Source organism: Eulemur rufifrons, chromosome 16, assembly GCF_041146395.1.
Source record: "Eulemur rufifrons isolate Redbay chromosome 16, OSU_ERuf_1, whole genome shotgun sequence".
Taxonomy (NCBI): Eukaryota; Metazoa; Chordata; class Mammalia; order Primates; family Lemuridae; genus Eulemur; species Eulemur rufifrons.
Window position 1 is genome coordinate 53,147,462 of NC_090998.1, and position 65,043 is coordinate 53,212,504.

A 65,043-nucleotide genomic window follows, 5' to 3' on the forward strand; every position below is an offset into this window, starting at 1 on the left:
GCTTCAAGTCTGTAGCATCAGTGATTCATCTAAAGCAATTAAATAATATAAATTTTCCTTTTGAAGTATTGCACGAAGTTGAATGTTAAGTTGAAGGCTAATTCATGCTGCCAATCAGTTATAGTTCTCCTTGAAAGACGCAGTTGTTTGTACTTTGAAACGTTATCAGTGTCTAAGCATCCTACAACTTTGACAATGCATTCTTTCATAATTTCTACATCGCTGAGTGGCTTCCCTTTTTTCCTGAGTGCATATAAGCTACTTTATATAATAAATTGCTTCAGTGGCATTATTTCCAGGTCTTTTTCTTTTTTTTTTTTTTTTTAAGACAAAGTCTCACTCTGTCAACGGGATAGAGTGCAGTGGTGTCAGCCTAGCCACCTTAAACTCCCAGGCTCAAGGGACCCTCCTGCCTCAGCCTCCCAAGTAGCTGGGACTACAGACGCACACCACCAAGCCCAGCTAATTTTTAGCAGAGAGGGGGTCTCACTCTCACTGAGGCTGGTCTTGAACTCCTGACCTCAAGCAATCCTCCCCCTTTGGCCTCCCCAGAGTGCTAGGATTATAGGCGTGAGCCATCGCCAGGTCTTATTGCTGCTTGAAAGAATTGTCTCTGCTTGTGCTCTTCATCTTTTAATTTCTTCAGTACAACCTTTCGTGCCTCTCCCTCTAATTTAAAATATTTGTGGTCCTTATGAGTGTTATAATACTGAGCATTGAATGTCTTTAATGTTGACAGTGTAGTATCACAAAGCAAGCAAATCATCTTACCTTTAGCAGAAACAAGATAATATTGCAATTCCCAATCCTCATTAAAAAATCCATTTTCTTCCTTCTGTTCTCTTGGTCTTCTTTGACATGATGGGCTATTAAGCAGACAGAATTAAAAAATATTGTCAAGCTGTGCAACTATTCACAAATTCCACTTCAAACAGAAACACAGTGCACCACTGTCAAAAGCTGGTAACAGACTTGCATACTTAACCCCCCTAAACTTTGACCAACCAGCCTCTGCAGTAATGATGCTAGTCGGATAGTGGAAATTAGAACTAAATCATGAGTGTAGCAGCTGTCAATTAGCCCTTACGGCTTGCTAATGTTCTGATTGTGCCGGTCAATCTGGGAGGATTATTTTGTTGAAACTCGTTTTATTCTTTGGTACTTTAAATATGTTCATTTTAAAAATAAAATAAAAATATAAAAGATGAACAAAAATGTATTAATAAAAATAAAAGGATTTGTTCTGTAAAATTTGGATTCAGTCAAAATTACATTTAAGGACCTAGAAGGCCACATGTGGCCTTAAGGCTGCAGGTTCCCCACCCCTGTCCTAGCCCTTTGGGAGGTCAAAGCAGGAGGATCTCATGAGACCAAGAGTTCAAGATCAGCCTGAGCAACAAGTGAGATCCCCGTTTCTACCAAAAAATAGAATAATTAGCTGGGCGAGATGGCACATGCCTGTAGTCCCAGCTACTCAGGAGGTTGAGGCAGGAGGATTGCTTGAGCCCAGGAGTTGCAGTGAGCTATAATGACATCACTACACTGTAATCTGGGCAATAGAGACCCTGTCTCAAAAACAAACAAAAAAAAGAAAGCAAGAAAAAGAAAAAAAGAAATATACATCTTGATCTGAATTTTATCTTCTAGTAGAGGCAGAACTAGCTACATAATTTGAGCATGAAATGGAAATGCAGACTTCCTATTCAAAAATTATTTAAAACGTCAGATAGTGATATTAGAGCATTAAATCCATCATGAGACTGTTGTAAGTACAGGGCCCTGTGTAACTGCATGGATCACAGCCCATGAAACTGGCCCTGAGTACAGGGCTGAGCAAACTATGGCCCACTGGCCAAATCCAGTCTGCCACCTGTTTTTATGCAGCCATTAACTAAGGATGATGTTCACATTTTTAAATGGCAAAAAAAAAAAAGATTTCTGTGACATATAAAAATTACATAAAATTCAAATTTTAGTAGCCATAAATAAAGTTTTATTAGAATACAGTCAGGTTCACTCTTCACATATTATCTATGGCTGCTTTGGTGCTACATTTGCAGAGTTGAGTAGTTGCAGAGCTGAGTAGCTGCAACAGAGACCATTTGTCTGGCCCACAAAGCCAAAATATTTACTATCTGGCCCTTGACACTTGACAGAAAAAGTTTGCAAACCCCCGTTCTAGTAGGAAGGTCAAACACAAGTGACAAAGGAAAGGAACAATAAAGTGTTACAGGGATTCAAAAGAGAAGAGGCCACATTAGGTTACAAGTATTAGAAAAGATGCTCTTTCCTAGAGAAAGCAGATAAACCTTGAATAACAGGCAAGCTATTTATAGAATGAGATGGGGTGAGAAGGGGCATTTTAGGCAGAGGAAATCAATTATCTATGCACAACAGAAGGGTAAAGAAGCAATTTATTTAGGCAAGATGAAAACACTACTCTGAAGGTAAGGCAGCTTCACATGAAAGGGAAAAGTCAGACACAAGGATTTTAACTTTATTTTGATAGAGCAGGGGAGTAACTGAAGGCTCTGAGGAAGGGAGTGACTTGCTCCATATGCTTTAAGTAATTCATCCAGTAATAATATATAGAATAGATCACACAAGGAACAGACTGGAAAGGTCCACCAGGCTGCAAAGGTCTGGGACATGAGAAGTTGTACCAACCTAAAGTTGGAAAATAAAGATCACTAAGTGTGGTCTTAGTCAAGATGGAAAAGAGGAAACAAAATGAAAGAGCTTGTCAAATTACTGTCTAAAAGATGTGCCAATTGGTGGATTATTCAAGAAAAGGCAGAGAGAGGAGTGTCAGCTTGAAGACCAGGTAAATAAAAAGATGGTGATACAATTAATAAAGGAAAAGGAAAAGAAACCGGTTTGGTGACAAAGATGATGAGTTCTGTTTGCATACATGAATGACCAGTTAAGTTGCCAGTGGAATATTCTGGTGCAGATGTCAAGAAAATAGGAACAAAGGGCTCAAACTCAAAAGTGAGTTCAGTGATAAGAGATGGACATTATGGTATTCTCTGCCCAGTGATAGCAGTTTAATACAAGTGCAATGATTTCCGGTCCAATCAGAGAAAATGAATGCATTTTTAATTAGAGTAAACTATTTTACACATTCTCTCAAATTCTAAAGGTTCTAGCTTCAATCTTCTAAAACTGATTTTTTTTCTGGAAAAATAAAATCAATTGCTCAAAGGTCAAAGAAATTTTTTTTAAAAAAAGACACAAAAAGAAAAAACACAGTATTCCTAGTTAACACTGTTTCCATGAGCTCAAAGTTTCAGGCTTTCAGACTTCTCACATTTTTATGCAATAATTGAAAAGTTAGTGAAGTCAAACTTATTTTTCATTCAGAATTTATAATAATTCCAACAGACTGCTCTGAAATTTGCCCTTGAAACTTCCATTTAGAAAGGGTTTTCTAAAAGAGTAGATGTTAAGGCCCTCACCACAAAAATGATATCTATGTTAGGTAATACATATGTTAATTAGCTAGATTTAACCATGTGGATTTAGTACCTTCCACAATGTATGTATACATTACTTCAAAAGATCATGTTGTACACCATAAATACATACAATTTTATCTGTCAATCTTAAAATAAATTAATTTGAAAAGAGTTTTCTAAGGAAATAGAAATTACCTAAATAGGTAACATATTCAATTAATCTAAATTGTAAAACACCTAGAAGGACTTACATACAGGAAACTGTTCAGATAATTATAATTAATTCTTATCTATTCACTAAAGTTAACCTAGTTATTTTCCAAATTTATCAAAGTTTGTAAAGATTTACTTCAAGAATGATTTGTACATGGCCCAGGTAAACTACAAACTAAGCAAAATTTAGTCTTCAATGGCCCTCAACCCCCACTTTTCCCTGCACTTTCTCTCTCTGAATCTGTTTGCCTATCAAAACCTCTTCAAAAAAAGTTCTGATAAGTTTCTGCCCTTTGGGAACAAGACCTTTTAGGAACAGAAAGTGTTTTATGGTGCCCTGAAGTCACATCATAAACCTACCTACCTACCCGTAATGCTGCAAAGCCACCAAAGCACCCAAGTCACGTATTTACATACACAATTTATTTTATTCATATCAATAGTGCTGATTTGGGCTCAGGGTTACCAACTTGTTTGGGTAGCACTTGGCAGGGCAATTTGGAAAGTTTGCCCAGTTAAGACACCAGTGGATGAAATACTTGTCAATTCAAGAGAAAGGCCATCTCACGAAAGGAAAGGCTGCCCTGACCTAGGCTCCTTCACGGGAGCTCTGCAGAGGTGTACAAACTGCACGCTCTCGGTTACTTCTCAGTTACTTTGCCCAGCACAAAGGATGACGCGAACACCAACAGTTTCGAGGTGTTGACGATTGAATTATAGTTTGCATTAAGGAGGCACCTTTTGGGTTTCCGAGGGTTTCTAAGCCCTGCCTCCCGCCGTAGCCCGCTGGGGTGGGGAAGTGCGCGCTCTCTGAAAAGCCGACACGCGAAGCCGCCCACCAGCCAGCCGGCGCAGGCGAGGCTGACCGGGCGGCGGAGGCCAGGGAGAGACATCGCGAACACAGGCCGCCAAAGCGCCGCGTGGGCTGGGCATGCGCTCCGCCGGCGCGGGAGGCCCGCGGGAGGCCAAGGCGAGGACCCGGCGCGCGGCGGCCCCGCCCCTGCGGCCCCCGCGGCCCCCGCGGTCCCCTCGTCCCGCCCCGCAGTCCCGCCCCTTCCCGGGCCGCGCACCCGCGCGCCCCGCCCGCGGGCGGAAGCGAGAGCGAGGCTGAACGCCTGACGTCAAGGCGACACCGCCAAACCTCGCCCAGAGTCAGGCGTGTAAAGCAGCCCGAGCGGCGGCAGCGGCAGCGGCAGCGGCAGGACTGCCGTGGCGCCGGGAGTAGCGACCCGGAGGAAGCGCGGGGCGACGCTGGCTGCGGGGACCCGGTGACAGCGTGAGAGGTTCGCAGAGTGCGTGCGTGGCCATTGAGAGGAGCGGCGGTGGCCGCGCGGGGCGGGGGCCGGGCGCCGGCTGAGGGGAGCGGGTGGGGTGCGGCGCGGGCCGGGCCGGGCGGGGCGGTCAGGGTCCCCGGCAGCGGCTGCCCCTCGGCGCGCGGCAGGTGGCGCGAAGGCCCGGCGCCCGGCCGGCGAGCGCACTGCCTCCCGGGTCCGCAAGGACGAGCCGCCGCCGCGGGGAAACAGCGCGCTTTGCGGAAGGGGTCAAATGTCTGAAATATGGCGGAGGAAGTGAGAGCCCGAGGACCCCCCCCCCCCCCGCCCGCTCCCTTCAGCCCGCGGCCGCTGCAGCCTCCTCCTGCCCGCCTTTCCCCGTCGGCTCCCCCGAAGACTCGCTCCCCGCCCCGGAGCCCCCTTGCTGTTCGCCTTGGTTCCCTCTCGGGTGTGGGTGGAAGTTACAACGGAAACCAGAAAGTTGTCCTTTGCGAAGACCTAGCTTCCCCCAGCCCCGAGCCTGGGCGAGGAGCGTTCAGGGGAAACCACTCCCCGGCGCCCTGCGGGCTCGAGCCTGACAGGGAAAAAGTTTGCCTGAATCGGGGCTGGCTTGCTCCATTTGTTGCGGGAAGTGGCAGGAGGAAGGCAGCGGAGGGAGCCCCACCTAGTCTGGCAGCCAGCACCGTGTAGAGAAAAACTGTTAAAGGGGCCTTTCCTTTCGTCAGCAAGAGGAAATCTCTTTCTCTTACACAGGCAGAGAAAATCCAGGAAGTTTGTCTTCTCGTTTTCGCCATCTCGATGTGTCTAATTCTAAAACTATCAGCGCCATGAATTTTATTTAAAACTACGCCCAGTGAAAAATCCTCCGGATTTTTCTTCTTAGAAAAACTGATGCCCTTTGGAAAAAAGATGATCCTTGCGAGTTAGAGCAGATGGTTTGCTTCCCCTTCGCCTGTCCCCCCTCCCACCCTCTTTAATAGTTTAGAAAAAATTTTTGGCCCTGTAACTCCTGGTTGGTATGAATTGAAGCAGTTCTGTATTGCAGTAACGGGAAATCACATTTTACGGGGTAGAAGTTGACACTAAATGAAGGTTGTGATTTTAGTTTTTAAAATTAATTCCGTCTAATTGAACTTTTGTTTTGCTGGTAGCATCTAATGTATATCTAGTGCTTATAACTTAAAGCTTCTAACTCGTAAATTTATTTTTCAGCCCTCTTTTTTGTAACTAGTATGCTGTTTGGACTTGCTCAACAAGACCTTATCTTAGCTAGAAGTATCTCACAGAAAAAGGAGACATTCATTTAACTTCAAGCTCATATCACTCTTAAAAGCTGACTCTTGAAATAATATTTATTGAGTCATAATGAAGTCATGGGACTTTTTAAGGGCCGGAAGGGACTATTTAGATCATCCAGTCCCACCCTGTCATTTTATGGAGGAGGAAACTGAGGCCTACAATAGATAAGATAACCACTTGATGGGTCTGCTGACTTTTAGGACAGTAGTCTGTCTGTAATAGACTACCTGGAGGAAGAAATACATTTTTATAGTAAATTACATTTTACAAAGACTATTATTCCTCTATCATATTTTTAAAAGGTGTCTTAGTCAAATAGTATGGAAGAACCACTTGGATAGTTTCATCCCCAGGTTTTGGGAGAGAAAACTAATACTCAGATAAATAACTTTAAGAACATAGAGCCTGGAGTGATCTTACTTATCCCCCCATGCTTTTCATCTCTGCACTACGTTAGGAGTTTTCACTTGCATTTCCTTGTTTGACATTCACAGTAAATTGTGAAGCTGCCTTATCTGAGGAAGCCCCAAAGTAAATCATTGGGACACATGTGTCCAGTTTGTTGTTAATATACTAAGTATCATAGTACAACTGAAGAGCCAATACTAAACTGGCTTAATTAAAAATGTGGTACGGGGCATGAAAATCATTGCTCTGTCCCCTTTCACCTTCTCCTACCCACCCTGTAACCCCATGAAAGTCATCTGTCTTCCTTTCTATGGTACATATCACTTCCTACCTTGTGTTATCATTATATATTCTTGTTATCTGTTCTAGTAAATTGTAAACTCCAGCAACAAAGTATATGTTCTTTTGTGTGCATTAAAGCATTGATAGGGTGCCTCGCACATTGACTCAACACTGGTTAAATATATAGTAGGTCCCAGGAGGGCAGAGACTGGATCCAATTCATTCTCCACTGTATTCTTAATTTCTAGCAGCACCTTGCCTGAGCACATAGTAATGTTTAGCTTTTGAATTTAGGGGTTAGTGGTAATGAATATTCCAAGAGGATATTTAAAGAGAGCAGTGTAATCCTTCAAAAAGAAACATTTCCACATGGCTTTGGAATCTCTTTTACTTTACAAATTGATTTTCATTTTATCCTCAAAAGAATCCTTTACAATAGAATTCCAATATTTTCTCTTAGCTGTATAAAGGGAAAGTGAGCCCCCATAGTAAAAAGCCACCATGTAAGGAGGGTCTGGTAAGGTATAGTAAAGGATTAATCATAAAAAAACTTGATCGATCTATTTAAGGATCTCTTCAAGTGTATCTTCCCATAGTAATTCAAGATTGGTGGAAGTTGTAGAGATTGATAACATTTAGGTAACTATACGTGTTTTAAATGCAAAGTCTAAGATTTGAATGAAAAGCTCACATTCTAGTTTCTTTGCCTTTTTTGTGGGTACTTGATAAATACTTGGTGAGGTAGTGAAATCTGTGAAATTGGATCTGATACAGAGAGAATTTGGCTGATTTCATAAAAGTGTCATTTATTTTTCCCCAAAAGTATGGTTTAAATAGTTTTATTATTGAATATCAAGGAGATCTTACTGATTTGTATATGTCATTTACCAAACGATATGAAATATGTTCCTATGTATGTTTGTATTAAGAGGATGGGTATTGATCTGTAATGTCTAGATTTGACTGGCACTAGGAATAGTTTTTTATTTATGAACTAATTATTCAAAAGTTGTTTTTTCTTTCATAGCAATGATGTCACATGTTCACTCTATAAAAAACCTTGATAAAGATTGAACTATCCCAAGACATAAGGTTGTGACTATATACCTTGAGTTTTTTCCCCCCTCATTTTTGAGGATTCAATGGTCTTGGAGATTAGGTTGAAGTTTCACTGTTAGCCTTTTCAAATTGAATTTCTTTTAGAACAAGAGACAGACATTTTGGCTGATGCAGTGATTCATTGTAACACTGGACAAAATTTTTACTTCAGCCATCTATGAACATGAGTGTCCTGCCTTGGCTTACCTTTGTGCTGAAAGCTAATGTTTTTCAGTGTTCATAGATATTTTACAGTGGTATTTAAAGATACTAATTACCATTTGAGGATGTAAATCTTTTAATTTATTGGTTCTTTGGAAATCTCATGAGCGCAATGGAAGCAGTAGTAGCTACAGAGAATAGAATGAATTTATCCGTTTGCAGTAAAAACTGACTTGGTATATAATGTGTTGTACTTTGTTTGAAACCAATTGAGCACTGGATTTTAAAACCAATCTCTTTAGTCATCAAGTGTTTCCATTTTGAACAAGAAAAGTTATAAGGAACTTTTGTGTTGCTTTAAAAAAATTGTTTTTTAAAGTCCACTACCAACAGAAATAAGTATCACCTATTTTCCATACTTCCTAATAACTGGTGGGTTTATTCCTAATGTTGGTCAAATTGAGGGTACAGAGCAACTGATTATTTCAGTAGCAATTTATAAAAATTTTTTTCCTTTACATCAGTATAGAGAATCAAAATTTTTTTTTTTTTTTTTTTTTTTTTTTTTGAGACAGAGTCTCACTGTGTTGCCCAGGCTAGAGTGAGTGCCGTGGCGTCAGCCTAGCTCACAGCAACCTCAAACTCCTGGGCTCAAGCGATCCTACTGCCTCAGCCTCCCGAGTAGCTGGGACTACAGGCACGCGCCACCATGCCCGGCTAATTTTTTCCATATATATTTTAGTTGTCCATATAATTTCTTTCTATTTTTAGTAGAGATGGGGTCTTGCTCTTGCTCAGGCTGGTCTCGAACTCCTGACCTTGAGCGATCCACCCGCCTCGTCCTCCCAGAGTGCTAGGATTACAGGCGTGAGCCACCTCGCGCGGCCCAAAATTCTTGACTGTTTTCAAGGTGCCTTAAAACTTATAAGTTAAGGGGAAATGTACAAGATGTTGAAATAACATTTAAATTACTTCTCTAAGTAAAAAATATTTGCAACATGAGTTGCAGAATTTCCATCTGTTTTTTATTATACAGAAGGTCAGTATTGGACTGGAATATCACTATACAACTTAAAATTATTTGTTTATGAGATGCTTCAATATTAGAAATATGTTCACTTTTAAATTAAGAATCTTAGAGAATAAGAGAATTGTAGAAAGTAATTATTTAATGTTCTGAGTTTGAATTTTATAGTAAACTGGTTCCTAAAGCTTACTCTTACAGTTATGCTACTTTATCAATGAAACCTTTTAAATTTAAACTGAATCCTGAGGTCATGAGGTAGCTTGCTAGGTGATCTTTTCCAGTAGTAGGAGATTGGATGTTTTTAAACTATTGTACAAATGAACTGAATAAAGATGTTAAAGGGAGCATCTATTAAAGACAGTTAAATAATTTTGATCACTTTATTGATTTATGGGCTTACTAATTATATCATGGAGCTTCTGGCTGAGTTTTTCAGTAATTGCTCTGAAATTTATTTCAGTAAATGTGTACTTTAATAAATTTTTCCTTTTTTACTTAAAACTTATTCAGCATTTCACTAATTAACTTTATTTTGAACATATACAGTAAACTGATTGCCCATTGGTAGATTGCCTCTATCTGTTGTTTTCCTCCTCTTTGCCTGTGGGAAGGAAAAAAGATAAAACAGTGTTTTGTCCATTTAATACCAGTGTTTGGCAAAACCATCTGGATAGGAAATGGGAAAGGCTGGGTAAAATAAAATTCTAATTATCTGTGCCCTATAAAATTTATTCTCACATTAGAATATATTTTTCAAAGTTACTTTATACTAAATTAGGAGGCTTCTAATTTCTCAGTTAATAAAACTGCTGAGGGTGTCAATAAAATAAGGACTATAAATATGCTATTTTTATTTAATAAATAGTTTTTAGATGTCAGTTGGTATATATATTGCATCCAGCTGTTTGTTACCTTGTGTTTTAAAGTTGCAGTGAGAATGTGGACTCCTGCTACTAATTTATGCTAACATATTGATAGCTGCTATTTCTGAGATTTGTAAGTTATCAATAAGCTTCTCAGTAACAATAGCAAAGCTCAAGAATCCCTCTGGAATCTGGAAGTCTACTGTACAAGGATAGGGAGGAGGTATATAACATGTGTGTCAATATTGTCTCCTGCTCTTGAAATTATTGAACTTGAGATATTGCACTGAATTTGCACTGTCTTGGTAAGAGTGACTTGAGTTTCCAAATATGTTTGTCTTGTAATTTTTCTTATTAAAATGTTTAGAATATAGAAAAGTGTAAAGAACAAAATTAATATCACGTAATCCCATCACTACAATGATTTGTTTTTTTCTAAGGCAAAATGTGTACTTCCCTTTCTAAAGTTTTCCAGCCTTGCTTCCTCAGTGGGAATGGTGGCATATACTTCTTGGAGTTGTTGAGGATTAAATGCATTATTATTCATAAATGCTTTATAAACCATAAAAGAATATACTAATGTAGTATTCTTGTTCTATAAAGCTTTTATTCCTCTATAGCCTTGCTTAAGATTCCCATTAAGGTATCGATAAGGACAAAGAGAGTAATTGTTTTTGAACAGCTTAACAAATTATCTAGCTCAGTGACTTTTAAGTATGGTCCAAGAAATCCTGGAGACCTCCTAGACATTTTCAGGACATATACAGGTGGAAAACTATTTTTATAATAATACTGAGATATTCTTAGCCTTTTTCACTGTTTTGACATTTGTACCTATGACACAAGCAATGGTGGGCAAGGCACTTTAGAATAAACCAGGATAGAGCACCATACTGTACTAGTAATCATTGTATTCTTCACTACCATGTACTCACAATTTTTAAAAAAAGGTTTCACCTAAATTCTCTTGATTAACACATTGGTTGCCACAGTAGAAAAAAATTTTTTCTTGGGGCCATGGTGTTTTATTACAAAAATAGAATAAAAACTTTGAAAACAAAATGATTCTTTCTAATTTAATGAAAAGATTTTTATTTATTGTTCTCTGTGCGTGGGTTATATGCAACTTGAAAAATAGTTCTTGCGGCTCCCAGGGTGAAGAGACACGTGTGAATTCTATATGCTTCAGGAGGCCCCGGGCTCAAAACTAGCGTGAGTTAAATACAACTCACATGGCAGTTAATGTGTTAAGAAGTAAAAAAATTTAAATCTTTACCCTTGTACACATCTTTTTGATATGCTGTTACAAAATGAGAAATATGCTTAAAACACTTTGGCTGCATACTGAAGTATTATAATAGTTGTTTCTAGGAGGAAAGCATTTGTGTGATTGAGTCAGAAGCTGAACCAGTCACTTTTTTCATGAAACACCACTTTTACTTGAAAGAATACCTGACAAACTATGGTTATTCAGTCTCATGTGTTAGGGGCTAACATTTTCTCAAAAACAGCCTTTTGCTTTACAGAAAATAGTGACAGTATTTTTGGTCACTGATAAAAACTCTAGCTTTTAAGCAAAAATTTAAAGCTTCTGTCGGCTGCTGTGTTCAGTTTCCCAGTATTTCAAAGCCTTTTCTGTTGATACTGGTGATGATATTAATCAGCATTTTTTTTTAAATGTATAATGAAATGAGGATCTGACTATCCTCTTAACTGTGAGCTGATAATTTCCAAATGACCAATGCATGATATTAAAATTGTTCATGGATAAGAAATCCTTCCAAAGTGCGAGTCAGACCAGTGGATTTTAATGTTATAGAGAACATAAAGTTTATTGATAAGGTTTGCCATTCCATATTGAAACCAATTACTGAGCTTTGATGTAGTATGAAAAAAGAATATCCACATTTATCTGAAAAGGCTAATTAAAATATTCCCATATGTCTGATGTATTCTCTTTTTTTCTTGTATTGGTCACTTTTCCATACTTTGCTCTCAGTGTTTAATGTCTTTATTCTGTTTATATTTTGGAGAGAGGAATGGAAACCATAGATAAATGTGAGGCAGTGTTTTCATGTGCATTATCTTGAAATCTTTTATTAATATATAATCAACTTAGGTTAGGTTAATTTCTTTGCAGTCTTCTGTGAGCGGTCTGCTCAACTTTTGGTCGCCATAATAGATAATTATTATCTTTAAGCCTATTTTTTGTTTTAATATTTGTTTTATGTACCTGATTACTCATCTGTAGACAGAGTGCGTATGTGTCCAAGTTCTAACATAAACCTTCAATAGTTTTTTAATAGTTGACTTGCTCAATTTTAGGATATTTTGTAGCTTTCCTACAGTAAAGCTATAGATTTTTTCCAATTTCAAGTTTTTTTTTTTTTTTTGTTGAGACAGAGTCTCACTTTGTTGCCCAGGCTAGAGTGAGTGCCGTGGCGTCAGCTTAGCTCACAGCAACCTCAAACTCCTGGGCTTAAGCGATCCTCCTGCCTCAGCCTCCCGAGTAGCTGGGACTACAGGCATGCGCCACTATGCCCGGCTAATTTTTTCTATATAGAGTTTTAGGTGTCCATATAATGTCTTTCTATTTTTAGTAGAGACGGGGTCTCGCTCAGGCTGGTCTCGAACTCCTGACCTTGAGCAATCCACCCGCCTCGGCCTCCCAGAGTGCTAGGATTACAGGCGTGAGCCACCGCGCCCGGCCGCAATTTCAAGTTTAATAATGTCTTGTTTGAGCCCACCCACAGTGGCTCACACCTGTAATCTTAGCACTTTGAGAGGCTGAGGGAGGGAGGATCGCTTGAGGTCAGGATTTCAAGAACAGCATGAGCAAGAGTGAGGGCCCATCTACAAAAAATAGAAAAATTAGCCAGTTGCAGTAACATGCACCTGTAGTCCCAGCTACTTGGGAGTCTGAGGCAGGAGGATTGCTTGAGCCCAGGAGTTTGAGGTTGCAGTGAGCTGTGATGAAACCACTGCATTCTAGCTAGGGTAGTCCTTTGATCTGAGAATTTGCTGTATTATCTACCTTAAGTAGATACTTTGAAAAAACACTTCTGTTTGGTTTTTTTTTTTTTTTTAACTTTTTGGGAGAATGCTGTTTCTTATGTTTAGTTTAAAAATTCTTGTAGTTATTCTTGTTAAACAACTATTTTTATAAACCTCACATCATGGGACAGTTCCAAATTTTAAAGGGTTTTTAGGCTAACCTGTGTGTGGATCAAGTGATTGGTTTCAGATTAGAAAAGCAGTAAGGTGGTTACATTATAGTTTACACTGTGCTCAGTTTCTTGGAAATTTAGTGCCAGTTATTTCCCTAGACATAAAATGGTATGTTCTGTGAATAAAGAGTATTGAATCTGAGAACCCCTGTTTGAAAGAAAAAGGTTGACACCAGAGGAAGAGAAAAGGGGTGTGAAGTGGTTTAGAGAAGGAATAAGTGTGAAAATGCTAACTTCAGGGTAGCTTCAGGGATTAAGCATTATAGAACTCCTGCCTACATGAGCTAATCCCTCAGTGAGAGAGGGAATTTAATAGGAAGCTTTAGTGCTCTCTATAGTAAATAATTAACTGGTCAGCTGTTCTAGCAGTTCTGAATTAGAGAACATATTGAGATCATATTTATTAATCACAAATTAATCACAAGGTTGCCACTTATTGTTCATGCAGTTTAGTTGATAGCTGAAAAAATTGTGTGAAATTTCTTGTATTTTAGCTTTTTTATACTTGTGCTTTTCTTCTTTCAGGAGTCCTCAGGGCTTCCTTCATCATTCTCCAACAAAGAGAAGTAAGACAGGATTTTTGCAAGCTTTTGAGGACAGGAAAGCATTCATAACATTTCTCTATTGTTCAGATGAAAGTGATGATGGTGCTAATAGGCAATGAAGAGGTAGAAGGGAAGGAAGTAGAGCAAAGAAGAGAGTGAGGGTGGTGATTAAGAGGTTCTCCTATGAGAAGCGCTACTGTTACAGCTGTTCACTTCACAGGTCTGGTCAACAGGAATGATAAAGCCCACTTTGAAAAGCACTTGTGATGCTTTAGTGATTGATACATCTTTTTTTTTTTCTTTTGCAAACTGCATGCCTACAGAGATTGATACATCTTATCCACCAGGTGGTCCTATGCAGAGAATAAATTTGGCATTATCAGTTAGAGATTATGGTCTTAAAGTTTCATCACTAAGCAGTTTTAGTTGAGAGTACTTTTGCTATTTCTACTCCCCAGCAGACCCTTGTGCACTTTTCTCTGGACCTTCAGGTGTTCAAATTAGACATTTATTTCATTGTCCTCATAAATTTTATCTGATTCCTTTGGGCATTAAGATAAATCTGTACTTGTTTTAAGTAGTTACTAGACCTTTGATTGTCTTAAGTAGCATCGTTTAGTGGTAACATTGACCTGGTGGCAGGTATTCAGTTCTCTCTCTGGCACTAGCCATGAAACGTTAAACAAAAACTCCTTTCTTAGGACATTATCTTTATGTAGAGAAAAAGTTTGGCTAAATGGAAGTTAAGGTCTTTTTGAGCTCTCAAACCCTGTGTTTCAGTGCACCACCTTTGTTTAAGCCATAGTCATCTCTTGTTTGGGCTCCTACAGGAGCTTCCTAACTTGTTTCCATTCTTGTCCTTCTCCACGAAGGACAAAGTCCCCAGAAGACACATTGATCTTTTTAAAAATGTAGATGAGATCATGTAATAATACCCTCTGGTCCCAATTTTTCCTTCAGTGGCTTAAAATAAAAACCGGTTACTTAAAAGGTCCTGCATAATCCAATTCTTGCTTCACAACTTAGTTTCCTTTCCACTGTTCACTAAGCTCTAGCCACACTGTACCTCTACCTGATCTTGACCCAACAAGCGCTTTACCACCTTTGAATTTTGGTGCTATCTGCAGTTCTGCCTCAGTCTCAACATTAGATCTTAGCCCAGATATCACATTTAAAAAAGTTTTTCCTGATCACCTTATATAAAAATCCCTGTTCATTACCTTCATAGTTCTTATCTCAGTCAGTAATTATACTTGTCCATTTGTTTACCTCTCTTCCCCTTCTAAACTGTTTCAGGGGGATAGGAACACCATGTTACCTTTCCATCACTATTTCAGATGGTTAGCCCAATAATTGGCAAGTGTGCAAAAAAGATCATTTTAATTGAAAAAATATACAAAGTGCAATGGTTTGTCCTTATCCATTCCCATCAGCTACTACTTAAACTGATTTTTTAAAGTGTTATATCTATGTCCAACTATAATTCCCTTATTTTTTATTTAGGTCATGTGTCTCTTGAGTACTAGTTCATCTGACTGCCTGTCATTGAGAGCTAATTGTTTTTAGTTACTGTATGTTAGGATTAAATTGAGTAATTTTGCACAAGATTTTTAGCAACAACATGAAAAGTTAACCGGTATGAAATGTAAATAGCAGTTCAAAATACTCAAATGAGTGATGTGGCTGAGTGATTATAGAGTCCAAGAAAGAAGTAAAAACCCTTGGGCTCTAGTAGTTATAGAAGATAGTAAAATCAGGTGGAATCTGTGCATGATATTAAAGGAGTTTGTAAGTTTTAAATAAACACTGAATCATAGTGAGCAACAACACACAAACTGAAGTAAATTCAAGAAGTGCTTTGCTCCAGCAGATGTTTGTGAAATGGATTGTAGGGCCATAATCCCTTACCTTTGTATAAAGAGTAATCAAACACTTGATGTTAATGTGAAATATGGATAGCTACACTAAATGGATAAATAAAAGGTAAAATTTATATCAGGTCAGGTTTTACTACCAAATTAGTTGTTATATAAAACGTTCAGTTTTCAGAGATGTTAGATTTCAGAATTTCTATAAGGCAACGGTCCCCAACCTTTTTGGCACCAGGGACCGGTTTCATGGAAGACAGTTTTGCCACAGAAGGGGTATGGGCATGATTTCAGGATGATTCAAGCAAATTACATTTATCGTGCAGTCAAACCTCTCTGCATCTGTATTTGCAGCTGCTCCCCAGCACTAGCATCACCACCTCAGCTCCACCTCAGACCATCAGGCATTAGATTCTCATAAGAAGCACACCACCTAGGTCCTTTGCATGCGTAGTTTACAGTAGGGTTCGAGCTCCTGTGAGAATTTAATTCTGCTGCTGGTCTGACAGGAGGCGAAGTTTATACAGTGATGCAAACAATGGGGAGCAGCTGTAAATACAGATGAAGCATTGCTCTCTCCCTCCACTCATCTGCTGTGTGGCCCAGTTCCTAAGAGGCCTCAGGTTGGGGATTGCAGCTGTAAGAAATGGGTTGGAAAGGCTTTATTCATTACTATGTGTCCTTGGGGAAGACATGGGGTCTGAAAATGTTACTTTGAAGCAAATAGCTTAGAAACAGTCTCTGCCAAGGAATTATTTTTGACCCTGACTGAGGGTGGAATGCACGGCTGAGGGTGATGAGTCTTTAGGGGTATAGGAGAACCAAGGTCTTATAAGATACCATGCGGTTTTTCTCCCAGTTGATAAGCTTTCAAGATTTATATAATACATTTAATTGTAAAGTAAGAATCCGATAGAAAATTAGAATAGAAATATTATAAATAGGACTAAGGTAATCTCTGTTTAAAAATTCTTGATGGGACCATGCACGGTTGCTCATACCTGTAACCTTAGCACTTTGGAAGGCTGAGGCGGGAGATTGCTTGAGCCAGGAGTTCAAGACCAGCCTGGGGAACATGGCAAGATCCTGTCTCTACAAAAATAAAAAATTAGGTGGGTGTGGTGGCATACCTCTGTAGTCCCAGCTACTCAGGAGACTGTGGGAGAAAGGTCACTTGAGCCCAGAAGTTTGAGGTTGCAATGAGCTATGGTCACACCACTGCCCTCCGGCTAGCCAACAGAGTGAGACCCTAAAAATAAAAATTTAAAAAAATAAATCCTTAATGGGACCATTCAGTAGTGACGAGGAAAGAAGTAAATATCTCAAGAGGCTACTTTGAAATTCAGAATTGATTACAGGAAGTGACTGCTTGCTTTTTCATGTTTTCCTCTTATGCTTTGCTTATTCTAGCAGCCTGACACCCAAACTTTGGTTCTCATTGCCTTTATCCATTTGTTTGGTGTATATTCTAATATTCAAGAATGTAAACATATATGAATGTGATTTTTTTTTTGTTATTGACTTATAGAATTGCCAAGACAGCAGGCATGTTTTTGAAGCTACTTTATTTTTTTTAAATGTGCTTACTGACCTAGTAATTATGCAAGTAAGTAATTATGCATTATTCATATGTAAAAGCCAAATATAACTATTATTTATGGCTTCCAGTGAAGTGTGGCATGCCTTTTATTTTTCTAAGTGGTCTTTATTTTGCTGGATATGAAATGGATCTTTGAATAAACTGAAGAGTGTAGAGTATAAAGGGAAAAACTGTTAAATTAGTCAAAAACAATTTTATAACACAATTAGCTGCATAAGCCAGTGTGGGCAGTAAGCTGCTAGCATAAATTGCTTAGGTTGAGATATTAAAATTATTAGAAAAAATTATAGGAACTACCTATGCTTCCACTATGTTTTGTTGCTTGGTTAATTTTTCTCCTCTGAACTTTTGGCAGGTTTACTGGGGGATTTTCCATTAGGAATATCCTGGTACTTATGTTTCATTTAGAATATATAATATGCAAATTATGAACCCACAATCTAAAATCAAGGTATTCTCATAGTTTTAAATGCATTGAGGGCAGTCATATTAAGCTTGTCATTTAATCCTAGTTCTGAGGTTAACAGTTCTGAGGTTAACAGTAAAATAAAATAAAGTATTTTCATAGCCATTTGTTCTTCTCACGGAAGACACCAATTCCGTTTATTTCTGAATTCAGCCTTGTGTTGAAACAGACTGTAAAACTGTGTTTTAAAAAATGTTTACCCATTCTTGTGGGGGATGGTGTATTTTAAAAGCTAGGCATTTATATTAAGAGAATAATTTGTAGTTTTCCGTTCATGGAAACGGATGTGCTTTTCTGGACTCCATATCCTTAACTTGAATTCTAATTTTCTACTACGACTAAAGTGCCTCACTTCTGATTTCTTATACCTCTGCCCCAGCAGCTCATAAACTGTATTTAATATAGTATTTCCTTGAAATATATCAAAGTAGATATTTTCCCTAATGGGGTTATCTCTGTAGTTGATGGCATTATCTCATTCTGCAACCTGTTCTGCAAACATTATTGAGCACCTGTAATAGTAGCTTTAAATTCTGGACATAAAGAACTGTCTTGGATAGCCTTTTTCCCCCTGTAATAATCATTCCTTTGGAGGTGGTGTGTCTTTTTTTTTCCCCCCTGTGACTTGTGGAGTTAAGATATGAGTAGTTTATTTAAATTACTGAAGAATCTAATTTCTGGAAATCTGAGGGACAACAGAGACCCTTCTTTTCTGTACTGATTTGGGGGAAATTTATTAAATATTTGCAGGCAAAAAGAGGAATAATATGGTTTCTGTTAGACCCTGATCTTTCTTTGCTAGGGATATGGGGGTCTTAGGGTCATAAGGAGCAGGGAAATTATTATCAAAATTTTCCAGGGATGCCTTTCAAAACTTACACACGTACACCCAGTGCCTACTACAATGAGATGTTATTAATATTTGTGTTGGAAACGTGAATAGTTTGGTAGCCATCCACTACTGTAAAATCACTTAGCTCTCTCAGGCTTCTGGGCCTTTGCATTTAAATTGGATCTGACCTTGAGACTTCCCTTCCCATCATTCCCACCAGTGACTTGTTTTACTACCTCTTCACATATCCTGTGCATTTCTCCTTCCTGCTTCCTGTCATGTGGCGATGCGGCCCATACCAACCAGACTACATCTAACGGAAACAGTATCTGGCCAAAAATGTCCTTTATCATGTCGGTGTGTGAAAGGGACTCCCCAGTGTACTGGAAAGACCGGCCTATGTCTTGGTGAACAGCCTTGCTTTATAGAAAATTAAAATGCCAGGTACTGGTTTTCCCAGCCACCCTTGCAGCTAGGGCACAAGTACACAACCTGGGCCCTGCAAAATTATATGTACTTTAACTTGGGGTGGAAGAGGACTAGATGATAGATTTCTGATGGATTTTTCTCTCCCTGGTGGTTGATGGACACTACAAGATTAGTTTCCTGCTCTATAAACAATTGATAGAAACAGGAGCATCTACTGTTAGCAGTGGTGACAGCAGTTTCCTCACCTGGCCAATTTTGCAATGTGGTTTCGGGTGTTTGTGGCTATATAAGCCCCCAACCTCATTCTCTAGTTCCCATGATAATTCTTTGAGTTGCTTGATATTTTTAATGACTCATTTTTCTATTTAAGTTTGATTTATGTTACTTCCAACCAGAAACCTTGTCTAATACATGTCCTTAAAAAATTTAGCAAAACTTTCTCATCAGAGATATATTTATGTAAGGAAAAAGAAGAGTGGTATCTTCACGTGAGAGAAAAATTCAAGAATGAGATTAGAGGTAGACCGATTTCCCAAGATAAATGCCCTGATGATGCTTTTGGATCTAAGCTTTTCATGAGTATTGAGGCTCTGGATGCTTTGTTCTATAGTTTTACAGGCAAAAATCCAGTGGTGTAGAAAGAACTTTAATTGAAATTAAGTAAAATTAAAATTTTAGTTTCTCAGTTATACTAACCACATTTAAAGTGCTTGATAATCCATGTATGACTGCTGGCTACTATACTGGACAGTGCAGATAGAGTTACTATAGGATATTATCACAAAAAGTTCTGTTGGACAATGCTAGTCTGTACTCTAGTCCTAATTCTACAATATTTTGAAAGTTCTGCAAACTTGGGTAAGTAATCCAAACTTCCTTTAACTAAAAACAATACCTTATCTTCAGTGTTGCTCTGAAGATTGAGTGAAACTTAATATGTGAAAGGACTATGTAAACTTTAAAAGTACCACACAGATGTTATTTAACTTCCAAAGATAAAAGAATATCTTTAAAATGTTCCAGATCAGGAATATTTTTATTGGTTAACAAAGGATTTTTCTAAAGTAATCTGAAGAGAAACTTGAGAGCCCCAGTGGCATGAATGCTTTAATGGTAGACTGTGTGTATTAACCACTCTGGAATCAAAATGGGTAGAGTTAACAGATTCTGGGTTGTATTTTTTTTAATTCTTATTTTTCAGAGACATGGTCTTGCTCTGTTGCCCAGGCTAGAGTGCAGTGGCAGCCTCAAATTCCTGGGCTCAAATAATCCTCCTACCTCAGCCTCCAGAGTAGTTGTGACTATAGGCGTGGGCCACCACACCCAGCTGATTTTTAAATTAATTTTTTTTTTTTTTTTTTTTTTTAGAGACAGAGTCTGCAGTGTTGCCCAGGTTGGTCTCAAATTCCTGTCCTCAGGCAATCCCTCCTGCCTCAGCCTCCCAAGATATACTGGGGACCAACCTTGTAATAGGTGTTCCTTGTAATACTATTTTGTCATCCTGATGAATGACCTTAAACAACTGAATCTGTTTACTAAATGAATAAGGTGCCTGGCACAGAGAGATACTGAATGAATGTTATAAAAATAAGTGCTATCAGCTATGCCAGAACCAAAATAAGATGACAGTCCTAGATATTTAAAATATTCTATAGGAGTTTTCAGATGTTTTTAGAGTTAAAACCCTGTTTGTCCTTCCCCTAAACCACAGTAACCATTGATAATTGAGAACTGTACTGTTTATTTTGAGTCTAAATTGGTCTCAAAATCATTCTCAGCACTGCACTCATTATAATGGCCACTAATATTTTGAGTTCATGTCTGAGGTAAAACCCATTTCACCAGTGAATTAATGGGCAAGATCTATCCTTGTTGTCCCTTCCAAGCTCTATCTATCCTGTAGGGCAGGTGTTACCAAACTTTTTCTGTAAAGGGGCAGATAATAAATATTTTAGGCCTTGTTAGCCATATCATCTTGGTCATAACCATTGAGCTCTGCCATTGTAGCCTGAAGGCAATCATAGACAATATACAACAAATGAACATAAAACTTTATGAGTGAGGTTGTGTTCCTACAAAACTTTATTTATCAGAAACAGGTAGCAGATGGGATTTGGCCTGAGAGCTGTAGTTTACCAGCCTCCGCTCTAGGGCAACAAACTGGTTTTGATTCATTTAATAATTGTCTTCTGTATTCCTAGGCACTGTGTTAAGTTTTAGTTATGCAGCAGTGAACATTACACATGGTCCCAGGCCATGAGGTATTTAAGCCTTAACTGAATATTTCATTTATGCACTTCAGGAAAAAACATGGCCTGCCCCATGCATCTACCTTATCTGTCAGTAAATGTGAGATCTTAGGCAAATACCCTGAGTGTCATGTTGTGTGGTAGTGGTATAACTAAAAGTAACCTCAGTATACTTTAGCTGTTAGATGCTGTAGTATCAAAGTTAACATCCTGTTATGAAAAATAGGGAACCCCAGGGTGCCCTGGGTTTCTGAGGGGAGCCCACAGCCACCCTTAAAAAATTTTAAAAAGAAAAAATAATAAGGAAAAAAATAGAGAACCAAAGATGTGTGCACCTGGTATCTACACTGGCTGCACATAGCAGATACTTAATATCCATACAGTGTTGTTGAATAAAGCTGAAGTTACCAATTGTCTGAATTAACCTTATGTCAGTTTCTTGCAGTTTGTTTCTTGTATATGGTATACTGTTTCTGACCTCTTAGTTTTGGTTTTCACCAGTTTAATATAGGACTTGTTGTAAACCAACTCTTGCTTTTTAAAAGCAGACCACATGTTAATCATATTTTAATAAAATGCTTAACGTTCCTAGATGTATTATCCAGCCTTCTACTGTTAGAACTCCTTTTGTTAATTTAAAAGTACCTTTAGTTTTCTCAACCTTGGTATGTTTCTCTTCAAAATGTTGAGTATTGTTGCTTACTAAATGAGTCAAAGCTTTTGACCAGTACTCAGAGATCTTACTGTAGACTCATGCTATTTTTATTTTCCTACTCCTCTGTGCCTTGTGATCCAGTCAGACTGCTTTCTGCTATATTCTAATTATATTCTCACATTATGCTGCCTGTTGTGCCTTTGCTTTCACTTTTCTTATCCCTGGTATGTTCTTTCCTATTGAGATGCTGTAACTTTTTTTGATTTGTCACCTTCTTCATAAATCTGTTCCTGATCACTCCATCTGAACTCCCTTAGTATTTTGTGCTTCTCATGATTTTTTCCATATTTTTATGTCTCATCTTTTCCTACAAAATTGTAAGCTTTCTTTCTTTCTTTTTTTTTTTTTTGTTGTTGTTGTTGTTGTTTTTTGGTTTTTTTTTGACAGAGTCTCACTCTGTTGCCCAGGCTAGAGCACCATGGCATCAGCCTAGCTCACAGCAACCTCAAACTCCTGGGCTTAAGCGATCCTACTGTCTCAGCCTCCCAAGTAGCTGGGACTACAGGCATGCGCCACCATGCCCGGCAAATTTTTTCTGTATATGTTTTTAGTTGTCCGGCTAATTTCTTTCTATTTTTTTAGTAGAGACGGGGTCTCGCTCTTGCTCAGGCTGGTCTCGAACTCCTGAGCTCAAACAATCCTCCCGCCTCGGCCTCCCAGAGTGCTGGGATTACAGGTGTGAGCCACTGCACCCGGCCTAATTTTAAGCTTCTTGAGAGCAAGTATGTTTTGTTCATCTTTAAGATTATGAGACATGAGAAGAAGCAAATTCTTATCAAGGTGTATTTCACCTAGAATGACCAACCATCCTGGTTTGCCCATGACTGAGGATTTCCTGGGACATGAAACTTTCAGTGCTTAAACTGGGTTGGTCACCCTGATTCCACTTTGACATAGCCATCTCCTTTGCATATCACTGCTTTAGAGCAGTTTTGAGGAAGTGTAGTAAATAGTGGGTAACCAGGTGGTGGTTATGTTTAGTGGAAGGGGAATGTTGAGGTCACTTGGGCTTTCATTTATTTATTTTCTGATACACTTATTTTGGACAGACATTTCTTTAATGTTCAAATGAAAATACAGTACAGAAGTTTATTTGTTCATTCATCTATTTAGGGATATATTTGTGTACGACACATCTTCTCGGTCTTATCTGAAGGTGTTGCTACTCAAAATTTTTAATTAGAAATTGCATAATCTATCAGATGATTAGTTCTTTATTTGAATGTATTCTATTAGATATAGTAAAATCTGAAGTAGCCTGAAAATTTCCTCTTAGTTCCCTTTAAAGTAATTTAACCTTTGGTCATAGGTTTACAGAGACTGTTTCTAAAGAAATGAATAGTCTGTGTGTAGTCATTCTTTGCTAGAATTAGCTTTTGCATGTTTTCATGTTGTGTAAATCAGAGAACCCTACAGTGAGACCTCTCTTTAATAGCAAGTATATAACTTATACTTAGGCTACCAATACTCCTTGCACATTTTGTCAGAAAATAAGCCATAGTACAACATAAGCTCTTCTGGGACATGCAGTAAAACAATCAGCCATTTAAAATATTAGTGCTTTATACCAAAAAGGGCATTAAAGAACTGATTCCTCCCATTTTATAATGATCAAATTTTAATATTCCCATGGTGCTGTGTGGCCTCATGTTGACTAAAAGTAAGCTCTTCTGGCATGGTTTGCTTGGCTGTTAACCCTCTCATTTTTATAAGAACATGAATAGAGTCCCTTTTGATGTTATTTTAGCTCTTTATGGTTCTTTCTGCTAGTTTATAATATTTGCCAGCTTATGCAGTGTGTTCTTTGATTCCTCTGTGAACTCCTGGACCACATTGTTATAGAAAACTTACTTGTGCCTTTAAAGCAAGTGTATCCAACATTATATTCATGTATAGAAATGTAAAGATCCGATTCAGGTGTTGAAAAAGCTTGAGAAGACCAAAAAATGGGAAATTTTAAGTTTAAAAAAAAAATAGTGTTCTTTTCACAAGAGGAGGGACTCTGCTTTCTTTATTTGTGGTAGTTTTTCGTTAATTTTTAGTTGACACAGTTTCTTTTTGGAATAGATCCTAGGAGAATGTGGAGTAAACACTTGTAGTGGTATGACCATAACAGTAGTATCTATTTATTTCTAGAGAAATTAGGAATAGGATGTGAGATGCTTACTCTCGTTTTTTACAAAAGAGGAAAAGGAACAAGACCAAAGATTATGGACATTGTGTGGGCAAATTATTTTTATATGTTGTGGTTCATTGTACGATACAAGCTAGTCACTGAGGGGGTAGAGTTTGTGTGTCTTTTTTTTAAGAGACAGAGTCTCTGTCACCCTGGCTAGGGTGCAGTGGCTCAATCATAGCTCACTGTAACCTTGACCTCTTGGGTCCAGACAATCCTCCCGCCTCAGCCTCCTGAGTAGCTAGAACTATAAGTGTGCACCACCACACCATGCTAATTTTTAAAAATTTTTTTGTAGAGACAGTGTCTCGCTGTGTTGCTCAGGCTGGTCCTGAACTCCTGGCCTCAAGCCATCATCCCACCTTGGCCTCCCAAAGCACCGGGATTACAGGCATGAGCCACCACTCCCGGCCCTTTAGTCACTGAGTGTTTTATACTGAGAAACTCACTAAGAAAGGTTTTTGGTTTTATGCATATGCAATATTAATATTTTCTGTTTATATTTCTATTTCTCACAAGCTGAGGAAAACCCCACCAAAGTTCATTTGCTGACACCTTACAAGTAAAACTATAAAACCTTAAAATGGAGATTTGTAATCACTAAAATAAAGCCCTCTTCCCCCATACCTCTACCTATGCCCCCATCCCCTCATGCACTCATGGCTTGATGACTGCCATCATGCTAATCTTTTTTTCCCAGAATGCCCTCATCTCCCAGTGAACTCCCTTGTTCCCTTAAAATATCTGCTTAATGATTGATATATCCACTGATCTGGTTTAAATACTCACTTATGAAGCCTTACCTGACGTTTCTTTATAGGCAGACAGTTGTTTTGTGCATCCACAGCAAGAACTTTGTTCTATAGACCCTGCTTGATGGTGAGCTAACACAGTGCAAACACTATAAACATTTTAATGTATAGGCTAGGTGTGGTCGCTCACACTGGTAATGCCAGCACTTTGGGAGGCTGAGGCAGGAAGATCACTTGAGGCCAGGAGTTTTGAGACCAGCCTGGGAAACATAGCAAGACCCCCATCTCTACAAAAAAAAAAAAAATTAAAAATTAGCCAAGCATGGTGGCTTGCGCATGTAGTCCTAGCTACTCAGGAGGCTGAGGCAGAAAGATTGCACGAGCCCAAGAGTTCTAGGTTACAGTGAGCTGTGATTGTGCCACTATACTCCAGGCTAGGCGACAGAGTGAGACCCTATCTTTTTTTTTTTTTTTTTTTTTAAGGCATTTTATTGTATAAAACCAGCAAAGTGACTTCTGGGCTTTAAAGGCCACTGAACTACAGTTATTGTATTTGTTTTTCCTCACATTTCTGGGACTCTCCACTTCTTTGTAACAATTAAAACTAACAAATCTGGTCATTGAAATTGAAGTGTATAGCAGATTAATGTTTTCCCTTCATATGTGCCTCCTTTGAGAAATAATGAGGGCCATGATAAAGTAGTGAAGAGGCGAGAACGCACTTGGTTCCAGAGATACCAAGGTAGAATGGAGGAAACTCAGTAATGGGGTAAAGAGAAAAGAATAAATGACAACTCCCAGATATACAGTTTGCTATTAAAATAATATGCTATTGAAGTTTTTTTGGTGTTTCGAACAGTGTAAATAGCGAGATGTGATTTTTATTTTTTTATTTTTTGAGACAGAGTCTCACTCTGTTGCCCAGGCTAGAGTGCCGTGGTGTCAGCCTAGCTCACAGCAACCTCAAACTCCTGGGCTCAAGCAATCCGCCTGCCTCAGCCTCCCGAGTAGCTGGGACTACAGGCATGTGCCACCATGCCCAGCTAATTTTTTATATATATATTTTTAGCTGTCCAAATAATTTCTTTCTATTTTTAGTAGAGACGGGGTCTCGCTCTTGCTCAGGCTGGTCTCGAACTCCTGAGCTTAAACAATCCTCCCACCTCAGCCTCCCAGAGTGCTGGGATGACAGGTGTGGGCCACCATGCCTGGCCAAGATGTGATTTTTAAAAACAACAAATTAACATTTACTGACTGCTTATTATGTGTTACTCGTTGTGTTAAATATTTTGCATAGGATGTTATTTCATTTGAATCTTAAAAACTCAAAGACGTTAGATATTCTCATTCCCATTTTCAGATGAGGAAATGAGGCACAGAGAAGTTAAAATAACATGACCCAAGGTCACTCAGTTAATACTTCCAACTCAGCAGATCAGATCTAAGGCCCATACTGAGTCAGTATGCATGCCTGTAGAATTCACAGCTAGTTTCAAATGGGGCGGGGGTGGAAAAACTGACATTAGTTTTTAGGACACATCCAGCGAATTCTTGGGAGTAGAGGAGAGTTCTACACAAATACAACCTATTTGGAAAGATCTGATAGGAGCTAATAAGGTGATCTTGAGCCCACAGTATTTCTTCTTGCCTGCTTTTGAAACATTGTTGGTCTCTCCATTTTTTTTAAATCATTTAACTACTTTGTCATCTATTGACTCAGCTGAGAAATCTATTAAGAAACAGGTTCTTCTGCATTTGTCAGATTATTGATGAATTGTTATACTCTAGTTAATATACTCTCTGATACATGATCAACTACTGAACTGAAAGGTAACTACAGAAATAAAACTAGAAAATATAACCTTAAATTACATGTCAAATTATGTCATTGAATATTTCAGTGAAAGAGTTGATGTGATTAATTGAAATAAACTTTAATTTACTAGAAATATTAATTCATGAAAAGGGCAAGAGAAAAATTTTTTCCTATTTGAGGCATTATAAATAGGTCAGAATAGGGAAAATGCAATAAGCAGTTTGATAGTCTGTCTAGATTTAGAAATCCTGTTCACAGAGAAGACCTTTCTTGGCAGAATCATTTAGTAAGATTGAGAATATTTTCCATTTTTCCTCATTATAGGAGAGGGAGACTACTCAGAAAGTAAATATGATAAGCGGTATTCCTTTTAACAGCCTTCTGTTTATTTTGTAGTTTTAAGTTTTATTTTTAAAAGAGGGTATGAGAGATAGTGTTTGGACCTCTTATTTTTTTCCTTCAAAAATAATTTTTAAATATGCTCAGAAGTTTTGAATTCTGTCATTGTATCCAACAAATTAGTACCGGGTCCTTCTGATAGTTGAATTAATTAATTTTGTTTGGGAGTGAGAAGAGGAGATAGTGATCCTCTTTAGCTGTTAAAAACTACTTTGGGAGTTGGAGACGGAAAGGAGAAATCAAGTATCTTCTCTTCCAGAAAGTCTTCAGTGGGAGAGCAGTAATGTCATTTGACTTAAGGAACCAGTAGTTAAGTGTTTTTACTTAGCCCTTTCTTTATAATTTAAGATCATGGAATTTCAAATGGGGAGCAGGGGGTGGTGGTGGTGAGTGTTGTAGCTAATCAACTTGAGGAGAGGATAACTGCTTGTCTGGAAAATTTTTATTTTGACTATTGTTATGTGGAGACCCTTTGAAATATTTTAACAGAAAGAAATTATGCTTTTTAAATGTTACCACTTACATTTATTATTGAGATTTAAAGAATAAATCAGATTATCACGTTAAATGCAGTTGTCTCTGGAACCCATAAGTTGTTGGTTTTAACACTATTCCTGCTCTAGGGCATTCATTATCATTTCTACTGAGTTGTATGTAATCTTATACAGGAGGGCAAGTATAAGAATTGTTTTGTTTGTTTGTTTGTTTCTGGAAATGAATTTTTTTTAGAGTTGGGGTCTTGCTGTGTTTGCCCAGGCTGAAGTACAGCAGCTCAATCACAGCTTGCTGCAACCTCAAATACCTGGGGCTCAGGCGATCCTCCTGCCTCAGCCTCCCAAAGTGCTGGGGCTACAGGCATGAGCCACCATACCTGGCCTGGAAATGAATTATTAGTCTTTAGTCTTTTATTCTGCAAACATTTCTAGACCACATAGTGGACACCAAAATAAATAAGGGCCACACTGCAGCTGGTTGATGACAGTAATGATTAATATTTAAGGCTTTTATCAACAATGTACATTCTTATTTGATCTATCCATCAACCCTGTGTAGTCTGTATTGTCATTGTCCATATTTTACAGATTAAGACACTAGCTTAGAAATAAGTGACCACCCTGTGGTAAATTACATCGAGAGTTCTGGGTCTCCTTATTTCCAGATTTCATGGTTTGCCACCCTGGGTTGCAAAGATGATACAGTATTTACTTTTATGTATATAAGGAAAAACTAAGTTTGGTCCTCAAACTAGCCATATAACTTCTTTATTTAATGACAGTAAACTGGCCTCACTTCGTTAAGGAAGTCTGTAATGTCAGTTATTTGTTTGGTTTCATCTTCTTAAAATATAGAATTGCTCTATTCATTTAAACATAGGTCCATCATTTTTTTTAAAAAGATGAGTCAATTTATTTGCTTTTCAAGGTAATCTTGGATTCAGAGTTTTTCAAAGTAACCTTGGATTTAATTTTGTTACTAGGTTAATACAAAGTTTTCTTAATGCTGTTGGTCTGCTGTGTTAGATTTTATGCTGGATAGGGTTGAAGCAGTCTTTAAAGATAATCTATTACTGGCTTTAATGTGTTGTTTTGTTTGTTTTTAGAGACAGAGTTTAGCTCTGTCACTCAGTAGAGTGCAGTGGTGTGATCATAGCTCACTGTAACCTTGAACCCCTGGGCTCAAGCAAACCTCTTGTCTCAGCCTCTTGAGTAGCTAGGGCTATAGGCACACACCACCACACTCAGCTAAATTTGTTTTTTTATTATTTTTTGTGGAGACAGGGTCTTGCTGTGTTGCCCAGGCTAGTTTTGAACTCCTGGCCTAAAGTAATCCTGCTGCCTCAGCCTCTAAAAGAGCTAGGATCACAAGCATGAACCACCATGCCCAGCGGCCTTAATGTTTTATGGTACTGTCTGGTGACATTGGATTCTCAACTCTGTTTTTTGTGTATTTGGTATATAACCTTTTTCTCTGTAGCTACTTCTTTTATTTTACTTCCCAATCTTAATCCCCATAACCAATTTGGATAATCTCTTATAGTCAATCTCTTTATCTGGAGTGATAATTTAAGAGAAGTATATTTCCTGAGAGAGTACCTCATGCCCATGCCCTAATCTTAAATTAGTTAGAAAGAAGGCTTTCACTGCATGAAGTGTCTTGGACTTGCCAGGGGGTAGAAGAAAATGTGGAAGGACTTTGCACCTTGCCTTGGTTGAGTGCCTAGTATTCTTCATGGATTTTCTCAGTTGTGCACAGACTATGAATGGGGAGATTGTCTTATATTACTAATACTTTTCACCCACTTTTTCAATCTATATTATTTTTGAAAAATAATGATTCTAAGATAACTATGATATCAAGCCACTATCATGAAGTTTGAGAAAGAATATATTATCATTAAATTTTATTTTCAAAGCAGAGTTTTGTGTCTTTTTATAGTAATTAAAGAGAAGGAATATAACATTAAAATGCTTTTGAAGTTCCATCTATATTTAATTTTTCCAAACCTGCTATATGTACCAATATAATAATAATACATTTTAGAACTGTAAGGGGGGACCTTAGGGATCATTTAGTTCAAAAGTCAAAAACTACTGGCCCGGAGTCCAAATCTCCATCTCTCAATTTGATTTTGTTGGTTTCTACAATATTCATAATTTTTAGAATTCAGATGACTTTATCTATATAGCATTCACTCTCCACTTCTGTGGTCCCCAGGCCTCAGATGGTACTAGTCCATGGCCTGTTAGGAACTGGGCTGCACAGCAGGAAGTGAGCAGTGGGCAAGCAAGAGAAGTTTCATCTGTATTTACAGCTGCTCCCATCGCTGGCATCACTGCCTGAGCTCCGCCTCCTGTCAGATGAGCAGTGACATTAGATTCTCATAGGATCTTGAACCCTACTATAAACTGCACGTGCAAGGGATCTAGGTTGCACACTCCTTATGAGCATCTAAGGTCTAATGATCTGAGGTGGTGATGCTAGCACTGGAGAGCAGCTGCAAATACAGATTATTTTTAGCAGAGAGGTTTGACTGCACAATAAATGTAATGTGCTTGAATCATTCCCAAATCATCATCCCGCCCCCAACCCAGTCTGTGGAAAAATTGTCTTCCATGAAACTGGTCCCTGGTACCAAAAAGATTAGGGACCACTGCTCTGCTTGACCACAATCCACACTGTTACCTAATAACACCTTGCTGCTTCAGGCTTTTACATGCTTACCTGATGTAAGCTGATGCAAAGTATCTGAGTGTTCATTGTTTTCCCTGTCCTTCATTCTGTCATTTACAGACAAGGAACCTGAAACTAAAAATTAAGTGTCAAGTCCAACAGAGCTTAAAGGAAAAATAAAGAGTGAGTGATTTACCTCAAGATACACAACTTTTTAAATAGAGCTTCTTAAATCCAAGGTAATGTTACTTTCTGTAGTTTGTTGTCTCCTCTTAGAAAACAGTTCAAGATAGTATATAATCAAGTCCTAAAGTATTTGGTACAGCCTGTCAGAAACAAGACCCATTACTGTGGGCTGAGATAGTGCAAGAATACTTCAGAGTATATATACTGGTCAGGAACACCCTGTCCAGATCTATGTTATTCTTCCTATACAGTGGGGGAAAAGACATAAATATCCTTCCATAAAGCATTGGTAATGGAAGTCGCTTAATTGCATTTTGTACATATTGAAAAACAGTACTTAGACCAACTACATTTAGACTCCTCCAGAAATCCCATTTATGCCCCTATGTGCAGAGGAAGAAGGAGCATCAAAGCTCTCTGGTGGATCCTAGGTGAATCTCGAATTCCCAAATCCAAATTTAGTTTCAGCCACAAATTAATTGGCATGTCACCCCACCAAAGATGATTTTAAAATACTCAGCAGAGCAAAGCCTAATGGTGGAGTCTTCCGTTGAAAATAGGATTTAATATCAATCCATTGACAGGACTCTTGGCTACTGAACTATATGTATAGTACTTTTACCTTCACAGAAGTCTTTCATGACCATCCTGTATAAAACAATCCATCTAGTCCTACACTCTGTCTCCTTTACTTTGCTTTGTTTTTTCCTCCATACTGCTTATCACACCTGACATATTTTATGACTTTGTTTTCTACCTTCTAGATTATAAATTCTGAGGACAGAGTCTTTTATTCACTGCTTTATTCTCACTGCCTAGAGTAGTGCCTAACTCAGCATATATTTATTGATGTTGGATATTGAATGCTATATTATAGTAAGTCTTCGTAGAAGTTATTGCTTCCTAGATTTTATTTTGTGGTTATCAGATTCTAGCACAGTTTTTGGAACACAGAGTATGTCCTCAGTAAATGCCAACACTAAGTAAATATCCAAGAATTGTGGTTTTTAAATATATTTATTGTTATGCTTTTTAATTTCTCTGATTTTTAGAATTACTCTTTTAGTTCGTAATTGGGATCAGTAATATCTACATTTGAATCTTACTTAGGGCTTATTAATGAAGAATGTTACAGGCAATTCAGAATGGTGGATAGTTATTTGCATTTGGATGTGTGCTTTAATGTAGTAAATACATTTAGACTGAAACTTTACTAAATTTTTATTTGATTCATAATTCTTCAGGGTTTTCTTCTCACTCAGGATCATGGTACTGATTGTTTTATAGTTTTTTTGAAAATGCCAGTTATTAATTTCTGATTGAAATAGTATCTTAGGTAAATTCACTGAACTTAATGTAGAGTATGATTGTGTCTGTTTTCTTCCACTTTCATTTCAAGCGTTTATGAAGAAGCCACTTACAGTGGCTGTAAGCAGTGTAAGCAGTCCTTATAAACCTGACTTTGTAAGGAGCCCTAGGTTTTGGTTCTTATCTTTCCATGTCTTTTCTGTGGTTTGTTCTGAAACTAAAATTAACTTCTTAAATTGTTAAAAAGAACCAATGTAAGCAAAGCTACAGTCTGTAGAGTAAACGGAGAACATTGTAAAAGTAATAATAAAACAACTTTTAAATGCATGAGTAGGGTATCTAAGTATTTTGCAAGAAATAGCAACGTCTAAGATCTGTCCATTACTTTCGTTGATCAGGTTGGTTGTAGTCTTGCAAATTTTAGGTGACCTACATAACTAACAAATTAGGAATCTTTAAATGTAAATGACATAATAATACTAAAAATTACCCCACAAATTTTATTCAAAGATAAATAACAGAAATATTTATGCATTTGAAAATTAGTGTAGAAAATACTTTAACAGTAGTAAAATTTTCAGTGTTGTGGTAGTTGTCTTTAGAAATTTAATTGATTCTCCCGTAATCTTAGCTTATATTGGAGAGACAATGTGAATCATGCTCTCTATTTATAATTGTATAAGTGCCTGCTTGTTGTAGAAGTTGTATTTTTTGCCGTTGAAGTATGTGCCTTATAGTGGCACTATTGATAACACTCCTCAATTAATTTTGCATATATGCTGTATTCTTTCTAATCAACCAGGGAAAGTGAGCATCTGGGAGTTCTTCATTAGTTAATATAATTGGTTATTTCATAGATTAAAGCTTGGTACAAACTTACTGTATTTGCAGACTAATGAGTTCATAGGTATATTATTGTTAACTAGCAGATAACTTCCAATTGCATCCAGTTTTACAGATAAATGCCATTGTTTACAAGGAATATATGAAGAGAGCACATGAAAACCAACAAATTCTTATCACCTGTATTATAATAGAAATTCAAACTAGAATGTTTTACCATAGACCAAGAGCACCATAATTTTAGGCACAATGTTTAACAGGTATATCACATTGTTGACATAGCTTCATTTAACTTTTTCTGATGGTATTGCTTTAAATTTTCTGAAGGTTGTTAATTCTAAAATTTTTTTCAGAGTAGATTTTTCAGTTGACTATAAAATAGTGTTATTTGCTCTTTCAGACTCTTCTCTTTAAATAGTAGTTGATGGCAATAATACCTCCTAGTAGTCAGAACTCTGTTAATTTCGAAATACCAGGTACCCTAATACTACTCTATTTTCTTTTTTGTCTGTTTTGTTTTTTAAGGATACAGAAATACCAATACTCACATTGGTATTTATCAGAATTTAAGTAAAAATATATTCGTTGTTTGGTCCATGTAAGGAAATATTGGCAAAAGATTAATGAAAGATAATGATTCAGTTGTATTGCTCTCTTATCAGTATTCCTTGTTAGAAAGCTGCTTCTTGGTAAGTTAGATGCATTTTGTCACTATGTTTTAAGATTTGAAAGTCTTTATTGTGTCCTTATCATATTTCTCTACTTCAAAATTTGAAATATTTTAGATTTTCTTTGACCATTGGGCTTTATGTTCAATAATTCTTCTTGGTTGAGTTATTAAAATTAAAACACAAATTGATAAGCATTATTTATAACATCCCCAAACTGGAAACAACCCAAATTTTCATCAGCTGGTATGAATGAATAAAGAACATGTCATATATCATACAATAGGTATATTTTTAATCAATAATGAATAAAAGGAACAAATTACTGATACATGTAGTAATATGATTGAACCTGACTCATGCTAACAAATAATACTCATTCATGGACAAATGAAGCAACTGGGGAAAAGAATCCCAACTATCCCATTGTGAAGTTCAATTTCTACAACCACCTCAGCCACCTTTATTTGTGAAACAAGGAAATAAAGGCATACTTGTCTTAAGAAAAAAGAAAGGCACTTTCAACAAATGTGGACTTTGTATGTTCAATATCTTTAAATGGTGGTTTTTATGTTGATTCAATCAGTTGTGTTTTCGGGTTTTGGTGAATTTATGCAGTGTGTAGCCATCGCTACAACCAGTTTCAGAACACTTCCATCATCACCAAAAGATTTCCCACGACTATATATGTAGTCAGTCCCACTCCCACCCCTCGGTGGAGAAAGGGTGGGGAATTGTTGGGGGTGCTCATGTTTCCCTTGGAGCAGCATTGTCAGACAGATTTTGGATCTTTGTACTTAACATTACTTAGTAAATGTGAAACGTTAGTTCTTCCTGTGACTATTCTGTTTGCGTTTTGTAGAAGTATTCTCATCCATATGCCTTCATTTCTTAGAAAATGAAGACCTTTTGTTTTGTTTTGTTTTTCTAGTTTATTTACTTCATAAGACTAAAAATCTCTACCATTGTAGATTTTCTAAATTACCAATTTTCCATTTTAAGTTTCCTATTTCAGATCTGAGCCCATTTACCAAAAAAAGGGACATGTCTCCCTTTACCTCAGCTCTTGGGTCTATGCCAGAATATTTTTGAAAGTTTCCTGAAGTCAATTTTTATTTTGTTTCTTATTGAATCATTTTTATTTTGTTTACAATTTTGATTCTTGACCAATCTACTCCTAAGAAAGACTTCTCAAATAGTGTATTTCCTAAATAGGTTCTTGTTCTCTGAAGGTCGGTTTTTAAAATAGGTTATTTAATTCTTCAGGTTTTTCCTATCCTGCTGCTTTTAACCATTTTCTTGTATTGGGGGGCCTACTAATTAAATTGGTATAGATCTGGTATTCCAGAATACTAAGTGTCTAACAAATTCCAGAATTCTGCAGCAAATTTCTGTCAGTCTTCCTCAGATTTAGGAAAATCCTTAAAGTATGACCTTGACCTAAATTCCAGACCAGGGTTTAAATTCAAGTTCTATAGATCTGCCTTCTACCCTAGCACTTCAAAGAGGCTATTATATGAGATAATTGTTCCTTTCCTAAAAAAAAAAAAAAAAAGAAAGAAAGGTAGTTCATTTCACAGGTAAGAGGAAGAAGCAGAAGGAATAGAAGGGTTATGTGGGTAATGTAAATAGAATGATTCAAGGAGGGTGGGTTTCTGAAGATTTGAGCAGGGGAAAACTAAATAGAGACTGTCTTGGTCATTTTGTTTCAAGGCCCCCAAAATAACAACTGAAATTGATTATTGGATGGTATTTTGTCTCATTTTTTTCTGTAGTTATAGTTCCTCTTAAAGGTATTATTTATGGCATATCCAAAGTTGGCTATATGTCCAGTTGTTAAGTCACAGTTTTTGTCATTTACCAATGTAAGTGCAAGAGTTAAGGTTATATTGGGGGTTTATAAAAGACACAGGCATTCTGAGAGAAGGTTGTCACTTTGACAATGTAAAGCCATGACAAGAAAGAGATGGCTACAGTCAAGAAAGGGTATTGGGTAATCAATTGGGAAAAAGTTGGAACTTATCTGGGTGATAGAAGTGTTTTAAATCTTAATGGGGGGTATGTTTATAGATTACATGGATGTTGGTATATATTAAAACTCACTTAACTATAATGCTTAAGATCAGCATGTTTCACTAGATGTAAAGTATTCCTAAATAAAAATGATTTGAATGCTTAAAAAAAAATTTTAGGGGGGAGGGTGAGAAATAAAAAACCTATTAGATACAATGTACACTATTCTGGGGATGGGCACACTAAAAACCCTGACTTCAGCATTATGCAATTCATCCATGTAACAAGAACAGTGGTACTGCCTAATATTTTGAAATAAAAATAATTTAAAAAAATTTTTAAACAAATATGTTCTTATAAAACATTCTTAGGTTTCCTGACCTTGCATACATTAGGAAGGGGCCATATAACCAACAGCCCCACATTTAACTTTATAATGTAGATTAAACAAAAATGAGTATCTTTGTAAGTCAATAAGATTGTGATTGCCATCATGAAGGCTTTGTAGGTAACTACACATAAAGTTTGATCAGTCACTTACTTTTGCCTCAGTTGGTCATTGGTTTTACTTACCATCAACCTTGAGTGCTTGGGACCAGCTTGAATTGGACTGGAGAATTACTGGGCCCAGCCTCCATCCATTCCCTATAGAACACTCCCTTATTCAATAAATAGAAACAAGACAGCCCAGGACAAAAAAAACACTAAACACATGAGAGAAAACTTTTCACAAATAGATGAATAGAACCAAGCAAGTAGCTGAAGAATTAAACTAATGGCAAAAGAATTTACCAAATAGTACAACTCAAAGTCAAAACCAGAGGGCCTTATACAAAGACCTACTTGGTTACAAATTTTGGTTGGCTAACAAAATTAATTCAGCAATGTGAGCTCAAGGAACCAAATTAGTACTGCCATCATTTGTTAAGACTGATTCATCTCATAGCAAATTTAAAGAATAAACAAAAGTTGGGCATAAGAACCATTCAGTATACTGGTTTGTCTAAAGATTCCTTGGAATGATGCCAAATGAGGGTCTTAAATGAAACTGTGAAAGTATGAGAAATAACATTTAATATCTGAAAAAACCCACAAAGTTGAAGTTATTTGATTACTTAAAGAAAAAGCTATTCTGGTTAGATAGTGCCTCCCCTGAACAGAACAGACTACTAGCTTCACAGGGTTTCTGGGAATTAGGAAGTTCAAAGATTGACAAACTTTTAAAGGCAGAAGTGAGTTAATGTTAGCTGTAGAAACACTTTGACTCAAATGAGTCAGTTGCTTGGTTGACACTCAGATTTGTGTGTTCATTGAAGTGAGTCCAGTTCTTGACTGACTGACTTTCAGAAGTAAGGGGCAATCACTAATTGGTTAGTTTGCAGCATAGCATATTCGCTGAGGCTGATGCAATTTGTTTAAACCAGTTCTAGTAGTTACTTGCTACCATGATTTAAAAACTCATTTCTTGATTAAGAAAATTTAAAACCTGTTCTGGTGGCTACTGACCACTTAGCTTTTTCTAGGAATGTGAGACTTTTTATTCATATGTAATCCCCCACCCTGAAAACTTCTAGGACCTTCTGTGTATCTCTACACTGAAATTTCATAGTGATAAGCTTTGGTGTGGGTTGTTTCTTTTTGGTTTTATTTTGTTTTGATTTCTATTATTTCATCATATTAAACACTCACTAGAATTTTTCAGTCTTGAAATTGATATTTGGTCTTCTGCTTCCTTCCTCTGCCAATTTATTTACATTTGCCATTCATCTATCCAGGGGTTGGCCAGATAGTAAATATTTAGGCTTTGTGGACCAGATGGCCTGTGTTGTAACTACTTTGCTGTTACAACATAGAGGAAGCTATAGACAATACACAAATTAATGGGTATGGCTGTGTTTCAGTAAAACTTTATGTAACAAAGTAGGTGATAGGCCAGATTTGTTTTCACACCTCTGTCCTATCCCATTTATCTTTCTAGGACATTAGCTTTATGAGGGCAGGGATTTTTGTCTGTTTTGTTCATGGGGTATATATCCTGCACTCAGTAAGCATTCAGCTACTTGTGGTTCATGGTTTCAGGTGGTGCATAGTATATTTATATTTGTTTCCTGTTCTTGTTCTGGGGTGGTTTCTGAGAAAGGAATGTAGGCATGTCTGTCACTGTCTTCTTACGACCAGTAGAATACTCTTTGTGATATTTTTTCGGTTCCCCTTTTTTCCCCTTAATATTTTATTCTTAAGTTAGGGTTGAAAGTCATATCTATAATTCTCTACTTCCCTTCTACCTCTGAGCATCCTTTAGTAAGTCTATTTATAGAGCACTTCATATTAGTGTTGTATAATAGTCATTTTTAAATAAATCTACTTTCCTGAATGCCTTATTTATATAAGAAGCACGTGAACACAGAGACTTTACTTACAATCTTTTTTTTTTTTTTTCTTTAATAAGGTACTAAGTTTGACAGGTTTGCATCATGCGTGAGTATAAGCTAGTCGTTCTTGGCTCAGGAGGTGTTGGAAAGTCTGCTCTGGTAAGTCATTCTTACTGTTCCTAAGCTTTTCACTCCAAGGCATTCTTTTTCTGTTGAGTTTTAGGTTTTGATTATTTGTCTTTATTGAAGTGAAATCCCATAATGACTTTAGAAGCAATATCATATTTTGCTTGTAATTTTACTGAAATTTAATTATATCTGGGTGGATCATATTCTCTCTGGAACATTGGTTCTAGACTGGCATGAGGTACGCCAGAACATAGTTTGGGCTAAGCAGAGAGAGTGAAAGCATATAAATATGTGTCTGTTTGCATTTTAGAGCCAAGTAGTAATGAATTTTGGTCTTTATTCCTGTGAGTAGGCTTATACTATATATTGTATGTTAGAAAACATCAAAGCTTATAAAAAGTCTTTTTTAAATAATTAACCTTTGTCCAGTATTAAATTATTTTAATGGCCATGTTTTCTGCATCAAGGAATAGTATAGCAAGAATTCAGACACAACGTGGTGGTGGGGGTTTGGGAAGGAGAGAAACTTAGGGAAAGTAACTTGATGACTAGTTCAGAGTTTAGCGAAGCCCCACAAGAAGATAGATTGACCTTCTCTTTCTCCCTGGTGAGATAAACCATCTTACTTGACCACTTAGAGGGCCATCTAATTAAAATTCAAGTTTGAACCCTTAAGCCTGAAGCAGACATTTAACATTTTTAGAATGTATGATCTCTAAACTTAGAATTACCAATAAGGAGCGTATATAGTGACTATTAATTTTTGGGTTTTTTAAGAAAAGCAAGCTTTCTGAGATAATTTTCTCACCAAAATCATTTATTCAAATGTAGTATTGGTTATTTTCTGTCCTCAGTGTTATAATGACCTATGTGAAATCCATAGTTTAAAATGTACAAATTTGAATTTTTTTCTTTAGAAGTATAATGATATGTTAATTTTTTTCAGACTGTACAATTTGTTCAAGGAATTTTTGTTGAAAAATATGATCCTACGATAGAAGATTCTTATAGAAAGGTATATATTACTTTAGAAGGCTATTCTTTTGATTTTAATGTAAATGTTTGTTTTTAGCTTTATAATTATTGAATGTTGTATACAAAGTAGCAGGAGGAAGCAGAGTTAATTCATAAAATTAATGGGAAGAGTTCACACTTGATTATTTTCTGGCATCTCATGCTTACCAGTTTAGGAAAATCATAAATACTCATAAACACAGAGTCACACATTCACAGAATTGTGTTTATCCTAACCCCAAAATTGTAATTGAGACACAAACCTTAAAGCAGACCATCCATTTCAAGTGGTAGCCCCATGTTTCCCCCTAGAAAGACTGATACTTTCAAGCTCCCATCTTTTTAACCTAGAGATAGGCACACAGAAGTCTTCCTAAACGTCCTACTTACTAACCCCTTGAGAAAGTGCCACTGCTCACCTGCTTATCTGAAATGCTTGGAACTAGAAGTGTTTCAGATTTCAGATTTTTTTGGATTTTTGGAATATTTGCATAGACATAATATCTTAGGGACGGGGCCCAAGTCTAAACACAGAATTTTATTTATGTTTCATATACACTTCGTCCACATAGTCTAGAGGTAATTTTATACAATATTTTTAATGATTTTGTGCATGAAACAAAGTTTTGACTGCTGCCTCACGAGCTCTGGTTTGGAATTTTCTACTTTTGGCATCATGTTCCATGTGTGGCTCAAAAAGCTTCAGATTTTGGAGCATTTCAGATTTTCGGATTAGGGATGCTCATCCTGCAAAAAGTTGAATTCCTGTGTCCACTAACAGCATTTGACAATAAAACAGCGTGCAGTAAGGAGAGAGCTGTCTTCCCACCTTTAGGTAGCAGCTAGCCTAGCCTGCTGTTGTACAAATACTGTATTTCCATTCCTTGCTCTGTGTCCACAGTCTACAAAAATCTGGAAACTCCTTCCTGCACTCCAGCTGTGAAGCAATATTAATCTGTTCTTTCTACATCTAATTCTAAATAATTTCTTTCCCTAGGATATATTAGGTGGAAATGGGTAGCAAGGATATGTGTGAAATTTATTTAATATCTATGGCACTGCTTGCTTGCTACCAGAATTGTTGTTCCAGTATGGTGAGGGGATATAGTTATCTAGAGAAATGAGGTATTTTATATCTAAAGTATTATGGGAATGTTAAAATAGACAGAATTACTTCTGATATTGCTGGTTTTATTTATTTGAGCAATTTTAAAAGTATTCTCTAGAAATAAGTGCTGAGTGATTCATATTGAAACTGGATCCTACAGGTATCCTTGTGTTGACTTGAGAACACATGGCTTTTGAACCTAGTATACAATTTGGGGGTCTGTGCACCTTGATTACTTAGCTGTTTTTCCTCCTGTTTTGTTAAAGTATTGCTTGACATTATCTTGTAAAGTTACTGTAATCTATGTCTCTGTTTATGATTTATTAGCTTTTGTGTATTTTAAGGTGCCTTATGTACATAAAAAATGAAGGTGTATTTTAATTTTTCTCACAGCAAGTTGAAGTAGATGCACAACAGTGTATGCTTGAAATCTTGGATACTGCAGGAACGGTATGTAAAACAAAGTACAAAGTATATATAGTTTGTACAATATCGACTTAATAAATGCTAATACTGGATAGACAGATATTAGGCGAGCTTATTTAAAAGTACTACTTGCTTTAAATGTTAAACCTGTTTTTCTTATTCTCTTGAATTCTGCTCTTTTTATATTGCACTTTGTGATTTACAGAGGGTCAGTTATTGAAAAATTAATTAGAAGATTTGTTAGGAAAATTTTCAGTCTCACTAGTACTTTTAAAACAATATATTACCATATTGCAAATAATGTGGAAAATTCTTGGGCCTACATTCATTCCTCAGGAACTGTGTGAAGTATTTTGATTGTTTCCTCCTTCAGAGTATTAATAAACAAACTAGCTTTATTAGATACTTGGGGGTGAAGGGAAGATTTATTCTGGGTGTGTGGTATTCATTCAGCTAGTATTTGAGTATCTGATATGTGCCAGGCACTCTGTTCTTACCCTCAAATGCTCAACAGTCTAGTGAAGGAGAAGTGTGGGAAAGTGACATAATATGTGCTGTGTGTAAGCATGCTGATGGACCCCTTCAGAACTAGAGCATGTGAGCTAGCTGTAACTTGAGGATACGATTGGAGTGCTTGCTCTACACATTATGATGCGTTAAAAAACTGCCTTTAAGTAGCTTTGGGGGACAGAATATTTCTGTTCCACTTGAGTATATTTGTTGTATATAAATCTACTCTGTGTTATTTTTAAATATATTTCTTAAAATATCAGTTTTTCAAATATTATCTTACTATGGACTGTACTTTTAAGAAGTGTTACATAATACTACAGTATTCTTCATTGAGCTATAATTATTATAGACTTTGAAAATTACCAAATTAACTGCCAAAATATTTCTTGTTTTTTAATGTTCCTTTCTTTTCTATTGTAGGAACAATTTACAGCAATGAGGGATTTATACATGAAAAATGGACAAGGCTTTGCATTAGTTTATTCCATCACAGCACAGTCCACATTTAATGACTTGCAAGATCTGAGAGAACAGATTCTTCGAGTTAAAGACACTGATGATGTGAGCTTACTCTTTAACAAATATATTTTATTTCAAAATGTTTATTATAATGACAACCAGTTTTAAGGCTTAAATTTAAACTCAGTTTAAAGTTCATGTATGGGAGGGGTTGTTTTTCAAAAGCTTTGTCCTTAAAAGTCAAAAATGTATCTTTAACAATTATACATGTTTTCAAATATAGATCATGTGGAAAGTGAGAAAAATCCCTCCTTTTCCATTATCCTGTGAAAATACCCTTCCTTTTTTTAAAACATGCATTTGGTGGAAGAGATGTGGGAGGCAAATGTTCCTAATTGAATGATGATCTGGCCACATTTCTGATAGTTTTAAGAGCCTTTTTAACAAGAATCAGACATTCAAATGAACATACTCAAGCAACATTGGCAAAAGGAGCATAATGATTTTAAAAGGAAGGCATCAAATACGTTAGATTTTAACATTAATTTAGGTGCCCTTTCAGAGTGTACCATAATGGAGTTTAATCCCATATGAAACATCAAAAAGATTATTTCTTATACTATATATGGCAGTGATTCTCAAACTTGATCTTGCATCAGAATCACCTGTAAGACTGGTTAAAACATAGATTTCTGAGCCCAGCCCCCAGAGTTCCTAATTCTATAGGGCTGGAGGGCCTGAGAATTTGCATTTCTAACAAGTTTCCAGGTGGTGTTGATGATGCTAATCTGTATATTACACTTTACGGTGGCACTAAGTTTAATTGTAGCAATAGCAAATATTGTGAGAACTGGGAGACACCCATGGTAAATGCTGCCGTTTTCTGGACTTTTGAAACAAGGGAATTTTGAGGGACCCTACATATTTACAACAACCTCAGTGAGCATTTTTCAATTAGTAAATCTGTTTTCTTTTGTCTCTGGTTACTACCATAGTTTTCTTCTAGCAGTTCTATTAAACAAGTATTTGTTAAATGCCTAATAATAAACTCTGTATCTACTCCTAAAAAGCCAAAATTATTTTCCAGTTGAGATTTTTTCCAAAAATGCTTTGGAAAACCAATTATTAAATGGTTAATAGTGGTTTTGTAAAGTAAGTTTTGTTTTTCCCTATAGTATTCCTTTAATTAAAATTATAAACTTCACATATATTCAACTACATGATGCCATTAATAAGTGGTCTTGATTTTAGTAAATTAAGTTGATTTAATTTTTGGCTTTTTAATATAAGACTATATGAGAAACTAAAAATTCTACTTTAGATGCTTTCCAAATTTCTCCTTTTTGTGTTGTGCAGTTGAGAATGCTTATTTGATAAATGCATGTTGAAAAACCAGAAACTTGAAGTTGATTCACACCCTTTAGAGAAACATTTTTAAATGGTGAAGTATATTGGCTTTTCACACTAACACCCTCTTGTACTTCCTTTTTAAAAGGTTGTATGTTTTTGCTTACTATAATTAGTTATAAGTCCATTATGATATAATTTTAAGGCTTTTTTCCCCTCTTTTATAAGTAGATCATAGCTTGTATCTTTTTCTCTTTTGGCAGTGGAGATAACTGACAGTATAATTGACATGCAAGTCCGTACTTTGTATCTTACAAATTAACGTTGTTAAGGCTTTCATATTTTAACTAAATTTTATTATACATTAATTTAGCATTTTTATTTGGCATTATATATGAAAAGTAATCATTGGGCTTGCCTCTTAAAATTTTCTTATTTGAATTTGTATAGCATATTTACTTACTTATTTTTACCCTCACAAATGTATTTTTAGGTTCCAATGATTCTGGTCGGTAATAAGTGTGACTTGGAAGATGAAAGAGTTGTAGGAAAGGAACAAGGTCAAAATCTAGCAAGACAATGGAACAACTGTGCATTCTTAGAATCTTCTGCAAAATCAAAAATAAATGTTAATGAGGTATGGTCAAATATACTTAAGCTCTTCATTTGGAATATAACATTCAAAATTAATGGAAAAAATGTGTATGTATTACACAACCCCAAGTTAATATGTACTCAGAATGATATATTGATCTCATAGGCAAAGAAAATCTTTAAGTTAAATATATGCATGTAGCAAATAAGCAATGGTACTATTTCAGTCTCTTTATTAAATGCTAGTACAGTGAAATTTACCATGAAAAAGGGAGACTGGACAGAAAAGATAGGGATAGAGAAGACATTAAATCTTCAGCTATCTGAAGGATGTTATGTGAAAGATAGGGACTAAAATTGAAAAAAGTCACGCATGGTTCTTGAAGGAGCTTAAAGTCATGTTACAGAATAAAAACACATAAAAAGATTTGAAGAAGAGTAAAGGATTCTTTTCTTTGCGTAATTAACTAAGATAAGATCTCCGCAGCTCTTTAAACTAGGTATTTAAGAACAACTTTAACCATCCTCCAATGTAAAGAAACAAAAAAGAACTTGGCAGGTGGCAGTAAAATACCTGGTTTTACTCTCATTCCTTAACTGAACAGAAATAGTTGCTTTTGGGGAATTCATTTATATTGATAGAAATCACTAGTTTTTCATTCTACTTTTTCATTTTTTGTTTTGGGGGTTTTTCTTCTGTAAATTAAAAAAAATTAATATGCTTGCAGATCTTTTATGACCTAGTGCGGCAAATTAACAGAAAAACTCCAGTGCCTGGGAAGCCTCGCAAAAAGTCATCATGTCAGCTACTTTAATATACAAAATGCATCGTAGCTCTGAGCCAGGTATGTTAATTTATCTTTCCTCTAACTTTTAATCACTCAGCTTCATTAAGGGCACTCTTGTCATGAAACCAAGTATAGAATTTTTTTGGTTCTAAAAAATAAATGGTTACTTTCTTTTCAGTATATGTATGAGTTAGTATGATAGCCTATTAAAATAATTGTTTCATTTACCTATTATCATAAGATATTCCACACAAGTGAATATTCTAAACAAGTTCTTTCATTATATACTTATGCCCTAATGGTACATTGGTTGGTGCTGGCAGTACAGTGGTGGATAAGAACAACCTTCTCTCCTTGCCTTTTAATTAGCTTAAGCTAATTAAGGTGTACTGAAAGAAACAATTAATTACAAAAAGTGATAAATACTGTGATAGGATAAATCCAACATAGTACTACTAATAAAAACCCCTGACACATTTACCATGTGCCAGGCAATCTTAAATACTGTCTGTATATTAATTGAATTCTCACATATGCCTATGAGGCAAGAACTATATTATTCCCATATTACAGATGAGGGAACTGTGGCACAGAAAGATTGTCACTTGTTCAAGCCCTGCAGTTAGTAAAGGAGGGCCAGAATTTGAATAGGCAGGCTGGTCCCTGAGACCATGCTTAGCCACTATGCTATTATGGGTACTGTAGGAGCATGTAATTGGGGCACCAGACCTGTCAAATGTGGACTAAGGATTCAGGGAAAGTGTCAGTAAGAGCCATCTAAGCTGAGAACTGTAGGACAAGTAGAAATTAGCTATGTTGGGTATGAAGAGTTCCCAGAGAGAACCACAAATACAACCCAGAGATGAGATAGCAAAGGAGAACTGAGCATGCATTTTTATGTAGGTTTTGAAAACAATCGTATTAAATGAGGTTAATACTTATCAAGCAATGAGATCAATGCCTGGCACAACATAAACTGTCAACTATCAGCTGTTTGCTCTTTGCCAGTGATAATGGTTTCCTATTCAGTTGTTAAACCTTTTATTTATTGTATATTTATCCTTGAGAACTTCTGACATTTGTGACTCTGCTTGCTTGTATGTTATATGACCCCATACTACCATAGCACTTTGATACTGTATCTTTTTAGAACTTTTGTCAGTATCCTCCATTTAGGACTTTCTGTTTATATCCTTTCATTCTAACATCCTCTCATTCCTGACCACATGCCCATTCTTAGCAGCACACATGTGCCTGAGCTCACACACTCCCATCTGTCCTTTCCAATTTGTTACATTCAGTCTGTTAGGATGTAGAAAACTAGATTGCAAACCTCATTCAGACTCAGAATGAGGACCTAAAGTCCTAGGCATTTGTGAAAATTGTTTCGGCAGCCATGTCTATACTAACAACCCTTCTGGAGCTTGTAACAAGTCTGATCCCCAGAAAAACAATAAAAAAGGAAACTTTTTTAGCCCAGTAATGTAAGTAGAAAATTATCCATAAGTATTTAATAGACAGTCTTGATTTTACTTACTTTATATCACTCACAAATTTTTTTTAAACTTCATATGTGATTTTAGTATAATACCATCATTTTCTGACAACCATCTTAAAGTTAAATTTTTTTTTTCTTTTTAATCTTTGGAAGTTAATGCACAAAAATTTGCATAAAGGTACCTCATCTTTTGGAAATGAAAAGATGAAAATGCCTGCCATAAATTGTAGTACATTGCCATGATGTGATGACTAGAACAAGAGCCTGTATTGTATTCATTTCTAACACTTTAAGACTGCTGTCTTACTGTTTCCTTTGGATCTTTAGTGTACTCTTTCCAACCCATGTTTTCAATTAGTTTATCTTTTTCCTTTTGACAGGTCTGAAGAACTGTTGCCCAATTCAACAGTGCCAGCATTCCAACTTTGTTAAACCTACCAACATCTTAAATGGACTTTCCTGTGGTGGTACCCTTTAAGAGGCGGATGAAAGCTACTATATCAGTTTGCACATTCTAATCACTTTCCAGTATCACAAGAGAGATTTTTACTTATATAATAGTCCTAGAGTATGCAGCTGGTAAAACCAGAGGCTACATCCAGTATTACTGCTAAGAGACATTCTTCATCCACCAATGTTATACATGTATAAAAATGGTGTACTGTATACTTTAACATGCCCCACTTTGTATTGGAGAGTACAATAATGTAAATCCTAAAAGCACCACTATTTTAGCATAATAAAAGAAAGTCCAAAGAGCTCCTATATAGACTACTCCAGATAACTTCGCTTCTTTGATACTTGTAGCTTATTGTAATTTTTTTTAAGAAATTCAAGGTCATTATCATTGTATTGTACAAAATAAGCGCTTTGATTAACACAGCTGTATAGTTTTTTTAATTTTTAAAAAACCTGTGGAGACAGTGATCTTGTCTTTAAAATATGATAGTCCTTTCAGTATAATGTCTTAGATTAAAGACGTTGCCTTTAATATCTGTTGGGAAGGAAATGTCCAGACTTTTCAAATCTCTTATTATGTTTTCTTTTTTGTTTACATAGGGAACAATGTTTATAGTTGTGTGTACAGTGGGGGTCTACAACAAGAAGTGTATATTTTCAAACAATTTTTTAATGATTTAACAATTTTTGTAAATCATTTTCAGGCTTCTGCAGCTGTAGATTCTCACTGTGAATCCCTTGCTTGCTCATGCATAAGTGTATTTGCAATACCAAATATACAGGTTTAGTATTTTTGCCTGTTAGTGATTGTTTCACATGTGTAACGTTTTGGTTGAGATGTTAAATGGTGGACGAGTACTGTGGATGTGAATGTGGGAAGTAATTTTAATCATGTGTAATTGGTCACAAGGCCTAATTTGCAGTAACTATTGCTGTTTTATTTAACAATGCCTTGTTGCTTTGTATGCATTAACGTTTGGATGTAAAGATTGTGTGTCTATCCAACAGGGAGCCACAGTATTTAAATTGACCAACCTAATGTTACAACTACTTTGAGGTGGCCAAATGTAAACTAAAAGCCTTAATTAAAGTGGTGCAATTTTGTATAACTTAGCATCAGTAGTTCAATAAATTTGGATTGCCATGCAAGGGCTTGCATTATAATTACTTGCCACTTTGAATGTGTTTTGTGTAATGTTTTAACAGTGCTAGTATTTAAATAAATATGGGTTAACTTCTTTTTAAATCTAATAGGTGCGTTTTACACAGTGTGGTGTGGTTTCATAATTTAACATTTGAGCAAGCCAGACGTATTCATTAATTACAGGAATGATGAGTGAAAAATGTCAGGATTTTTTTTTCTAGTATTGTTTGAATATCTACATAATGACCTTTTGAACTTCTCCTTGAGAAAGAATTTTGTAAATCAAGCAATATTACTTATGAACAGATGCATTCAGTAGCTTATTGAGGTAAAGGAGAAAGGATTGAAAATACTTTGACAGATGTTACACCTTGGATTTTTTTTTATATAGGATGAAGTTATACTTAGAATATTATGGTTATAAAAATCTTTGACATGGACTCAAAGTACTACTATTTTTAGGGAACAGGTCTTTGTCTTATGTGTGCTGTAATTCAATTCTTCTGTGAAATTTGTAAAGAACTCTTAAACTTTTTCAAGCTATTTGCCAGCCACTGGAGCAACTAATTTGTGATACTGTGTAATTTAGGGGTGTGTCCTAATACCCTAAATACATGCTATTTGGGACATTTAAAGGCTTCCATTTTAACAAGGAAAAAAAGGTCTTATTCCTTACTTATTTAACAGAGTTTCATGTATTAAAGGGTCTAAAGAAAAAATGTTCTTCCAGAAGCTGCACTTAACTACGAGTTTTGGCAGAGTTTTGGTTTTATTTATCCTCATTTGGGGAAAAATTAAGCCCCAAAAAGATACAACTATGGAGCGCTGAAATCACTTAAAGTTACTATGTCCTGTTACATACATTGAGGGCACCACCATTAATTTAATTATCTTTAATAACTGTTGCCTACCAGCTATGGAACTGTGTCTGTAGAACTAGGCACAGTTCTAGGCTCTTAAGAACAGCTAAATATTCATTCAACAAATAAATTTAAGTACTGAAGTGTCAAGAATTGTTCCTAGGCCTAAGGATGCAGCAGCAACCAAGATCAACTATAAAACACTGCCCTCCTAGAATTTATACTCTGTTGTAGGGTTTCTCAGCCTCAGCACTATTGATGTTTTGTACTGGATAATGTACTGTGGGCCTGTCCTGTGCATTACAGGATTTTTAGTAGCATCCTGGTCTCTGCCCACTAGATGCCAGTAACACCGAAGTTGTGATAATCAAAAATGTCTCCAAGCTGAGTGTGGTGACTCATGCCTCTAAGCCCAGCACTTAGGCTGAGGTGGATCACTTGAGGCCAGGAGTTCAAAACCAGCCTGGGCAATGTAGTGAGACCCCTATCTCAAAAAAAAAAAAAAAGTTTTAAAAATTAGCCAGGCATAGTAGTGCATGTCTGTAGTCCCAGCTACTTGGAAGGCTGAGGTGGGAGTGTTGCTTGAAGCCCAGAGTTTGAGGCTACAGTGAGCTATGATCGGGCCACTGCACTCCAGCCTGGGCAACAGAGTGGTGAGACCCTGTGTCTGAAAAAGAAAAAAAAATGTCCTCCAGTTGTACTGAAGGGTTTGAGGGAGTGGACTTGGAGGGCAGAATCACCCTGGTTGAGAACTACTTGTCTGGTGGGAAACAAATTAGTTACAGGTGAGTGTTAGGGTTACAAGATGGATGGTTTAGTGTAGAAAATAAGAATATGGGCTCTGAAACCAAATTTCCTGAGTTTCTAATCCCGGGTCTGACACTTGCTAGCATGTGACCTTGGTTAGGTAGTTACCTTGCTTTCCTCATCTGTAAAATGAGAATGATGATAGCAACTACTTTATAGGAGTTGGAGAGTGAATTGTAATGCCAATAGAAATAGGGCTGTGATTTGGCAAAAATCACCATTTTCTGCTATATAAAATAGTAACTGCAGCCTAGGAATGCAAATCATATGTAGATGGACTTTTCTGATACTTAGAAAAATACTGAAATAATTCAGGCAGAAAAAGCATGCGTTCCTTTTCATGTCCCTAAGGATATTTGGAGAAACTTGAATTTTAGGAGAAACCCAGAGTGCTATAGTGATATTTCACTTATATTTTTCTAAAAAGTATAAAACCCTGTTTTGACTCTAATGTTGATTCAGTTTTTTTCTTAATAGATAATTTTTACCATATGTGGACATGATGAATATAAAGTTTTCAATTTTGTTTATGGAATTAAGTTTTGCTTTTTTTAATCATCTCATCTTTAGATGTGGAGCAGCAAACTTAGAATCAAAACTCATCACTGCACCTTAATCTGTGTCTTCATTGAATTTAATCTTCGTCTAGTATTCTGTCTCCTTTTAAATCCTGGAAATGTATAAAGGAGTTACAGTGTTTTACAATTTATACTCCTACTTTATCTTATAAATCTTAAAGTATTTGCAGGCTTTTTTCTCTTAAACTATCAATGAGTCTTAACATTGTGATTTATAGTACTCAATTTTTTAAAAAAATAAATCTGTTCCATAATTTATTTTGTATCAATATGTCCGATATTTCATGAATACATGAGAAGAGTAGTAGATTGAGAGTAGAACTAAATTTAATCTATATTTCCTTAATTAAACTGAGAAAAATACTTGAGTCTGTATTGGGATACTTGGTAAAACTGGCTGCTAAACCTACTAACTGAGCAACTAAGGCTGTAGGCTTGACATTCGTTTATCTTTGAAAGGTAGAAATAAAATGCTTATTCCTAAATAGGTCTGTATTCTAAGTGCAGTTTTAAGTATTCCACATGTTACACATATTTTGAACTTCCTTAAAACATCCATTAATGGCCTTTAGGTTGCTGACCTTAGGAATTAAAGGTTTTATCCAAAATTAGGGATATCTACCTGATTTTTGTATCTAAGAATCAATAAGTTTATTCAGTATTTACTGTCTGGCCATGTTCCGGACACTGTTCACTTTGCTAGATAGAGCAAAGGATGTTCTGCTCATGTGGGGAAAACAGACAGCAAATAAACAAAGCTCTACTGGTAGCAGTCTGTTAAACATTCTCAGAACTTTCCATTTGGGACAATGTAATGATTTAAAGATTTTTATTTATAGGCAGTCAGTAATTATTATGATTTCTCCAAAAGAGTATGGAGAGATTTTTTTACCATTTTGTTTTATTATGAACCTAGTTTAACCTGATTTTCTTTACAGAATGACATAAATAATTATCCAAATTCAGCATTTGGGTCAAAATGCGGTTTTTTCCCTGACAACTAAACAGCACAGATCTTACAGGATTTACGGGGATAATATATTCACTTAAGTCAAACGGTTACACCAGTTTTTAAATAGGCAGAGATCAAAGGCCTTTCATGTTTTTGTGAACTGACATTATTACTCATTCAAATTTCTATTTATAGTGTGGTAGTTTGTGTCCCTTGTGAGCACTAATGTCAGACAGGAAAGTTTATTACTGTTAAACTTTTTAATGTGCAATGTACCGGGCTTGGGACAGAGAGGAATAAGAAGGTGTAAGTGTAATAAGCCCAGTTCCTGCTGACAAGGTGTTGAACAAGTCAGTGGAGGGGAAGACCAGTCAAATAAGCTATCAGATCTAATAACTTATGTCTTAGCCGTAGCTCATGTTCTGTTATCCACACTAAAGCAAATGACTGATAGTAAAAACTGTACTTTGCTTTAAAATAATATGAACTAGTTAATTTATATTCCCAACTATTAGATTTAGTTGATCATTAATAGCTAAATGTTGATTAGATTCCATGACCAAATTAACCAATGATGGAGAACTACGTAGCTGACAGAAAAAATACTAGGAATGGAATATAATCAGAAGTGTATGGAAGAGTGGGTAGTTACTGGGGAGCCCTCTACTGTTATAAATGGGACTAATAGTAAATATTCTAACATGAGTAAAGCAACAGGTTTGAAAGAATCCCAGGGAGGGGCAGTGGTAGAGCTAGAATTAACCCAGCCAGTTAGTCAGCTGCCTTCTGTAGGTAGCCAGATTTGAATGGGTGGGCCTTGGTGTTACTGACATACAGGAGGCAAATGAAACCATAAATGTGAATGAAATTATTTTCATAATAATTAAGCATGCAGGAAAAAAAAATAGGAAAGCCTGGCCTGAGCAGGCTTGGGATGGGGAGGAGAAAGGTTGGAGTACAAAGGATTGCTATTACAAAGACCTGGGCAAATAGCTGTGCAGCAATTGAGAATACAGCATCCTTGATGGCAAGGAGCAAGACACTGTTGTTCCTCTCTACTTCCCTTACACTATAGGCCAGCTGTAATTTCATTCTCTGGATGTGTCATAATTTATAGCTGTCTCTATATTCTTGGTGTGGAATTGGCTACTAACCTAAGGAGATGATAGGATACTTTTGGAAATAACCATTCTCTAATTAGTAGGCCTGTGTATATCTGTGCAGCAGCTATAAAGCCTGTTTCAGAGTCAATGTTGGCAAATGTATTCAAATTCAGCTGCACCAAGGCCACAAGTCATCTTTCAGATACGTTTGCAGTATTTCTCCACATACCTTCCCAATAATGTAAACTTTTTCCTCTCCCATTCTTCATAAATGTCATTTTGGTGCTTTATTCAAAATATTAAGGAGAAATTCTTATTTCTTATTAACTGGGTTCAAGTCCAAAATCAAAGTGTTGTCAAGGCCTTAGGAGAGAACCCATTCCTTGACATTATGCCACATCACTCTCTAATCTCTGCCTCCATCTTCGTATCTCCTCTGTGTACGTAATCCCCCTCTTTCTCTTATAAGGACATTTGTTTTGGCATTTAGGGCTTACCCACGTACTCAACAATAATGTCACCTCAGGGTCCTTAATCACATATGCAAAGCTAGTTTTCAAATAAAGGTAACATTCACATGTTTGGGGACTGGGATGTGGACATCTTTGGAAGCCATTAACAGCCTACAAAAAAATTTTACTAATTTTCAAGTAACAAATAACCAGCGTGGGTCTACTGCAGGATAATGCAAAACATTCAACTGAATCCGCAGACCCTGGGATCTCCCTGCAGATATCCTGAGCACCTAGGAAAGCCCCAGAATTAAGCTACTCTACAGGGATTCTCCTAGGGAAGCCTAGGATCACGTGAGCCTTCCATGTATCTACAAGAAGTCCAGTCTGGACTAGTTCTACAATTCCTGAACCAATATAGTGGCCGGGAATGCTGTTAACCATTGTTGTCCCACAGAATTCTACTTGTGTTAGTATACATCCTGTCTACCCTGTATGTTTTATATGTTTCAGTGATGACAGAAACCCCCTTCCACTGACTTAGATTTGGGAGTCAGTTTGCTATAAATAGCAAACTTGATTTCCTTTCTTTGCTTTTCATTTTCAGACTGTCCAGAGGGTTTTCCCTTCACCTCACCTCCCATCTTTAAAAAAATATATGTGATTTTGAGACCAAATAGTGTTTATTATATTTTACTTCTGCACTGAATTGAATGTTTTATTTACTGCTTATTTTGGTTTTGTTTTTTTAAGAAATGGAAGGTGATTAAAAAAAACCCATCTGATTAGAATAAAGTACACCGAACATTTCAGCAAGTTAGGGATGGAATTTTTGGAGTTTTATGTCTGTTAGCGCATTCAGCATTAGGGATGGGGTTTCTGTCTGTGTAATGACTTCTCGAAAATGAATTTGGACCTTCTCCAGGTAGCCTGTTTACCCATTAATTATTTCAAGTAATGGTGTGAAGAGATTGTAACCATCTGTGTGGTTTACTTAAGATAAAAAGTTACAGTCCCAGAAGTTAATTCAGCTCTATCAGAGCTGTTGTGGAAAAAGTTCTTACTTATTCCTTCCTTTGAATTTTCTGACTTCAATAAAGCATGACTTGGATCATACAAGATTTCAACTGGAGACTTATAGTCTATTTTATTAGAATAAAAGGCAATAATTCGTCCCGAAATACATCATGGGTTCCTTGCAGAAGCTGCACTATCTGGTAATTACTATTTAGCAAACATCTAGCAGCTAGCTCTTAAATTTTTCAGAAATTATGAGAACATTACTAGCCAATATCATACCACTAATTACCACTGATTTTATTACACCAATGCTTTCGTAGAGTATGTCAATGAAGAAGGAAGTGGCACCCACTACTCCTTCCCCCATCTTTCCACTCTGAACTGGTGCAGGATATTCTCATGGTCAGGGCATTCTCCCCTGGGCAGGATGTGGCTAATGACGTATGTAGAATTAATGAGTTAGTGGCCCTAGGCCCCCTGCCAAGGCTCCTTCAGGAAAGGTTAAAGAGGGCAGGTCTCAGAATGTCATCTGGACAGGCTGGATATAGAATGCCAATCATGTTAGCCCTGGAAAGTTAAGACATTTTACAATGTTACCGCCTCCACCGCTGTCTGTCAGAGGAGAGCCAGTTGCACACTGTTCATTTCCCCAAGGCTATAATATAATAAAGAAAGGCATTTTTTCTTAGCTCAGTTACTTCCTCACTCAGAGAAGCAGTGAAATTAGTCTCAATTGGCTCAACCACTTTATCTCACTTTGAAGAAGAAAAGTAACAAATTCTAGGAAGCAAAAGATTTTTGTGGCCTGCATAAATTAAACACTACGTTAGTTAAACCAAAATATATTCAATGTCCAGCCTTAAACCTAGTTTGACTTAAACTTCTTTTCCAAAGGGAGATAACCATAAAAACAATCTGGAATTATCCACACAGACTTTTCTCTGCTCTTCTTTTCTGCCATCCTGTGAAACACAAACAGGAGTTTAAGAAGCCTGTCCTCTAGGATCCCCAAAACCAATTAAAATGGGAAATGATGAAAGAATAGGAAAAGCCAGCAAATGATAGCTTAATTCTTCAGTTCTTTGGCTTGATATTTCCATGAAAGACATTTCTAGATTGAAGAACTGATAAGCTCTGATAGTTGAGAAATAGCAGTATCAGTTATTTCTTAGACACCCTGATGTATGCCACACATTGCTCTAAGCATTTTACATGTGTTAACTCTCACAACAATGTTATCAAATAGGGGTTATTAGTGTCTCCTAATAGTGCTAATGAATGCATTAAATCAACAGAATGAAATATTAATTATAAACACTGGAAAATAAAATTATTTTTGCTTATGTTATGAGTGAATACCTCAAAAGCTCAAAAAATCTATTAGAATTATTCAGGAACTTGGGAAGGTGACTGGATACAAGATAAATATGCCAAAAATTGATAGTTTTTCTTTATATTTACAACAAATACTTAGAAATTATTATGGAGGTAAATATGACAGAGGCAAAACTATAGATGTCTTAAGGTATACAGCTAACAAGAAAGAGCTATTGGCTGGGCAGTGGCTCATGCTTGTAATCCTAACACTTTGAGAGGCCAAGGTGGGAGGATCGCTTGAGGCCAAGAATTCAGGGTTGCAGTGAGCTGTGACTGGGCCTCTGCACTCCAGCCTGGGCAACAGAGCAAGATGAAGGAAGGAAGGAAGGAAGGGAGGAAGCTATTATTAAAACTTTTGAAGGACATAAATTGATCTGTACAAAAATTATATTGAATGGGAAGACCATATCATAAAAATATCAATTGCCCCAAATTAATATGTTAATGTAATGTGACTCCACTCTGAATTTCAACTGGGTGAGGTTTTGAAATTGAAATTGAACTAAATGACCTTAAAGTTCAAGTGAAAGAAGAAATGACAATTTTTTCCTCTTTTTTTTATTTTGACAATTATTAATCAGTAGAGTAGAATTGAGTCCAGAAGATTCCAGTATACAACAAGTTAATATATGACAAAAATACATTTCAATAGGAAAGAATGTTATTTAGTAAAATGCTGGCACAAGTAGCTATCCATCTGAAAAAAATAAAAGTTCAACCCCTATGTCATGCAATATATACTTTCCAGATATATTTAAATTTTTCAAACTATAAAGTAAGACAATAAAAACCTTAGAAGGAAATCTTAGAGATTGAAAGTCTGGAGACAGGGTAGACCTTCTTAGCCAATTCACAAAACAGAAGCTATCTTTAAAATTAAAATATTTTATATATTTAAATTAAAATAATAAAATTAAATATAATAAGCCCATCATAAGTCAAAATACATTTAATACCCAAATAAACTCATGGTAAAGTTGAAAAATCTAAGTCAAACCATCATAAGTTGGGAACTGTCCATATATATAAATCTAAAACTTATTTGGCAAAATATATTCCAAAGTCAGATTTGGGGAAATACAAATAAAAGATAAAGAGTTAATATCCATAAAATATAAAAGGTTGTTAGAAGCTGGGAAGAAACAATCCAAAAGAAAAATAGATGAAAGATAATGACTAGGCAGTTCAGAAAAGAGCAAATCCAAGTGACCAATAAACATAAAAAGATGCTCTAACTAGTAGCCAGAGAAATACAAATCAAAGTACCAAAGAGTCCAACACAAGGGCAAAAATTGTAAAGAGAGAACACTATCGTCCTATATAGTCCTAGAAGGGAGATTAGAGGGCAAGAAAGGATTCATTTTTTGCCGATGGAAATGTGAGTTGTAAAGCTAACATCTATGAAAATTCAAAATATGCTTATTTGACCCAGCAATTCTACTCCTGATATCTACACCAAAGAAATCAAAGGATATCCACACAAGATTATTTGTTGCCACACTCTAGAAGAAAAAACAGGGCAAATGCCTATCAATGGAATAATTAAATAAATTATGATTCATGCATAACATAGAACATTATGCAGTCATTAAAAAATTAGTTTGATGTTTAAAGGTTGAACTTGGAGGGGTTCCCATGAGGTACTGGATGTAAATAAAACAAAATACAGAAGACATGTGAGCGTGTGTGTGTGTGTGTGTGTGTGTGTGTGTGTGTTACATGAGCCTGGAAGAGGTATTGAAGGATACCTACTGGGTTGTTAAGGTGCATCGTCTGGCATGGTGATACAGGAGGGAAAGGGTGAGGAAGTGAAAGGGATCTGAGTAGGTGGGAGAAGAAAAGCAAAAGTACCGTGCTAGGAAAGAAACAAAATAAGAGCATAAAGAGGTATAGAAAGTCGTTGTTAGGAATAAGTAAACAACAGTTTCTGGAATATGTTTTAAAAGTCATATGAATGTCATATGTAAAATATGAGTGTAAATATGTGGGGGGTAGTGTGCAATAAGAAAAGTTCTCATGCTAGCAGGGATATGGATGACTCTTGCATTATTTCCTTTTCCTTAACGTTGTTATGCTATCTTTGCATAAAAGTAATTTAAATTTTTTTTAAATTATCATAACCTTATACTTAAAGCAGAAAATCATTCAAAAAACCAAAGGAGCTTCACTTTCTTTTATTACCTGAAATTCAGCTTTTTTACATGGCTAAAAAGCTTAAGTTGATCTTGTGAAGGACAAAGAGACAGAAGGACTCCCACAGGATGTTAAGAATTTCCTAAAGATTAAGCTCTATCATTTAAAAGTACAAATAGGAAGCCAGGATGGATTTTGCAGCACAAATTTACCTAACGCTCTTTTGCAGCACAGACTCTAGCTTCCAAACAAGTTCCAAGGGCAATGTTCATCACAGACACAGCTTTTTCTTAGCAGTATAGTGCATTGCCAATGCTCGTATTCCATCATTTTATGCTTTTAAATGCACTTCTATTTATAGAAGCTGCATAATTGCTCTTATATGTCAATATGTTTGTAGCTCAAAATATACTTGAAGTATTTTAAGTCAATTCTAAATATCCTACATTTTCAATTATTAGAATAACACCTTGAAAATTTTATTGTTTTTAAAGAATAGCTTCATAGCATCATGAATGCATGATGTATCTAAGGATACACTTTCACAGGTCCTCTGATTAGAAGATATTTGCTTATAAACAAAGATAATTGTACATATGTGATAACTATCCACTCAAATTTTTAATTATTTGTTACATTGTCTCTCAAAAAGTTATTACTTCATAATGATGTGTGTCTGTTTTCACTGTATTCTTTTCAGGCTCCCCCACCCCCACTACCCCAATGCTTCCCAATACCCTCCCGGCTTCGGCTTCACTCTGGGTATGTGAACAACACATGCCTCCCATCTTCAGACAAACACTGAAGGCTGGACAATGACCTGCATTAGGCAGAGTCTACTGGAAGCTAAAAGCCTTTTACCTGTGTTTTAAGCAGCCACTCTCCGCCCTCCCACCCCACAATTTTTGTGCAAACCCCAGAGAAGAGGAGAGAACCCCTGTGATGTGTGAGGTTGAATTTCCTGCCCTCAACCTATCAAACCAGACAGGATGAGGGCTCAGTCAGAACTAAGACAACGATAAAAGAAAAAAATTTTAATGTGACTTTTTTGGGCCAAATTTGTGGGGTAAAGTTCATGCCAGCTACCTTTTTTGCATAATCAAATCTAAACAGAGTATAAATTGAGCTATTTAGAGAAAACAGCAAAACAATGCTCTTCTACAAGCCCTAATAAATCACTCTTCAGAAATGGGAATGAGTGTTGCATTTACAAGATTTCTGGCCAGGCGCGGTGGCTCACGCCTGTAATCCTAGCACTCTGGAAGGCTGCAGTGGGTGGATCGTTTGGGCTCAAGAGTTTGAGACCAGCCTGAGCAAGAGCAAGACCCCATCTCTACTGAAAATAGAAAGAAATTGGCTGGACAACTGAAAATATATAGAAAAAATTAGCCGGGCATGGTGGCGCATGCCTGTAGTCCCAGCTACTCGGGAGGCTGAGGCAGTAGGATCGCTTGAGCCCAGGAGTTTGAGGTTGCTGTGAGCCAGGCTGATGCCACAGCACTCTAGCCCAGCAACAAAGTGAGACTCTGTCTCAAAAAAAAAAAAAAAGATTTCTATGCCAAGCAGAGAAGTATGTGAAAACAGGAAAGCAAATTGCATACGTTGCAATAATAGTTTTGTGGTTTAGCTGGCGAATGTCCTGTATCAAGAAGGGATAATGATTTTAGTTTTTCAGTTGCCCCCAAGATCGTTTCCATTATTGATGAGGTCTGTCTGTAGAGTCATTGCAATTGATTTATTTGTCTTGCAAACTTTTTGTCAGCAAATTTACCAAAAATGTCACTAGCTATGCTTAAGATATAGTACTAGGTGCACAAGCCACAATGAAAACCCATATTAAGCTAACCCTTACTGTCAGAATTCTAAGAAACAATAATATATTTATGATTTCATGTTAAAAATCCCCCAGATATCAATGTTCAAATCACAATTCAGTAATAAAAGGATAATTTGAAATTAGGAAGTTTTACATTTTACCATTCTATATTCCTCTTCAAATTGAACGTAGTTTGAAAGAATTGAGGAGAAACTATAAAACATAAATTATTTGAGGATTCTTCCTGTTTTTAAGCTCCACAAGATTGAGATGATAAAGACATCGTTTGATGTGGTAGAGAGTACTGTGAAGTATCTAAACTTGAGAGAATAAAAGTGAAAATAAATTACAATCTGATTACACATATGTAGATTACTCATGCTCTAGAATATTGTTTGTTTGAAGAATTGAATGCAATAGTATTGATTGAAAATGACCCGCTCATTCAAGAAAAATGTACTGGGCACCTACTAAGTGTCAATAAGCAGAAGTGAATAAAATATAGCCCCTGACTTCTTGAAGCTGAATAAAATGGCAAACATTTATTGAGCTATTTACAGAAAACAGCAAAACAATGTTCTAAGGGCCCTAATAAATCTCTCTTCAGAAACGTGAATGTGTGTTGGATTTATAGGATTTCTATGCCAAGCAGAGAAGTATGTGATTATGTTGTGCATTGTAATATTATCCAATGTTTATTGAGTGGTTATGTCAAAACTGTCCTAAGTGATTTACATATGTTAACTCATTTAATCCTCACAATAAATCTATCATGTTGGTACAATTATTTTTGTTTTACAAAGGCATAGAAGGGGTAATTTGTCTAAGGTTTCATTGAGTAAGTGGGGACCTCAAGATTCAACCCAAGGAGTTTTTGTATTCATTACCACCTCTCAACTGTTACATAAATTTTATTTATTTATTTGTTTATTAATCTATTTATTTATTTTAGACAGAGTTTTGCCCTGTTGCCCACACTAGAGTGCTGTGGTGTCAGCCTAGCTCACTGCAACTTCAAACTCCTGGGCTCAAGCAATCCTCCTGCCTCAGCCTTCTAAGTGGCTGGCGCTACAGGCATGCACCACCACGCCTGGCTAATTTTTTTCTATTTTTAGTAGAGACGGGGTTTTTCTGGCCCTTGCTCAGTCTGGTCTTGAACTCCTGAGCTCAAGTGATCCTCCTGCCTTGGCCTAACGGTTACATAAATATTATTTAATTCTCAGTGTAAACTTTTCAGGACAATACTCATTCTCTCAATTTTTTTTTTTTTTTTTTTTTTTGAGACAGCATCTTACTTTGTTGCCCAGGCTGGAGTGCAGTGACATGAAGATAGCTTACTTCAGCCTCCAACTCCTGGGCTCAAGCTATCCTCCTGCCTCAGCCTCCCGAGTAGCTGGAACTATAGGCACACAACACCATTCTTGGCTAAATTTTTTTTTCTTTTTTTAGAGACAGTGTCTCTCCATGTTGTCCAGGCTGGTCTCAAACTTTTGGCCTCAAGCAATCCTCCTGCCTCAGCATCCCAAAGTGCTGGGATTACAGGCATGAGCCTGGCCACTCTCAGTTTACAGAAGAGGAAACTGAGGTAAAATAACTCAAAAGTGAACTGACAATGATTCTATACACTATACTGTTTAACTGGGAAGACAGACAATTAAACAAGTGTCAACCAGGCTCCACATTTAAACTCTGACCCCATTTGACCTTGGAATAAAGTGTTTTACTTCAAACCAGACATACCTCCCCAAAACAATCATATCTGAAAAGACATAATGTACTCAATCAATAGCTTCCCACTATGACCACCACTCCATACCCTTTCCTAGAATCATATCAGTGTCTCGTCAAGTCCTTACGTTAGCTTTTCTTCTGTGCCTGAAGTTTTCTATCTTTTTTGCTGCCTGGTCTATCTAGACCCAACTTGTACGTATTTTGCAGGTTCCTCCTAAAATGCACTCAAAGCTCTGTTTTGCTTCGTATAATATAACATGTTTAACTACTTTGTAATATCATTGCTACTTTTTTTTTTTTTTTTTTGAGACAGAGTCTCACTCTGTTGCCCAGGCTAGAGTGAGTGCCATGGCATCAGCCTAGCTCACAGCAACCTCAAACTCCTAAGCTCAAGGGATCCTCCTGTCTGAGCCTCCCGAGTAGCTGGGACTACAGGCATGCACCACCATGCCTGGCTAATTTTTTCTGTATATATTTTTAGCTGTCCATATAATTTCTTTCTATTTTTAGTAGAGATGGGGTCTCGCTCTTGCTCAGGCTGGTCTCGAACTCCTGAGCTCAAACGATCCGCCCACCTCGGCCTCCCAGAGTGCTAGGATTACAGGCGTGAGCCACCGCGCCCGGCCATCATTGCTACTTATGTACAAAATGTTTGTCAGACGTTCAGTCTGATTACCAAGATCCCATGTGTCTTGAGCAAGAAGCCAAATTAAATAAATGATTTAGGGAGATATATTTTTTTCTTAAGCAAATATATTTATTTAAAAATAAAACATTGGGCCGGGCGTGGTGGCTCACGCCTGTAATCCTAGCACTCTGGGAGGCCGAGGTGGGCGGATCGTTTGAGCTCAGGAGTTCGAGACCAGCCTGAGCAAGAGCGAGACCCCATCTCTACTAAAAATAGAAAGAAATTATATGGACAGCTAAAAATATATACAGAAAAAATTAGCCAGGCATGGTGGTGCATGCCTGTAGTCCCAGCTACTCGGGAGGCTCAGACAGGAGGATCCCTTGAGCTCAGGAGTTTGAGGTTGCTGTGAGCTAGGCTGATGCCATGGCACTCACTCTAGCCTTTGCAACAAAGTGAGACTCTGTCTCAAAAAAATAAATAAATAAATAAAATAAAAATAAAACATTGCCCTGCACAATAATGTGAATGTACTTAATGCCACTGAACTACACAGTTAAAAATGGTTAAAATGGTAACATAGATATGTAATATATATAAAACCACAATTTCTAAAAGTAAATTAGTAAAAGAGCTAGTCAATATCAAGGGGGAAAAAAGAATAAAACATTGCCAACAAAGCAATGATACCAATTTGCAAGATGTAATAGTTTACCTCATAATAGGTTTTAAGTAAGCATATTTGAAGAAAATAGTGGCCAAATTTTATTTGATAACTGTAATAGTAACTTAAAACATTCATATATCCCATGTTATGATCAATTAAGTATATCTGAATAGATAAGTTTACCTAATTTTTTTTTAAATGAGTGACTGTCTTTCTTTCTCCAATCCATATATCCCAGGTCCAAGCACAGTGTCTGGCACTTAGTAGACATTTAATAGATATTTGTGAATGGACGAATAAAGGATTCTTTAAGGATGGTGGACAATGAACTGCTATATATGGATAACAAAAGGAGACTTTGAAATCATATTTTTAGTTATCAACATAAAGTATGCATTATTTTGAACTCCTCAGACAGAAAAAAATACTTCTATTATTGCAGCATCACAGAAAAAAAGGACTGGAATTGGTTCAGTTCAATCTATGCTGCTTATACCTCTATCGCTATGTCCCTAGTTTGATGTTTCCAAATGAACCGATAATAATTATAAGACTAAGTGTAAGATCATTTTGAGGACACATATGATATGCCATGTATATGCACATTATAGTGCAGGGTACTGTTCTAAGTCCTTAAACATTTTTTTGGTTTTAGAGAACAGAGTCTTGCTCTGTCACCCAAGATGGAGTGTAGTGGCCCAATCATAGCTCACTGTAACCTCAAGCTCCTGGGCTCAAGTGATTCTCCCACCTCAGCCTGCCAAGTAGCTTTGACTACAAGCACACACCACCATGCCTGGCTAATTTGTAAATTTTTTGTAGAGATCCAGTCTCGCTATGCTACCCAGGCTGGTAATTTCTTACACACATTAACTCGTTAAATCCTCATAACAACCTTATGATCTGGTACTATTATTATATCCCAAAAGAAGAAACTGAGGCATACACTTGTGCCCAAAGTCATATACAGCTAGAAAGTGGTGGAACTGGTATGTGACCCCCAAGCATTTCAGCTCTAAAGTCGGGGTTTTTAATCACTTAGCTCTATTGCTATTTTTATAATTAGCCCTCATAACCATGCTAAGAGAATATTCTCATTTGTAGAGATAAGGTTTAGAATAGTTATATAGCTGATAAACTGCAGAACTGAGATCCAAACCAAGGAAGCCTGATCTCCAACTCTGTGACCTTAACCTTCAGGCAATAATGTCTCTGGAGTTGAGCCAGTTATTATGGTTCATAGTTCAGCCAAAAACTGGTATTTGTTGTCAATTCATGATTCATTGTTATTTACCATACATTTGATTTGCAATTCAATTTAGTTCAAGTCTATGACCTGGCATAAATTACTTAATCTTTTGGCAATTCCAATTCTTTAGATAAAAAGAATATTACTAAATTGTAATAGCATGTTTGCAATGTTTTGTGTTCAAAAGGAAAACTCCTCAAATATTAAAATAAAAACCACACCATCTTATATCTGAACAAGCTGTTGATAATGTCAGTATTTCACTTTGTTTTATATAAGCTGTTGTATATCCTACAACTGTATCCAAAGTCTTTGCACTATCTTTTAAACAGAAAAAATATTTAAGCATCTGCCATAACTTAACTCATAGATTCACATCCAACTCACTGGACTTCTTGATGAACTTATTAAAATATATCTGTGGACAACTTTGGGAAAGGTAAAAAAAAAAAAAAAAGAAAGAACACAAATAAAATAAAATAAAATAAAATATTTATTCAATTTCAATTGGAGCCTGCCATGAAAATAAATTGCTTTAAATAAAATAAGACATAGTGAACTAGACAGTAACAATAAGAGCAAAATTAGCCAAAGTCTCACCAAAGACAACCACCATTAACTTTGGTATAATCTTTGCTCAGTATTTTTTATATGTTTTTACATTGTTTCTGAGCATATTGATATATACAATATGCCAATCTGTTTCCCTCATTTAAAGCAAAGCATAAACATTTCCAAATTAATAAAAACTCTATCTAAATATCCTTTTAATGACAGCATAACAGTCCATGACATGGGCATTGGTTTATTCCCCTTCTGCTTCTGCTTGGTAGAAGTGGACAAAATATGCTAAATGGCCACAGAATGTTTGGAGAACATAGTTGAATATGGCTGGGATATAGAATGTAGAATGTGAGCTAGAGATGATGGAACAATGATACCAGAGATGTAAATCAGATTCTGAAGTCTGAGTCTCGTAGTTTGAAATTAAAATTGAGATCAGGAAGAAACTGAAAGGTAAGTGACGATCAGATTTGCATTTTTGGATCATTCTCTTAGCAGTATGAAGAAATAAGCTCAGTTGGAGGACCTATCTTAGTACAGTGAAGAGACGATGAGTTAGGGCTAAGAAGGTAGCAATGGAAATGGGAAGACATTATTTAAGATTTGGTGACAAAGTAGATTCAGGGGATGAGAGAAGGATCATTTCGTCAACAAGGAAAGGGATACAAAACCAAACAAAACAGATAAATACCTCTGCCCTCATGGAACTTCAGTCGTATTGAGAACAAAGTCCAGATTTTTGGCTTATATAACTGGATATGGCTATTTGCCAAGATAAAAAAAAATACAGGAGGAGAAGTAGGGCTGTTGTTATGTTGTTTTTGGGTGGGGACCCAGGGAGAGGCAAATCTGTTGAGTTCAGATTTACAGCCAGAATATGTTAAATTTCAGATGGCTTGTATTCTCAAAGGGGATGTGTCCAGTAAACAAACAGATGTATGAGCCTGGAATACAAAATTGAGGTATGGGCTACATTTTAGATTGAGAATCTAGTAGGAAATAGTAGTTTCAAGTCTGAGGATAGGGCAGAGAACAGAGGGCTTAGTTCAGAGCTCCGGAAAAGATCAATAAATATTTAAAATAAGGGCAGATTTCTAGAGCCCACAGAGAGGACTAGCCAAGAGAAGCCAGAGAGAAGTAGGAGAAGCCCACCAACAAAGTGACACCCACGGGCAGGAGAGTAGCAAGGAAGTAGTAGCAACCACTACTAGTTATTTACAATTTAGCAAAACAGCAGTTTGGCTGAGAAGGAAAGGAGAGAGAAAGAAATGGTCAATGGTGTCAAATACTCTAGAGAGCCTAAAAAATGAAAAATAAACTTTTTCTGGCAAAGAGATCATTGATGACCTTGTTTAGAGCAGTTTTCATTTAGCAGTGAAGGTTGAAGTCAGATTGCATTAGGTCACATTGTAAATGGAGACAAAAAGGAATGTTACTCTTTCAAAATGTTTGGCTAAATTACAAATGGTGTAGGAATAATTTTTTTTTTTTGAGACAGAGTCTCACTCTGTTGCCTGAGATAGAGCGAGGTGGTGTCACCATAGCTCACAGCAACCTCAAACTCCTGGGCTCAAGCGATCCTCTTGCCTCAGCCTCCCAAGTAGCTGGGACTACAGATGCGCACCATTACGCCCAGCTAATTTTTCTATTTTTAGTGGAGACACGAGTCTTGCTCTTGCTCTGGCTGGTCTTGAACTCCTGAGCTCAAGCAATCCTGTTGCCTCAGCCTCCCAGACTGCTAGGATTACAGGCGTGAGCCACCGTGCTTGGCCAATGAACAATTTTTTATGTGAAAAGATGTTCCTATTGTTAAGTGAATAAGCAGATTGTAGAACAGTGTTATAGTATAATTCCATTTGTTCCAGTTATTAATTGCCACATAAAAAGCCACGACACAATGTAGTGGCATAA

General features: G+C 36.6%; 1 protein-coding gene across 2 annotated transcripts; it reads left to right on the forward strand.

Moving 5' to 3' along the window:
* Window positions 1-4,778: 4,778 nt before the first annotated feature.
* RAP1B (RAP1B, member of RAS oncogene family) lies at window positions 4,779-47,254 on the forward strand. 2 transcript variants are annotated; one of them, XM_069489894.1, is made up of 9 exons: window positions 4,779-4,954; window positions 30,447-30,565; window positions 37,794-37,875; window positions 38,792-38,860; window positions 40,361-40,417; window positions 41,327-41,467; window positions 43,206-43,349; window positions 44,035-44,151; window positions 45,973-47,254. In XM_069489894.1, the coding sequence occupies exons 3-8, from the start codon at window positions 37,819-37,821 to the stop codon at window positions 44,119-44,121; spliced, it is 555 nt and encodes a 184-aa protein (XP_069345995.1). In that variant the 5' UTR covers window positions 4,779-4,954; window positions 30,447-30,565; window positions 37,794-37,818; the 3' UTR covers window positions 44,122-44,151; window positions 45,973-47,254. The 2 variants fall into 2 exon arrangements, with proteins under 2 accessions (XP_069345995.1, XP_069345994.1); XM_069489893.1 differs by lacking the exon at window positions 30,447-30,565.
* The last annotated feature ends 17,789 nt before the right edge of the window (window positions 47,255-65,043 follow it).

Bases quoted from the DNA above. Each gene is read 5' to 3' on its own strand.
- RAP1B (XM_069489894.1), top strand. From the start codon at position 37,819: ATGCGTGAGTATAAGCTAGTCGTTCTTGGCTCAGGAGGTGTTGGAAAG. The intron at 37,876-38,791 runs GTAAGTCATTCT...AATTTTTTTCAG, and splicing joins GTGTTGGAAAGTCTGCTCTG to ACTGTACAATTTGTTCAAGG. The intron at 41,468-43,205 runs GTGAGCTTACTC...ATGTATTTTTAG, and splicing joins GAGTTAAAGACACTGATGAT to GTTCCAATGATTCTGGTCGG.